The sequence below is a fragment of the Mustela putorius genome, unplaced genomic scaffold, assembly GCF_011764305.1.
Source record: "Mustela putorius furo isolate JIRA1106 unplaced genomic scaffold, ASM1176430v1.1 tig00000743_pilon_pilon_pilon, whole genome shotgun sequence".
NCBI lineage: Eukaryota > Metazoa > Chordata > Mammalia > Carnivora > Mustelidae > Mustela > Mustela putorius.
The window spans coordinates 146,799-206,747 of record NW_025421464.1 but is presented as its reverse complement, the minus strand read 5'-3'; the positions used below and the strand labels follow the sequence as shown (position 1 = coordinate 206,747).

At 46.5% G+C, this 59,949-nt stretch overlaps 1 protein-coding gene and 1 pseudogene across 2 annotated transcripts; both read right to left on the bottom strand.

Annotated features, from left to right (window-relative positions):
* Positions 1 to 12,926: 12,926 nt before the first annotated feature.
* LOC101690332 lies at positions 12,927 to 15,400 on the bottom strand (annotated as a pseudogene).
* A 10,032-nt stretch (positions 15,401 to 25,432) lies between these two features.
* FKBP1A (FKBP prolyl isomerase 1A) lies at positions 25,433 to 47,211 on the bottom strand. Of its 2 annotated transcripts, XM_004746760.2 has the most exons (5): positions 46,801 to 46,998; positions 46,653 to 46,700; positions 31,618 to 31,730; positions 28,351 to 28,515; positions 25,433 to 26,562 (listed from the first exon to the last, which is right to left on the bottom strand). In XM_004746760.2, the coding sequence occupies exons 1-4, from the start codon at positions 46,835 to 46,837 to the stop codon at positions 28,387 to 28,389; spliced, it is 327 nt and encodes a 108-aa protein (XP_004746817.1). In that variant the 5' UTR covers positions 46,838 to 46,998; the 3' UTR covers positions 25,433 to 26,562; positions 28,351 to 28,386. The 2 variants fall into 2 exon arrangements, with proteins under 2 accessions (XP_004746817.1, XP_044939934.1); XM_045083999.1 differs by lacking the exon at positions 31,618 to 31,730 and having other exon boundaries at positions 46,801 to 47,211.
* Positions 47,212 to 59,949: the final 12,738 nt, after the last annotated feature.

Genomic DNA, 59,949 nt, shown 5'->3' with positions numbered 1-59,949 from the left:
CCAGCCAGAGGTGATGATGTCACTTCTAACACTTCCTTGGCCATGGCTGGTCACGACCCCACACAATCTCAAAGGGACAGAGAAGTGTTATCCCGCCACATGCCTAGAGGGCAGACCATGGCACAGAATATGGAGACCGACGTGAACAAGGACCTCAGGTCTGTGGTCGGGGCGGCATCCAGGCAGCTGTGATCCCCTGAGCACGGGCAGGGGGAGCAGTGGTGACCTGGGGTGCTGCCCTCAGCCCAGCTGGACCTATGTAGGGCAAAAGCTGTTGGAGAGAAGGAAAGATGGACATCCCAGAGCCTGGGGCTGTGAGGCCAGAAACCCCACCACCACCACCTTCCAAACCCAGCCAGGAGGCTCTGATTCCACTTCTGTGAAATCAGGAGATCATTTCCCAGCCGGCAGAATTTTCATGAAGATTACGTGGGGAAACATGCCTTTATACTCCCAGCAGCTTTCCCTGGAAAGCAAAACTTTCTGGTGGAAGACCCCTTGTCCTATTAAGCCCTTCAGTGAATTTGAGCAGGGAAATTTGAGTGCAGGATCTTGCTGAGAGCAGCTTGGGGGAGGCAGCTGTGCGGGGGCAGTGCTTACAAATACACAGTATATTGCTAAGATTTCTTTGGGAGTGACTTTATTTGGGATGGCTTTGAAGGGGTTGTTGGAGATTATGGGGGTATCCAAGTCTCCTCTCCCCCGCTCCCATCGAAACTGGGAACAGATCAATTATTGTGTGCAACAGAGAAGATTTGGGGGGGTTCCTGTGGCGGTCCACAAGCCCGGGGACAAAAAGAAAGGGGTGCAAGGGGAAGGCAGTGCAGCCGACAGACAGGTGGAATGACCACCAGAGGAAGCCCTGAGACTGGGAAGGCAGCAGGAAAGTACTCTAAGAATAGGGCTAGGTTTTGTCAGCCCCAATTCCTTTCCACTTCTTCAATCTTGAGTAAGACAGGAGCCTCATTCCTGCACCAGGAACACTCAAAGCCAACATGCGGCCAGAGAGGCCTCTCTCAGAGGGACAATGCTGAGGCTGAATTTCCTCCTTGGGAGACTCAAATAGCCAGCCCCGGTGGCATACTTCCCCCTTGGAGCAGAGAAATGGGGTGGAGGGTGGCAGAAAGACAAGAAGCCTCCGAGACCAGGTGTTATCTGCAGAATCTACACAGGGCATAACAGTTTTGCAGATAAGATAAACTGAGCCCAGGGGAGCAAACAACTTCCACCGTACCCCAGCCAGCCTATGGTGCAGCCAGAGTCAGGGGCCACGCCTGCCTTCCCTGCCTTTGGAGAAGGGAGGCTGGGGCTCAGAGGAGGAAGGCCTTGGTCAAGGTCACACAGCAATCTGGCAGCAGAACTGGGATGCAGGGATTCTAGATGCTGGCTCCGGGGTCTGCCAGCCCGGGAAAGCTGCCCAGCCCTTTCACCCACTTTTTGCCTTATGCTGGGGAAAGGTTGAGCCACGTAGCAGAAGCGGCATGATCTGAGACATCCACCCAGCCTCAGACACCAGGGGATGCATTGGTCCCCCTTGGACCCTGGCGGCAAGCAGCATTCTGAAAGCCCACCCGAGCAAGACAGGAACTGAGGACATAAGTCCTCGAGGTGGGGAGCTCTTTCTGGTGCGCGCCTGATCTCACCTAACCCACACGGGGCCCTAGGGTTCCGTGTTGCCAGAGAGGACACTGGGCCGAGTAGGACTGGGGTCCCAGGACTCGCCGACCAGTGCTCGGGTCCCGGGGAGGGTGGGGGTGGCTCTTGGAGGGAGGGGCCTGGCTGAGCGCCCAGAACAGTGGGGGAGGGCGCGCGCCGCCCGGATGCCCTCCCGGTCTGGGGCCGGAGCTGCTCCCGCAGGTTCCCAGGCGGGCCAGAGCAGGAAGGAGCAACAATGGGCAGTGGGCAGCAGCCGGGAGCCGGGTTCCGGAGGCAGGGTGCGGCCCTCCCGGCCACCAGCACTGTGCGAACGAGGCCCCTGCGCGGGGGACCAACGAGATTAACTGCTGCCACTGTTTGGGCCCTTGCTGTCTGCCGGGACTTGTCTCACCTCCTTCCATGGCTTATCTCCTGGGATCCTCACCTCACCCTATTACTTAGCCCTATTTTACAGATGAAGCCATGGAGGCACAGAGTTTAAGTAAAATGCCCAAGGTTAAGGGAACGTGAAAGCGAGACTTGATCCTATGCAATCTGGCTCCAGATCCTAAGCTCTTGTTAAGAGCTGTTACACACACACACACACACACACGCGCGCGCGCGCGCATTGTATATACTCTCTCGTATTTTTTCCTTTTCAATTATATCATTGACAGCTTTCTCCGTCATAAGTACAGCCCACGGTCACCACGGTTATCCTAGTCCTGACCTGCTGGGAAGATTTTGTCACTGCGCCCAGACCCACCCCGTCATCCCCAGCGGCTGAAGGGCCCTGCCATTGCGTTCAGGTGGGCATCCTCTAATAAAAATTGAGGATGACAATGGGGTGGACCGATGAATGCTTAAACCCCTCCTCATCTCGATCACAGGCCCTTCTCCCAACCAAATCGCACCTTTTAGATAAAATGTGCTTATGCAAACGAAGCTTAACGACAGGCCCCCTCCTGCATCCAATCAGATTGCGGCACCCAGGCCCCGCCCACAGAGAAGTTCCGAGACACCTGGCTAGTAGGTCGATGCTCTAGGTTTCCTGCTTTGAACACAAGATGTGGAGACACTGCACGTTTCTTAGAATCGGGTCCCGTGAAGATTTGGAGCCCAGGGCCACGGAAAACCGTGGACGGGTCCAGCCTGGCTGGGCGGTGGTGGTTCCAGAATTTCCAGAAAGGGTGGGGCAGCTGGAGCCGATAGAGGGACGAACCTGAGGCTGCGCTTACTCCCTCTTATGTAAGATCGAGGCCTTAGATGGGTACCATCGACGACTGGGAATGCCTATGGGAATCTAGGGCACTTCTCACCTGTCTCCCTTCCATCTGAGACAGACTGGGAGACCCCACTGCAGTGCGGGTGAGGGAGCACATGTCGGGAGACTTGTCAAAGAATCTCCACCAAGGCTGCTGGCAGAAAGTCCCAGGAGAAGTGGAGGGGCTTCCCAATCAAAAGTAAGGAACCAGCTGGAGGTTCCCTTCCAGAGCCCACTTTGGCCCTCACAGGCCAGTTGGGAGCACCGGATGGAGAACCAAGATACGGGAGATTTGTATTTTGGTTTCATTCCCACCTGTGGGCTGTTTAAAGCCTTGAACCAGTCATTCCCCCTCTCTGGGCCTCTAGCTTCCCATTCCTACCACACCAGGGACCTCCAAGGACTCTTCTCACTCTGATAGGTGGTGGTGGTGTTTTTTCTTTCTGGGATCCCCTGAGCTGTCCGGTGGATGATCTGGTAGGAGTCACCTCTCTGAACCTTCCAACCACCAGCAAATCACAGTCTTCCCAATATTGCTGCTACTTGGGGGGGCCACCCAGCATCCACTTCCCTTTAGTTTTGTTGGGGGGAGCCTCCCTCCTCCACCTCAGCCAGGTTCAGTCAGTGGAACTGATTTCCTCCCTGACTCCCTGGGGAGGAAAGTGAGCAGACAGGGAGATCCCTGCATTCCATTCCCTGAGCTGTCCAGGGTAGTCATGTCAATTCCAGTCAACGCCAGTCAGGATCAGGAACTGTCCCAAATGCAGAGAAGTCTGGAAGCATAAAACCTGGGAAGGCTGGCGGCTGAAGCTGCTGGCAGTCATCCTGCCTCTGTCAGAAATGGATCTGCGGCAGGGAAGGCAGAGTTTGGGGCGGAAAGATGCAGCTGCTGATGTAATTCAGTCCCTCCAGTCACACCGCCCTGGGCTTTTCAGGTCCAGGAGCCAATACAGGCCTTTGTCACTTACAGCCAGTTTGAAGTGGCTATCCTGTTGCTTACAACCAAAAGAATAGTGACTATTTTGTTGGAGTTAACTTGATTCTACAACACCATCAATAGTAAGAATTTTTTTTTAATAGTAAGAATTTTTTTTAAAGATTTATTTATTTATTTATTTGACAGACAGAGATCACAAGTAGGCAGAGAGGCAGTCAGAGAGAGGAGGAAGCAGGCTCCCTGCTGAGCAGAGAGCCCGATGTGGGGCTCGGACCCAGGACCCTGGGATCATGACCTGAGCTGAAGTCAGAGGATTTAACCCACTGAGCCACCCAGGCACCCCAATAGTAAGAATTTTTTAAAGGCAAATATTATATCCATTGAAATAGCAGCTTTTTTTTTTGATGAAAAGAGGAGTGTATCCAGTGTGCTCTTAAAAGACTGACAATAATATGTTCGTATTTATAAAACTGTCTCCTTTTGATCAAAGTTCTTCACATTCAGAGTCTAAACTTTCCTTGGACGAATTTGGCAGTTTTTACTTCTAATTGCATTGGCTGGCTGGCGATAGCTTTCTGTACACTTAGCCTTATGCTTCCACATGGTGTCATTTTAGAAGCCTTGCTAAGTGATAATTAGGGATGCGGTCTGATAAAATTCCATCAGGCTCGACTGTGGCCACCTGAGCTACTGGGTAACGGACAGAAAGGACACCTAATTACCTTCTGCCTGCTGATGGGCATGTTTCTTGGACATCACCTGTGGGGCCCATCCTCAATTCCAGAAACGCTAAGCTGCCAGTGTGAGCCCGGTGTGTCAGAACTCGTTCTGATGCAGCTACCACTTCCTGCGGGACAGGCACCAAGCTAAGCGGAACAGTGTTAGGACCTTGGGCAAGTAACATCACCACTCTGTTTCTGTGTTCCCCCGTCTGTGAACGAAGAGAATAGCTCCACAGCGGTGTTGAGATTTAATGAAAATATCAGTGTAATGCTTGTAGAACAGTGTTGGCATATAAGGATCACCCAGTACATATCAATTACTGCTATTTTAATTCTCGCCCTTGGAAGTCAACAGGATGGTCCTACTTGTAGTTTAGGACCCTGAGATCAGAGACAAGAAGGGACATGTCCCAGGTCACTCACTGGGGAAGGAGATGGTGGATATGGGACTCAAAACCAGATCTGTCCAGTACCCAGGCTGATGTTCTTACCATAATGCCACGTGGACCTGCCAGGGCACAGGCTTGGGTGGGCCAGTGGAATCTGGGGTCCAGTTCTTAGACACAGAGCAGAGAAAAGTCAGACTCACTCACCAGGCCAAGCTCACCGTCCAGACAACTGTCTTTGTCTGATTTGTGGAACCCTGGGCCTTTGAAAACTCCAGAGAGAGAAAACACCAAGGCCTCAGTGGAGATGGGATTGTCCAAGGCCATATAGGGAGAGACAGAGGTCAGGCTGGAGCTCCCCATTCCCTGCCTCCTCAGATCCTCCTGCTTCATTGCCCTCCCTTAGAGGCATCTACCTCGGCAGCCCCTCCTCTGAGAAGCTCTCCCAGACTGCCACAGCCCATGTCCCCGTGCCTTGCTCCTTGAAGGGTCTCTACACTCACTGGCATTTCTTTCTTTTTTTTTTTTTTAAGATTTTATTTATTCATTTGACAGACAGAGATCACAAGTAGGCAGAGAGACAGAAGGAAGCAGGCTCCCCGCTGAGTGAAGAACCCGATATGGGGCTCGATCCCAGAACTCTGGGAGTCATGACCTGAGCCGAAGGCAGCGGTTTTAACCCACTAAGCCATCCAGGTGCCCCCTCACTGGCATTTCAAACATGCTCTTTGGAGTCAGACCGACCTTGGGTTTGAATCCTCCTTTGCCATTTTAACTATATAATCCTAGGTTCCTTTTCCCCATCGCTGAGCCTTAGTGTCCTCACCTGTAAAATGGGCTTTTTACAAAAGACCATCTCATGGGGTCAGCATCAAGTTTCAGGGGAGGTCAGGGCTGAGTGCAACCTGGTACAGCAGCCATCCCCTCCCTGCCTGCCTCTATGCAGCAGAACTACTTACATACATAATCTGAAATAAAATGAATAAGGACAATGGGCAGAAAAGAAAAGCAGAGAGTGAAAGCTTTTTATTGAACTACACACACATATATCATTGTGGCAGCGAAAACTAACAAACTAAACAAATAATACAAAACTATACTTCTGTAAATAGAAGAAGGAAACAGTAACGAATTAATACTTCTAAGTTACATTGTTATTGTTGTTGTTGTTGTTGTTGTTGTTATTATTATTATTACAAAAGGAAAAAGATCACATTAAGAAACACTTGCAGAAGAGTGGACCTGGGAGATTCAGAGCGTGTGATGCCTTTGAGCCAGAGTGAGGCTCCGGGAACCTGGCTTCTGCCTCTCACAGTCACGTGGCTGTCTCGCCATCACACAGCTGGTGCTGCTTGTCCCTCACCTGCTGTTAAATGCAGGGCTATGGGGAGTACTGGACGGAGCACCAGAGGCCGAAGTTGAGTTTAACCATTCCAAACAGTTACCAAACTTGTAGTAGTTGAGTCTGGGCATACTGGGAGCCGAGCGTACAATGAGGTTTTCTGGACGAACTTCCATTTCAACCCCCGTGTTCATCAAAGTTAACGTCACCTTTCGATGTGCTGATCTCATATTAAACCTAACAAGAACGGCAGCAATTGTTTAGAACATGGGCTAATGAAATATTTGGGCTGCGAAGAGTGATTTCCTCACCAGTTTTGGTGAGAAGGGCCAGTGCAGAGTGATAATAAAAAGCAGACTGACTTTTAGAGGTTTTGTTATTGCTTTTAAACTCTGCAGACGCTGCTCCCCTCACTGCTTGCACGAGACACAACGACCTCTGCTCCTTGCCTCTGTCCTCCACTGTGCTCATCTCATGGTAAGTGTTATTTCGATGATCATTACATGATTTAACCCCTGGGCATCCCCAGGAAGGGGTGAAGGAGGGAGGGGGGGAGGGAGAGAAGGAGGCAGCCTGGAACAAGGAGCAGGGGCTTCTGAGTCCTAGGCCTGACTCAGTTATAACATGCTGTGGGTCTTAGGGAAGTCACACCCTCTCTGGGCTTCAGACAGGATGGGGCATCCTTCCCCAGCTTCCCTCAGCCCTGACAATAGAGATGCCAGGCCCAGGGACAGAAGCACACGACAAATGCATGTCTGGCTCTAAGCCTGGGCCCCTCTTTCGGAGTCAGGCCCGCCTCCCCGGCTGCTACCCCTCCTGCCCTAGCTGCCTGGCTGTCCTTAAACTGTGACTGCTCCACAGCAGCCCCTCACGTGAAGGGGGCTGAGCTCTGGTGCTCTGCCTGCCCCTGACTCCCAGTGACCTCTGTCACTGGAGTTACCTTGTGGTGGCCACTGCAGCCACCCCGTTTCCAGCCCATAAGGAAGGCCTTCCTAGTGTCCAGCTGTTGCAGAGGCCCCACTGCCCCAGGCTGGGGCCCCAGGTGACATCTCTCAATCCCGTCACTCAGCCGTCTTCTTTCCGGTGGGCTGCGTTACAATAGATCTTGGTTAGAAAGCAGCCTCCTTCCCTCCCTGGGACCTCAGCTCCCCGACCCACTGCAGGGCTGTGGGAACACTGGCCTGCCTGGAAGAGGACACACACTCCAACATACACCCCCATGTCACATCGGTTTAGCCAAGGGCACATCTCATGGGAGCAAGGTGGCAAAGAGCAGACTCGATAGGTGGTGGCCCAGCTTCTTCAGGTCCTTTGGCCTCTCTGTGGGACCTCACAGCTGTTGGTTCTTTCTCTGAGTAGGTAGCTCCTTCCAGAACAGAGACAGAGGCTGAGTTCTTGCTATGCTACCAAATCTTTTATACTCAGGTTTCATCATCGTCCAGGAGAACAGCCATTAACAATGTAGGCAAATTCTCAAAAGGAATATTCTCAAAAGCAATTCGACCAAGGTTGAATTCCCCGGTTTCCGAGTTTGCATTTCCAGCCCTCCAGTGACCTTCAGAACTGTCTCACCAAGCTCCCTGGCATTGAGGGATCCTCCACGTCTTTTTGTGGCTTGATTTCTTTTCATGGCTGGATAATACTTCATTGTCAGGATATAATGAAGTTTGTTATGCACTCGCGGATGCAAGAACATCTGGGTCGTTTCTAGGTTTTGGTGATTATGAATAAAGCTGCTATAAACATACACATTTTTCATGTAGATGTAACTTTTCTAAGATTTCATTTATTATTTGAGAGAGACAGTGAGCACACTCATGTGGAGGGAGGCACAGAGAAAGAGGGAGAGAGGGAATCCCAAACAGACTCTGCACTGAGCGTAGAGCCTGACACAGGGCTCGATCTCACGACTCTGGGAACATGACCTGAGCCCAAATCGAAAGTTGGGCACTTAACCACCCAAGGCCCCCAGGCGCCCCTAGACATAACTTTTCAATGCAACTGGGTATGTACGAGCACAGCTGCTGGATTGCATAGTAAGAATGTTTACTTTTCTAAGAACTGCCAAATTGTCTTCCAAGATGGCTGTACTAGTTTGCATTCCCATCAGCAATGAATGAGAATTTCTATTGCTTTTTTTCCTTGCCACTGTTTGGTATTGAATGTTTTGTGAATATTAGCCATTCCAAAAGGTATGAAATGATATCTCATTTTATTTTGCCATCTCCTAATGACATATGATGTTGAACATTTTATTTGCTTCTTTGTCAAACCTGTCTATATTCTTCGGTAAAGTGTCTGTTCAGATCTTTTGCCCACTTTTGAATTCTTATTGTTGATTTTTAAATACTCTGTATTTTGGGGGTACCAGTACTTCATCAGATATGTTTTGCAAGTAGTCTCTGTCTGGAGAAGTGGCTTATCTTTTCAATCTAACTTTTTTCACAAAGCTGAAGTTTTTACTTTTAATCAAGTTCAACGGAATCATTTTTTTTTTCCTATGGCTTGTGTTCTTAGTGTTAAATTTAAAAATTCATTGCCAAACCCAAAGTCACTTAGATTTGCCCTTATGTTAGCTTCCATAGGTTCTATAGTTTTGTATTTTACATTTAAGTCTAAGATCCATTTTGAGTTTACTTTGTAACAAGTGTAAGGGCTGAATCTAGCTTCACTGTTTGGTGTACGGATGCCCAGTTGTTCTAGCATCATTGTTGAAAAGAATATCCTTTCTCCATTGAATTGCCTTTGCTTTTTTGTCAAAAAAAAAAAAAAGTTGACTCTTTGTTGACTACATTTGTGTGGGTCTATTTCAGGCCTCTTTATTCTGTTCCACTGATCAACCTGGGTATTTTTTCACCAATGCCATGCAGTCTTGATTATTGTAGATCGATGGTTAGTCTTAAAGTCAGGTAGTGTGAATCCTCTGACTTCATTCTTCTTCCTCAGTATTGTGTTGGACATTTTGGGCCTTTTGCCTTTTCATATATAAAGTCAGCTTGTTAATATTAAAACAAAAACTTGCTGGGTTTTGATTGGGATTATGTTGAATTTGTAGACGGAATTAGGGAGAATTGACATCTTAAAAATATTTAGTTTTCCTAACCATGCACATGAACCCTCTCTCCATTTATTTGTATCTTCTTTGGTTCCTTTAATTGGAGTTTTATAATTTTCTTCTTATAAAGCCTGTACCAATTTTGTTGGACTTATGCTTCCATATTTCATTATTTTTGCTGCTAGTGTAAATGGTATTGTTTCTAACTATTCATTGCCAGCAGAGGAAAGCAATTGACTTTTACATGCTAACTTTATATCCTGTGACCTTCCTATAATCACCTATTAGTTCCAAGAGTGGTTTTGGTCTAGTTTATGGAATTTTATACATATGTCCTCTATGTCATGTGTCATACATATGTCCTCCTGCCATGTCCTCTATGCACAAAGACAGCTTTATTTATCTTCTCCCCTCCCCATATGTATATCTTTCCTTTTCTTACAGCATTAACTAGGACTTCCAGTCCAATGTTGAATAGGAGTGGTGGGAGGGGATTATCTTTTCATATTCCTAATTTAAGGGGGAAAATGTCCACTGTCTCTTCATTAAGTATGATGTTAACCATAGGATTATGGTAAACACCCTTTATCAATAAGTTTGAGAATGTTCCCTATTATTCCTAAATTGTTCAGAGTTTTTATCATGAGTGGGTATTGGATTTTGTCAAGTGCTTTTTCTGCATCTACTGATATGATCATGATTTTTCTTCTTCAGCCTGTGGAGTGATGTGATGGATTATATTAACTGGTTTTAGAATTTTGAATCAGATTTCCATACCTAGAATAAGTCTCATTTAGTCATAGTGTATGTCTTTTTATACATTGTTGGATTTGATCTGCTAACATTTTTTGAGTATTTTTGCATCTACATTCATGAAAGGTATTGGTAATATCCCTCTCATAAATATCTTAATTTGGTTTTTCTCTATTTCTTTAGTAAATATTGAACTATTCAAATTATCTAATTCTCCTTTTGTGAGTTTTGGTGGTTTGTGTCTTTCAAGGAATTGACCCACTTCATCTACGTTAACAAATTTATGGGCATAAAGCCATTCATAATATTCCTTTATTATCCTTTCAATGACTCCTCCTTCATGTCTGATATTTATACTTTCTTTTTTTTTTTCTTGGTTATCTTGGAAGGTTTATAAATTTTAATGGTATTTTCCCCCAAAGAACCAGTTTCCATTTTGTTGATCTCTGTTGATCTCCTGTTTTCAATTTCATTGATTTCTGATTTAATTTTTTATTACTTCTTTTCTTCTGCTTATATTGCTCTTCCTTCTCTATTTTTTATTTAAATTCAAGTTAGTTAACATATAGTGTAGTATTGGTTCCATATTATATATAATACCCAGTGTTCATCAAAGGTGCCCTCCTCAATGCCCATCTCCTGCCCACCTCCCCTCCAGCAACCATCAGTTTGTTCCGTATAGTGAAGTCTCATGGTTTGCTTCCTGCTCTGTTTGTATACTATTTTTCCTTCCCTTCCCATATGTTCATCTTGTTTCTTAAACTCTGGTTCTTAAACTCTTAAACTCTGGTTTCTGAAACTCCACATATGAGTGAAATCATATTTCATCATATTTCACAAATCATATTTGTCTTTCTCTGACTTATTCTTATTTTGCTTAGCATAATACCTATGAATTCTATCCATGCTGTTGCAAATGGCAAGGTTTCATTCTCTTTGATTGCTATATATATATATATGATGAATAGCTAAAGAAGATGTGGGTTGTATTTATATATATGTGTATATATACATATATGTGTGTGTATATATATGTATATACACCCCGTATCTTCTTTACCTATTCATTAGTTGATGGACACTTCTAGTTTATGTGTTGGAAGCTTATTGATTTTAGATGTTCTTTTCTGATATTATATATTTAATGCAATAAATTTCCCTCTAGGCATGGCTTTTCATACATTTTGATAAGTTCTGCTTTCATTTTAACTCAAAATATTTGTAAATTTCTTGAGACTTCTTCTTTGATCCATGAATTATTATCCAAATACGTTGAGATTTTCCAGCTATCTTTCTGTTACTGATTTCCATTGTAGTCTAAGAGCAAACCTTATTTGATTTCTATTCCTTAAAATTTGGTCAGGTGTGTTTTATGGCCCAAAATGTGGTCTATTTTGATGAATGCTCCACATGAGCTTTCTAAGAATGTCTATTCTGCTGCTGCCCAGTATTCCATACATGTCCATTAGATCTAATTGGTTTTTGGCGCTATTCAGTTCAACTATATCCTTACTGACCTTCTTCTGCTGGACCTGTGAATCACTGATTGAGAGGTGTTGATATCTTTAACTGTAATAGTGAATTCATCTATTTCTCCTTGCAGTTCTAGCAGTCTTTGCCTTGCATAGTTTGTCGCTCTGCTGTTGAGTGCATGCAAACTAAGGATTTTCATTTCCATCTTTTATTATTATATAATGCCCTCTTTATCCCTGATAATTTTCCTCGCTCTTAAGTCCTCTTTGTCTGAAATCGGTACAGCTATTCCAGCTTTACTTTCATTAACATTAGCAATGGTATATCCTTCTCTGGCCCTTTACTTTGTATCTACCTGTGTCTTTGTAGTTAAAGTGGGCTTCTTGTAGACAACATGTCATTGGATCTTGTTTTTATTCACTGTGACAAGGGATTTCAATTGATCTTTTCATTTAGACCATTCACATTTAAAGTAATTATTGACATAGTTGGATTAATTTCTATGTCTGTAACTCTTTTGTATTCATTCCATTTTTTTCTTTGTTCTTTGAATTCTTAAAACTCCCCTCTGGCAGGTTTTCACTTTATATGTTTCTATTTTCACTCCTTTTGGCCTATCAATCACTTCTTTAAAAAAAAGTTAGTAGTTTCCCTAAAGTGTGCAATGTATGTTTACAATGAATCCAAGTCCACTTTTTAAAAACTGACATATAATTGACATGCTAGTTTCAGATATGTAACATAATGATTTGATTATGTGCATGTAAGTACACTTCAAATAACACTATACCACTTCCTGGGGAGTGTGGGTGTCTTGTAACAGAGTAGCCCCAAATTCCTCCCTTGGCTGCCACTGCCTTCACTTACCCATATGTTATAATCACCCAGTTTGTTGTTGCTCTCATTACTTTGAACAAAGAGTTATCTATATGATTAGGTAGGTATACAAATAGCAAAGATTTTTTTTTTTTTAAGTTAAGCTCCATGCCCAATGTGGGCCTTAAACTCAGGACCCTGAGCCAGCCAGGTGCCCCTATTTTCCTGTAATTTGAATATGATACACGTATGTGTGGATTTTTGGTATTTGCTCTGCTTGGTATTTTCTGAGCTACCGGAGTTTGTGGTCTGGTGTCTATCATTAATTTTGGAAAATGGCCATTACCACTACTTCTGCTTTCTCCTTCTTCTCCTTCTAGTGTTTCCTGTTTTGTGTACATGACAACTTTTCTTCTTTACTATATAATTATTATTTTTAAAGATGTTATTTATTTGAGAGAAAGAGAGCACAAGCAGGGAGAGCAGCAGAGGGAGAAGAAGTGAGCTCCCTACTGAGCAGGAAGCCTGACTCGGGGCTTGATCTCAAGACCCAAACAGTCACTTAACTGACTTGAGCCATCCAGGCACCTCTATATAATTATTTTTAATGTCCAGCGTTGAGGGCCAGAACTTTCTCCCCAACTCAAGTTTATAAATACTCAATTGGCTTGTGAAGCCGATAGGGATACTTTTTGTCTAATTTGATTTCCGGGAAGACTTCATTCAGGTCCTCAATCGTCATTGGATCACATGGAATTATGATCATCTTCTCTGGCTCTTTTTCATATTCCTCAATCCTGGCCTTTGAGAGAGACAAAAATTCAGCACAACTTTTCACATCTTTTTTTTCTTTAGCATCCACCTGAACAGTGTATTTCTCCTCCGGCAGAGGAAACTTCAGGGCATTAAACTTCTCAAAGTAATCTCCCAAGATAGCCTTTGCCACACTGGCCTTGTAGTAAGCCCAGTCAACAGCAGGTAGTTTCTCAGGGAGAGTAGCCCACCTGGGGAGGTAAAGGTCTCATTCCAGAATTTCAGAAGTTAGCAATGGTCTTCTGGTTTTGGGGTATGATTTTCCCAAAAGCTACTCAGTCAATGGCGTTTAGAGCAAGTTTTTCCTGGCCATCTTGAGATCCTTCACCAAACCCAGCAGCCCACAGTCCACCTATGTTACACTTTTTGGAAATGTCCCACAGTTCCTAGGTATTGTTCTAGGTTTCTTCATCATTTTTTCACTTTTTATTTTTTTTGCAGCTTTATTGACATATAACATATAACACTGTGTAAACTTAGAGTATACAATATGATAATTTGGCATACTTATATATTGCAAAATGATGCCCATGGTTGGGTTAGTTAACACCTCCATCATGATTACTATTTCTTTCTTCTTCTTCTTCTTCTTCTTCTTTTCTTCTTCTTCTTCTTCTTCTTCTTCTTCTTCTTCTTCTTCTTCTTCTTCTTTCTTCTTTCTTCTTTCTTCTTTCTTCTTCTTCTTCTTCTTTTTCTGGTGAGAACATATACGATCTACTCTCTTAGCAACTTCCAGGTACGTAATACAGTATTGTTAACTATAGTCCCCTTGCTGTATGTTAGATCCCCAAAACTTGTTCCTCTTCTAACTGAAAGTTTGTAACATTTGACCAAATATCTTCCAGTTTTCTTCATCCCTCACCCTTGGAAACCACTCTTCTACTGTCTCTATGAATTTGGCTGTTAGTGCATACTATTTTAGGATTTTTAGGATTTCTTGGTTTGGGGTTCTTCCAGCTTCTTTAATCTGTAGGTTTATGTCTTTTGCCAAATTTGGGGAGCTTTTAGCCATTGTCTCAGTATATTTTCTGAACTGCACTTCTTCTCTTCTTCCTGTAGGATTCCCGTGACACACATGTATTTTGGTATTTTCCCACAGACCCCTGAAGTTGTTCATTTTGTTTATTTGTTGTTTCTTTGTTGAAGTTGTAGAATTTTTAGTGGTCTATCTGCAAGGTCACTGCTTTCCTCTGTCATCTCCAGTGGGCCATGGTGCCCACCCAGTAAGTTTATTGTTACTGCATTTTGGGGGTTTAGAATTTCCATCTGGTTTTTCTTTATATCTTCTTTTTCTCTGTTGAAGTTTTCTTTTTCTGTTTCAGGTCTATTCATGGTTGCTCACAGAAGTTTTTCTTTTTCTTCCGTTCTTTCTTCTTTTTTAGGGATAGCTACTTTAAAATCCTTGTCAGATAATCCCAACATCTGTGCCATCTTGATGTTAGCATCAGTTGTTTTTGTTTGGTTGTTTTTTTGTTTTGTTTTGTTTTTTAATTAAGGGAAGCGCTGTGCCCAATGTGGGGCTCGAATTCATGGCCCTGAGATCAAGAATCACTCACTGGGCTGACTGAGCCAGCCAGGCACCAGATGCTAGCCATCCCTTCATTGCCCTTTTTCATTCCAGTTCAGGCTTCTTCTGGCTTTTGGTATGATACAAACTATTTGATTTTATCCTGGGCCTTTGGGTATTATATTAGGAGTCACTGGTTCCTTTTTAAAACTATGTTGGTATGTATTCAACTTGTTCAAGTTCAGAATGAGCACCGTGGCTCACTTTTGTGGTCTGTGAACTGGAATGTCAGTTTAGTTTAAAATCAGTACAATTTTGGTCTGCCGTGCTGTGTGCTACCCAGAGGCCATCCTGAAACAGTATGGTATTCCACATCGTAGTTGAGTTCTCAAGCTTTCACTATGTTAGTTCTGGTGGGTTGCACACATAGGTCACTTGTGGGTGGGTGTACCCTGCACTCCATATACAAACTGAAGCAATCTCTTTTTGTAGCTCCCTCGTCTGTAATCCTCCCCACATGCTCCAGCTGTGAGAGGCTGGGTGCTGCCTCTTTGTCATCTTTGCTTAGTGCAGTGCAAGGATGCCAACAAGGCCCTACCTTCCTGTCACAGCACTCCATGAGGATGGGAGAGGAAGGGGATTCTTGCTGATCACACTTGTGCAGAGTGGGGCTGGCAGAGCTCCATATCACAGCCATCACTAGAAAGGAGAGCGAGGACTATCCTGACGGTAGTGCACAGCTGGGATGGTGGGCAAGCTCCACACCAGTCTCCCCAAAGCCTGCTAGAGAGGACGGGTTGTGGCTTATTTCATGGTGTTTGTCCAGAACAAAGCAAGCATTGTCAAAAAGTCTATCTTTCATTGCTGTCCCTCCCAGCCCTTTGACCCCCTAGAAAGTGGGCTTTCATTGGGACTTTGTGCTTTGGGGATGGTTTTGGGTTTGGCTTTCTCTGGTGCCCAGGCTGGGATCTAGTTAAGTAATAAAGCCTGTGAGGACTCCCAGCTGTGTCATCGCTTGAGACCCAAGTTGTCTACACAGTTCACCTTTTCCCCACCATCATGGAAGTCCGAGAGTTGCTTTATGTATTTTGTCAAGCTTTTGGTTGTAGTAAGTGGAAGGAATAGGGTAGAATCTACTGACTCATCTTGTCTGAAAATGGAAGCCCCATGTACTTTTTTAAAGTCAACTTTTTTTTTTTTAAAGATTTTATTTATTTATTTGACAGACAGAGATCACAAGTAGGCAGAAAGGCAGGCAGAAAGAGAGAGAGGAGAAAGCAGGCTCCCTGCTGAGTAGAGAGCCCGATGTGGGGCTCAATCCCAGGACCCTGGGATCATGACCTGAGCAGAAGGCAGAGGCTTTAACCCACTGAGCCACCCAGGCGCCCCCTAAAGTCAACTTTTTGAGGTATAATGTACATGCAATAAAACATACCCATTTCAAGTGTACATTTCCTTGAGTTTCAACAAAGGTACATACCCATGTAACCACAGTCAAAATATAGAACATCCCCATCTCCCCAAAAGTTTCCCTTGTGCCCCTTCCCAAGCAATCCCCCCCATCCCAGGCCTCAGACAAACACTGATCGATGTCACTATGGATTAGACATGTCTTTTTCAGAGTTTCAGATAAAATCACACAGAATGTATTTTTTTAAAGATTTTATTTATTTATTTGAGAGACAGTAACTGAGATACCAAGAGAGAGCACAAGCAGGGAGGAGAGGAAGACAACCAGGCTCTATCCCAGGACCCTGGGATCATGACCTGAGCTGAAGGCAGACGCTTAACTGACCGAGCCACCCAAGTGCCCCCAGAATGTATTTTTTTGATAAAAGTCTGCTGCCTTTTGTTCAGTTATGTTTGAGATTCATGTGTATCACCCAGTGTATCAGCAGTTCATTCCTTCTCATTGCTAAGTAGGGTTCCATGATATTTTTGTGTATGCTTTTCTTTGGATTGTCGCCCTCCTCTGCTCTAGAGACAATGGACCACAGCACCTCTCTGCCACAACCACTGCTGTGTTTCTGCTCTCAGAGCTCTTTCTCTTTGATCCAGGAGAGGAAAAGCTTGATGCATCACTTAGTACTTACTTTAAGGGATGGGTAGGATATTATTTCAGGATAAAAAGATGGTTTCTTCTGGATTTAGCTCCATTGATCTGCTCTGTCATACACTTGCTAATCACATGCTCAGACCAAAGTATATGAAAACAGTCATTGTCTTGGCAGGGTGTTTTAGGGGTTTGTAACTTTGGTCTTATATTGCTGTGCCCTCTGAATTAGTAATAGGAATATGGACATGCTTTTCATTTTATGTAAGGATAATTATCCAATCACAGGGATGCATAACTAATGCCATCCCTCCATGTTGAACTCCTGGTGGCTTGTGATGAATTGGGTACCTCAGCAAACAGTCTTATCCACATCCTCAGGTTCTCGGTTTTTCTGTCCAACCCATGCACTCATACAAATTCCATAAAAGAAATTTGGTACTAGGCAATCAGCTGATTCACTTTGTGATGGCAAGGGACACAGTAGCGAAGGGATGACTTGTAACCTGACCTTGTAGATTCTCTCCTGGCTAGTTACATTTACCAAGTGGATACATGCTTTCTCTGATGGCTGTCTTCTCAAAATTCTGCATTCAGACTCACAAATGAAGTGCAAAGTGGTTTTTATTATATAAGAAAACAAGGCCAATTTTCTTTCCTACCAGTGCAAGTTTGGAAATATTCTTTTAAAAAAGATGACTGAATATTCCCATTTAGCAAAGTCTTAAGGTAAATAGATGGTTGCCAGGTTTCTAGTTACACTGGTTTCTGCACTATCTATCTGTTCAGACACAAGCTCCTTTTAAAATGTGCCTAGTCAGAATTTCTTCATATACTGCAACCAAAACAACATATTGCAACAGATGGAATGCAGAAGTAGATGTGAGAACTCAGCTGTCTTCTATTAAGCCAGGCATTAAAGGGATTTGCAAAAAAATGTAAAACAATGACACTCTTTTCTTTTTTACTTTTTTAGAGAGTGGAGAGAGAAAGACCATGGGTGGGGGGCGCAGAGGGAGAGAGAGAATCTCAAGCAGGCTCCAGGCTCAGCACTGAGCCCGACACAGGGCTCAGTCTCCCAATCCTGAGATCATGACCCGAGCTGAAATCAAGAGTTGGACACTTTAAGTGACTGAGCCACCCAGGCACCCTAATGCTACTCTTTACTAGGTTTTGTGAGAAAATATATTTGTTGAAAATTGAGCTGTCAGAAAAATAATTCAGGAAAAACTTTCAAACTACATTTCCAGATTAAAGTGACTTTCTTTTTTAAAAAGATTTTATTTGTTTATTTGAGAGAGAATGAGTGAGAGAGAGCGTGAGAGAGGAGCCCGATGCGGGACTCGATCCTGAAGTCCGGTATCATGACCTGAGCCAAAGGCAGTCACTCAACCAACTGAGCCACCCAGATGCCCAAAGTGACATTCTAAATGCCCAGTATAGTAAGTGCAAAAGAGGGGGAGATAAAGAAAAAAAAGAAGACCAACACATGGCCATATTATGAAATTTCATTATACTATAGATTAGCAGAAGATCCTGAAAGATTTCAGAGGAATAAAAGCAATCACATATAAGGAAACAAACAAACAAAAAAAAATGGCATCACCCTTCCCAACACCACCAGAAAGCAGAAGACAATGCAGAAATGCCTTCATTCTTAGGGAAAATAATAAGCAACCTACAATAATATTCTCAACTAAACTATCACTCAAGCATGAGAGTAGAAGAGAGACATTTTTGGATATCACGTGGTACAGTATGATAGTAATGGTCCCCAGTGAGTCACAACTCCCTTTTACCATATCCCTTTGTGATGTGACTTTGCTGTTCCTCCCAGTGACAGGAGTCTGTTTCTTCACCTCTTGAGTCTGGTCTGGTGGAGTGACTTGGTTTAACCAACAGAACATGGCAGAAGTGATACTGTGTGAGTTCCACAGCCAAGGCTTTAAAGAAGACTTCACATGTCCCCTCCCATCTTCTGGGTCAGAGATCACTGTGGAACTGACACCATGTTGGGAAGGTGGGGTACATCTACTGAGGATGAGGCCACATGAGAAGATATCTAAAAGTGAGGCATCAATACAAAGCAGAAATGTGAAATTCTTAGAACACCTTAATGGTGTCTCCTATTAGATTGTCATTTTCTTCAGAATTGTTTATATATTATGTATTTGTTTTTTATTTTAATTTGTTTTTTATTATAATTGTTTATATGTTATTATATATTTAATGTATGAGATTTTAATATTTTGCAAATATTTTCTCTTCATTATTTGGGTTATGGTGTCTTTCAGGACAGATTTTTTTTAATGGTCATATCAACCATATTCTTTGTCTTTATGTCCTTGCAATTTTTTTTTTTTTTTGACCTTATTTATTTGACAGAGAGCACAAGTAGGGGGAGCAGCAGGCAGAGGGAGAGGGAGAAGCAGGCTCCTTGATGAGTGGGGAGCCCAATGCTGGGCTCAACCCCAGGACTCTGGGATCATGACCTGAGCCAAAGGCGGATAGACGCTTAACTGACTGAACCACCCAGGCATCCTGTCTTTGAGCTTTAAAAAAATTTTTATTTATTTATTTGATGGGGGTAGGGTGAGGACAGGCTGAGGGAGAGGGACAGAATTCTCAAGCAGACTCCCAGCCAAGTGTGGAGCCTGAAACAGGACAGGATTTGGGGTCCCAGGACCCCAAAATTGTACCTAAACTGAAACCAAGAGTCTGCTGCTTAACCGACTGAGCCACTTAGGTGCCCCCTTATTTTTCTTTTAAAGATTTATTTATTTTAGAGAGACAGAGATTAAGAGAGAGTGGGGGGAGGGGCAGAGGGAGAATCTTTGAGCAGACTCCCCACTGAGCACAGAGACCAATGAAGGGTTTGATCCCACAACTCACGAGACTATGACCTGAGCCGAAACTGAGACTCAGATGGTTAATCAGCTGAGGCACCCAGGCATCCCTTTGTTTTTTGATCCTCACCACCACCACCAAACCAGTATAAGCAACTGGTGCAAAATGGTGGTCACTGTCAAAGAGAGAACTGAGAATTTTAAATAGTTGTTTCTAAGGCGTGGTCTGGAGTTAGGAGAGCCAGGCAAGAAGCTGCTGCTTTTCTACTGACTTTTCCCTCAGTCCAGGCTAAAAGTCACACTGACAAAGTGCACCCTGAGCTGGACTACTGACTATCCTCACTTCTTCCAGTCTGGTCAAGTTTTCTTTCCTACCTATTATCTCTGGCCTAAATGATCCCAACAACTGGCTCACTGGTGTCCTGCTTCCACCCCTGCCCCCATTTGTTATCCATTGCTAGGAAATGAACTACTTCAAGACCAGTTTATTAAATCTCCTAATACGTTGGTTTTCCTGAGCTGACAGAGGTGGTCCTCTATTCATGTCATGTTGCTGGGACTGTGGGCACTTGTGGGCAGAATATCCAAGTGGCTCACTCATCTTATCTGGCAGTTGGTTCTGACAGATGGCTGGGTCCTCAGCTGGGACTTTGGGCTGTGGGTCTCAATTCTCTTCCATGTGGCCTCTCTGTACAGCTTGGACCCAAGAGCTAGCATTCCAAGAGGAAGGGAATTTTCTTAAGGCCTGAGCTTGGAAGTCCCAGAATATTCCTTCCACTGTCTTCTACATGTCAAAGCAGCCACAAGTAAGCCCAGAATCAAGGGGAATGGAGGAATCACTGGGGGCCATCTTTGGAGACAAGCTTTCATGATCCCCCCTTTAGTCTATTTTCCACTTTCCAGAGACATCTTTTTTTTTTCTTTTTTTAAAGATTTATTTATTTGAAAGAGGGAGAATGAGAGTGTGTGCATGTGCATGTGCATGTGGTAGGGGCAGCGGGGAAGGGCAGAGAGAGACAGAATCTCAAGCAGCCTCCCCTCAGAGCGTGGAGCCCAACACAGGCCTTGATCCCATGACCCGTGAGATCAAGACCTGAGTCAAAACCAAGAGTCAGAAACCCAACCGACTGAGCCACCCAGGAGCCCTTCCAGAGACATTGTTTAAAAACAAATAGACATCACTCCTCTGCTGAAACACACCTAATGACATCATCATGCTCAGGATACCTGTCACGTTTCATGCCCTGTCTTACCTGGGTCCTGCCCAATCCTATCCATACTTCTGTTCTCCCCATATTTGGTCCTTACCATCTTCCCAGCACCCCTAACTCACCACCCTGAATTTTGTACTTGCTGTTCCATCAGCCTGGAACAGTTGTCCTCCAAGCCTCACTTGGCTACTTCACTTCATAGTTGGGATACCTGACATTATTAACTTATTCATGCGTTGGGTCTCGGCTAGAATTTAAAGTCCCTGCTGGCCGTGCCTTTCTTGGCCCTATCCTGTATTTATTTCTCACACCTAAAAAAGCATTAATCACGGGGCTGCCATACCATAAACATACCCTGTAGTTAACAGAATTGATTTCCCTAAATCCTGAGGATGTACTGCCTTCAGAAATGTATGAATTAATTTTAAAATAGGCAAACTACAGTGGCAATTAGCACACGGATCTGATAGTGTACCCACTCTATATACCCACTGGCAAATATTTCTACCTTCCTAATGAAGCTGACAGCTGCCTTCTGTGTGCCTTTGTGGGTCAGCTGCTACAGCAAGCCCAGCCTCTGAGAGGTCCGTCATCAATCTGCCCTGTGTGTGCACGGAACTCAGAGAACTCAAAGGGACTCATTGGACATACTGGGCAGAAGCCAGGCGGCTACCCTCAGCATTTTTATTTTGATCCATTTTTGTTTCAGCTGTCCCACATTAATTCACTGAATTTAATTAGAGGGTCGAATGAGAACCCTTCAACTATGTCATCTAAGTGACCACTGCAGTCCAACACTGTCAATCAAAGTGAACCCACATATATCCAGGAAGCAGGCACGCATTACCAGGGGTATGCTTACAGACACACATCCCACATGTCAGAGATAAATCTAGGCCCAAAATAATACTAACAAAGCTTCTTTTTTCATAAACGGGCAGCAAGAGAACCCTTCTGCCATCACCCTTGTTTCAGCAGGCGTGCAAAGGTGTCAGGGAGTAAATTTCACGGAGTAAAAAGGAAATGCTATCCCATTGAAAAGCATTCTGCAAAGGTAGGATTAGTGAAGTGAGGAAGACTCACTGGTCTTCCAGTACATTTGGCCGTCCTTGGTTGGCTGCAAGGGGGCAAGTGAGCAGTTTGGGGACATTTCAAAAGAGGAAAGGGCGGAGGGTTTTCTGTGGCCAGCCATTTCCTGGAACAAGTGGGGGTCGACGAGATGCTTGCCTGTAGTCCAACTGTCATCATGGTTATTGGGGGGGGGGGGGCTGCTTTCCTGCAGAAAGTTTCTCATGTGATCATTCCATTTAAAATAATTATAATTTTAGAGTTGAACTTTGACCCACTACCCATGGTTCCCAACCCCCAAGTCTATTCAATGATTGGAAAACCTCAGATACAGGGTAATTTGCAGTTTAAGCCTTAGCTAGCAATGGTCAGAAACAGAATCAGAAGTTTTCCTGAATCCTAGGGCTATGGATACAACCACCATGCTTCTCAAAAATAAAACAAGGAAAACAATGAAAATAAAGTCAGCAGCAACAAAAACCAGTTTCTAGCCAGGCCCAAGGATACCCTTGCTTCTGTAACAGAGCCCTGACCCTGTCTGTTACGGAGTTCGGAGGCTCTGGTTTTCAGGGGAGCCTAAGCCTCTCCCCAGTACTGGAAAGAGTCCTCAATCCGTCCAAGTCAGTCAGTTCTCCACGGATCTTTTTCACCAGTGAACAGAAGGCAAAAGTAGGTGGGCGGGGACTGGGGGGCAGGGGAGCATCTGGAAAAGAAAGTTTGAGGGTTCTTAAGGGCCCATAGAAGTGGTATTTTCTGTGGTGGGACACGGGTGGGGTTTGTTTTCTGTGTGTGGGAGAAAGGTTCATACAACTTGGCAATGTTAATTGAAAGTTAGAATCCTTTGACCCGACAATCCCCCTTCTAGTATGTTATCCTACACAATCAAGGTTTTTAGGAAAGAAAAAAATTAACACAAAGACATATTGGATTTTTGTTCTAATAAAACCAAAGAAATGGAACTACCCCAAGCATCCAACAACAGTGCATCAGGAAACAGCGTGGAAGACTTTGAAACAAGTCCCCCCAACCTGCTGGCACTTAAAGAGTGCTTTTAAGCTACTTGATCATGATGCAAATCAAGGGAAACAGATCACGCAGGTGATTCCTGTCCATACATATGCAAGTTGCACCATGTAAAGTCCTAAATGTAACTGATTATTATTGAGTAGATACTGGCTAATTCTGCCAGCTATGTATCTACTAAAGCAAATTTTTCAGCATTCCTACTGGGCTAATTATATTTTTATTTGTTCTCTGGATTCTCCTTTGAACCAGTTAAAACATCTTAACTTGTTCTCTCCTTGATGAACAAATAATATCTTTAACATACTTGTTTTGTATTTGAGTCATGATTTTACTTTCTAAAAACAAAATTTATCCTTCAGTAAGGTGGTTAAGTAAATTTAGTATATTCATTTGATCTTACCTACAGCCCTCTTCAAACCAGTTATAAAGACAATATAGCTGGGTGCCTGACTGCCACAGGTGGTTAAGTGTTGGGCTCTTCATTTGGCTCAGGTTGTGATCCTAGGGTTGTGGGATTGAGCCCCGTGTTGGACTCTGCGTCAGTATGGAGTCTGCTAGAGATTCTCTCTCCCTCTGCCCTTCCTGGCTTGCGTTCCCTAAAATAAATAAATAAACCTTAAAAAAACAAACAAAAAACTTATACATTAAAACTAAGAGAGGGGCACCTGGTGGCTGGATAGGTAGAGCTTACAACTCTTGATCTCATGGTTTTGAGTTCGAGCCCCATGATGTATACAAAGATTAACTAAAAATCTTTTTTTTTTAAAAGATTTTATTTATTTGAGTGACAGAGAGAGAGAGAGCATGAGCGAGAGGGAGAGGGACAGTCTTAAGCAGGCTCCACACTAAGCGTGGAGCCCGATGTGGGACTCAATCCCAGGACCCTGAGATTATGACCTGCGCTGAAATCAAGCGTCAGATGCTTGACCAACTGGGCCACCCAGGTGCCCCTTAAAAATCTTAAAAAAATAAAATAAAAATTTTAAAATTTAAATTAAAGAGAAACAAAGTCTCCACATTAGTTTCCTCTTGTTGCTGTAACAAACTACTACAAAGTTCGTGGCTTAAAAACGACACACATTTATCATCTTTGTTCTAGAGGCTAGAAGTCCAAAATGGGTCTCACTGGGCTAAAACCAAAGTGTTAGCCAGGCTGGTTTCTTCCAGAGGCCCGGTGGGAGAAGTGTTTCCTTGTGTTTTCCAGCTTTTAGTGGCCACCACAGTTCTTGGCTTCTAGTCCCTTCTTCCATCCTCAAGGCCAGCAAGCAAGGCATCTTCAGATGTTTTTAAGGAGTCTTGTGATTATGCTGGACCCACCCACACAATCCATGAAATCCAATCCTGAAATCATCTCCCCATTTCAGGGTCCACCACATAATCCTATCTGCAAAGTCCCTTTCTCCTTGTAACCTAGTCACAGTCCTGCCTAACTTTAGTAAGTTTAGTGAGAACTAACAGCACCCCTGTGTTTCTGAGTGAAGGTATCACACTGGGTGCTGAATGCAAGAGCTCCTAGTACAGATCTCCTTTAAATCTAATTCAGAAGTAACAGGCAATACCAGAGTAGGAAAACAGAACGGCTGCGGACTCTGGGGAGCCAGTGGGGACTGAGAAAGGGCATAAAGGAATTCTCTGAGCTAGTGGTCATGGTCTCTATTCTGATAGTGTTGTAGGGTGCAAGAATATAAACAAATACTAAATTCTAACAGATATTTAGAGGGAACTGTGATGTCTGCCATCCTGAAATGTGTTATAGAAGGATTAGGGTTAAGGTTAGGGGGTAAATAGGTGATAAGCAGGTACAGTAACGTATTTATGGTAGAAGCTAGGTGGGGAGTACACAAGTGATCACTATAAAAATCTTGTGTTGTTTGACCATTTTTATAAGGGAATTTTGGAAAAAAGGAGTGATGACTCCGCAAGATCACTTCAGTGACTTAAATGAATAAAGGGATGGGTCGTGTTTTGACAGGTGCAGGAGTACTACTGACCGTCTCCATCACAAGGGAGGAGGGGAGTATTACCAGCACACACAGGGTGGGGGCCAGAGAAGCTACCAGAACTAACTAGCCTGCCCACATGACAAAGAACGTCTACACCAATGGCACCAAGGAACACCAATTCAAAACCCCCACCTTCCCTGCGTAACCCTCTATCAGTTTGCTGCAGCACATCTCCAACCGGGTAGTGGCTCGTTTCTTGAAAGCCGGTTGCATCTCCCACTTCTTGCTAACTCCAGAGAACTCAGCAAAACGCTCTACCCAGAACACACATTTAAAAAACATCTGATGATGGGCGGTAGGGGGTGGGCCTGATAGTTCCTCCACCAGAGAAGATGCAAACCTACCCCCTCTCACCCTGACACCCCAGAAGGGCCAACAGGGAAGGACATTCCTGCTACAGTTCTTTTGCCTAGCCCCAATCTCCGACACGACCACGACATCCCCACTGACAAAGCCCCTACCCCACCCCCCTATACCAAATGGCCCGGAGGGCACCTGAAAGTAATCACGATCACACAGGGCTGAGAAAAGCCAGCATAAAGCACTTTTATTGCAATAATAAAACTTGAAACTCATACGTAGTGCGGGGAGGTGGGGGTGGGGGGGTAGGCAGCAATAATTTCTCTCACCAAATCACTACACAGGACAGCAAAGGGGTGAGAGGGGGAGGAGAGGAAGCCGGGAAACTCTGATTATCAGCAGGGGGAGCCGAACATCAAAAACCGGAAGATGCTGAAGCTGTGATGACCAGCATCATTTTCTCAAGACAACACTCAAGGGTTTGTCATGACGGCTGGGCTTTCATTGGGTGTTAAGTGTCTACAAACAGCACCTTCAATTTAAACTTTCGATTAAAGTTCTTAAAATTTGGGAAGTGGAGCTTGGACAGCTATGAGATTACAAAAGTCCTGAATATCCTTTAGAAAAACCACAGGATGGGGAGAGAAAAAAATAAAATAAAATAAAAGCCAGGCCACGGAGAAGGCTTCGGAGGTCCCTGCTGGCCTGGGGACAGATACCTGTAGTGTCCAACATCGCAGTGAGAACGATTTGCTTTCAAAAGGCAGAGGGTTTAAGGGGAGGTTGGGGCAGGGCAGTGGAGGCAAAAGCTCTCCCCCCGGCCACCACTTCAGTTTTAGGTCGGGCTTTTAATACAACCCAAGGACATCTCTCAACTGGGAGAGTAATTCGGCCCTCGACAGCGCCTCAAATCTGCTATGGCTTTGCAGCGCAGCAGCAAGAATGTTTAATATATAATAGATAACAATTTCATCCAAAAAAAAAAAAAATAAAAAAATAAAGATTCTTGCATTCCCCCCCCCACCCCGACACCAATTCCTATTCTAAAGTTAACTCATTACTTGTGCTGTTAATACTTGACTAATACTTAAGTGGAAACCTAGATCCAAAAGATTGAAACTGAACCTTCACCCCAAAACAAAACGAAATAAAATGAGTAACTTGAGGTTTATGGCATATAGTTTAGGTCAACACACATACGAGGAAAAAGGGAAAGAGCAAAGCCGGGTGACAGAACACATTCAGTCGGGGTCGATGTTTAGACAAAGAGTGTAGTGGAACATCAGGAAAAGCTCCGTCCGGGTTCGCGTATGCACGCACGTCTGAGGGCGCCACATCCCTCTGCGGCACATCTGTTGGGAACAGAAAATCCGTCAGTTCCAGCAACACGGTGCTCTGTATGCATGCTGGGGACAGGCATGGGACATCAGCCATTCCAAGTCCGGGGAGCTGCAAGGTCTCACCCGGAACAAGCCACCTCCGCTCCAGCTGGGGAGAGCCTGCTGGGCTTGAACTGGCTTCCCAGAGCACTCTCCTTTTTTAAGCTAAGGTGCCGTCTACCTTGCTGAGGAGAGCAGTGACGGTCCAGTTCCCCATTACCACTGGGTCTCCCAATGTGACTGCACACAGGAATCACTTGGGGCTTTAAAAGCATGTCCTGCTGGGCTCCCACTTCTAGTGGCTGCGGTTAACTGGTCCCAGGTGTGGCCCAGCCATCGGCAGTCTTTGAACTGAGTCTTCCTGCGTGACTTCTGTGTGCGTGGCACTAAGTTGGTACATCCCTCAGGTTGAAGAGATTTAGAAAGCGTCTGTGCTCTTTATTCATTTATTCAAACCTACGACTTTCTAGGTCTGGCCTTGGGCTTTCTCTTAAGACCTGTGCAAGAAGCTGAGATGTTCTTTGGCGATGTGGGGGAGGCTCTGGCCAGGGTGACTTGTAGCCCTCTCTCCCTGCCTTCCCCCCCCTTCATCCTATCAGATTTACAGAATGCCTGTACCTAAATCAACATAATTCCAAGGCTCCCTTCAAACAGTTTTATGTCCAGAGGATTCAGTTCTCAAAGAACAGGAAAGTGGGTTTGGACTAGGTGTAGACCTTTGGGCAGACAGAGGCTCTGTAAAATGTCAAGAGGTCCCTCTTGGTGAGAATGACAAGCAGAGAAGCCAGGGTCGTCAAACCTGACCCAGGTATATACGGTTCAAATCAAAGAGAGAAAAAACAGCTAAGAATTTAAAAGCCCTTGTATTTAAAGAAGTCCATAGCAGCACAAGTTAGACTATAAGAGATAGGCCGGCAGCCACTTGTCCCAGCTTTCAAACAAAAGCATTCTCACCCAGCCCCGGGTTGTGGTCCTCTGGTTCCAGGGCCAGGAGGGGGGCAAACCTAGAAGTCTGGGGCCAGCATTCATGTGTTTTATGATTCTGATACCCACACGAAAAGTTATGAGCCATTAAGCCACTGAGTTTGGCTTCCCAGTCCTAGTCTGCCACTGCCTGGAAGTGACTTCAAGTGACCTCAGGTCCCTCACCTATTACACAGGAAGGCTGAGCAACCCCTCAGATCTCTTCTTTAGGACTGAGGGCACCTCTATACTTCACAAGCGCCCCAGCCCGCCTCACTCTTCCAGCCACAGACAGTAAGTGGGCCTATGTGCTCCAGTGTCCTGGGCGCGGCCCCACGGCAGCCCGCCAGGTGACAGTGCCTCTCTCACACCCCCTCAGGCAGTGGCCTCTCTCTACATGGTGAGGGGCTGCGTGCACTACGTCACAGCAGGCAGTCCTCAACAGCCTTCCTTCTAAAGAACTAAAATGTTGCCATTATAAATTTGGCTATGTTTCCAGTTCCCAACTCAGTTTTAGTTTCTAAGTTAAATATAAAACATCCTTCATTGAAATGGCTACCATCAGCTGCCCCATCCCAATGAGTTTTTTGGAGAGCATCCACCATCCCTTTCCACAGTGTGACCAACTTTTACATTCAAGGTGTACACTAATAACTCAAATTGAAAGGCTACCCAACTGAGCAAGAATGCAGGGGGAAAGAAAACCCATGGCATTTTTGGTTCTGCTACCCACCAAGCACTGGGTGTGACATGGGAGGTACAAAGGTAGGAAAAGACCCTTCACATTCACTGCCTTACCCAAGAATGGGGAGCTCATGGAGGAGGCCATTCCTGTCATTCCAGTTTCAGAAGCTCCACGTCAAAGACAAGAGTGGCATTTGGCGGGATGATGCCTGGGTGCCCAGTAGCACCGTAGGCATAGTCTGGGGAGATGGTCAGTTTCGCTCTCTGACCCACACTCATCTGTGAAAATAAAAAGAAAGACTCAAGCGGACATACTCCCCAACTGTCTCTGTAAGAAGCAGGGCTGCTTATTGGGGTGTCCCTTAGGCAGCGTCCCAGGACTCAGACATGCCAGTGACTGTGTGGCTGGTCTGGGGGCTGGGCACCTCCCAGTGCAGAACATGGAGGCTGGCCATTAGGCTGCACAATCCCTGCATCTGGCTCTGCAGGGCCCAAGTCCGATGACACGCACCTTCCTGCATAGGCCTCCCTGACCTGACCCCAGGCAGCCGGTACTGTGTCAGTGCCACCACTCAGGCCTTCAGCAGTCTGTCACTCAGAGCCGTGTTAAGTGGCATCCATGCTCTTAAAAAAGGAGCACTCTGACCAAAACTCCGCTTTAAAAGAAAACATATACACAGAAAGCAGTATTTGGGGTAGTCTACTCTTCTGTACTTTTCATATTTTATACTTATGCTCATACAGAAAAACTTTAAAAAGACAGATTTTACAATCATGTCTATATGTCTACTATATATATCATGTTTACTATATCGGGTATAGTAGACTACCATTTGTATGAAAAAGAGGGAAACATTTATATATTTGCACCTTGCCTATATAAACAGAAAACACCTTTGGAAGGACACAATTCCAGCATTTTTCCATGGGGAGAACAGAGTACAGTGGCCAGGATGGAGGGAAATTTTTGACTTTTAAAAACACATTTGTACTGGGGATCCTGGGTGGCTCCGTCAGTTGGGCATCAGCTTCAGCTCAGGTCATGATCTCAGGGTCCTGGGATCAAGCCCCATATGGGGCTCCCTGCTCAGCGGGGAGTCTGCTTCTCCCTCTCTTCCCCACTAATGCTCTTGAATAAATAAAACCTTTAAAAAAATACATTTGTGCTTTTTCATTTCCTAATCGAATATATAAATAAGTTTCCATATGTATTTTCTGAATGGTGAGCAGGCACTCTGCTGTGTGTCTGTCCTTCCAGCACACTCTGCTCAGCCTCCTGGTGTGCTCCTGGCTCTATGACCTGGCCCCAGAGACAGCGGCTAAGACGGAGCCACAGGCTGTGCTCAGAACTTGATATGACTTAGAACCTGTGCTCCCCACATCTCCTTTCAGAAACCGGGACACACTGGACCAGGGTGGTAGGCAGTTAAAAGCATATGGTTTAATCTAATGAAATTCAAAACAGTCGTGTCCTTTTACCCAGCAATTCCACTTCCAGAATCTTCCACTAACCACCCAAATGCCCATTTCAAGGGGAGCGGTTTCACAGGCCCATATGCACCATGGGTCAGCCACTAGAAAGAACACAGCAGCCTTGAGTGCACTAACACGGAAAGATGGCAAAGACACAGACGGGAAACAAGCAAGCTGCCCAAACAGCACCTATGGCAGGACTGCACACCTGTAAACACGTAAGAGCAAAACTCCAACAATATCAAAAGAAAGGGAAAAGGGGCACAAGACAAACCCTCTTCTTCCTGTGCTTTTAACTCACTCAAAGAAATATCCTGTGCAGTTTCAAAGGTGCTCTGTGCAGGTCTCAGACCACCCAGACTTCTCCCAAGTGACAGGCCTGGGACTGACCCCCAAGCACACTGGGTCCAGGGGTAGACTAGGCATCTCCCCAACACTCGGTCAGGCTTCGCCAAGCCTGGGATGTAAAATAGGCTGATAACACTATCTCGCTGGCCGCCAGATCTCTTGGAACACAACACAGTTATTGTTCCAGTGTCGGAAGTGCCACAGAAGATGGCTGTGGTGTGGACAATGGTTGGCACGGTTGTGGGGGATGGGCTACAGACCCAGAGCCAGCCAGACGCAGGCGGCAGGGACAGAGGTTTCCAAAGGGAAGTGAACCACAAAGATCCTCTCGTTCTTGTACTGCCAACCCTCTACCCTGCAGAACAGAAATCTAGACACTTGGGAGCGGGATGGCTTAAAGTTTCTGCAAGTTGAGCAGGTCACTGGGAGATAAATCAGTGATGGTTTCTAGAGGAAGCAGAGCAATGTGTATTCTGGAAATGAGAAAGACCTCTTTCCCTCTACTTCGGTTACCCCTCAGTTCTCTTCGGTGGGAGGGAAACAGACTGATGGCCCCTCACACAGGGCTGACTCTAAAGCCCCGTGTCTCAGGACGCCGGAACCTGATCAGTGCTGGGAGAAAGCCTCCTGGGCTTGACGGAAGGCTGGAACCCAACTGGAATTTGGCACCCCGGGTCCCCTGTTGTCCACTGGGAATTCTGCTGTGTTGGCAGAACAAAACCTGGTTACACACATGGGGAGAGAAGGCTGAGGAAACAGACACAAGGCAAACAAAATGCCTCTCTCCAAGAGCATGAGCTCTCAGAAGGGGTGTGACACAGCATGGCCAGCAATTAGACAAACGCAAATTAAGACCACATCAAGGTAACAGTTTCCCCTCATTGTCCTGTCCTGAATCCAAAAGTTGAACAAGACGCTGCTGGCGGGGCTGGGAGGAGACAAACACCCTCACAGCCCGTCCACTGGGGGCAGCTCGGGGTCATCCCGAGGGACAGCGACTGGACAGAATGTCAAAACACAGTTCACATAGCCAGTGACCCACTACCCCTCCTTCTGAGAACCCGCCTGTGGCAACATGGACACAAATGTAAAATTCAGTCCACATGAGACTCATCACTGCAGCACTGTTCATGATAGCAAAATACTGGAACTGACCGTCAACAGGGTACTGTCCCGATGAAACAAACAAAACATGCCCGCCTCAGGGCATGTGGGAAGAGAGCGTCCTCCTCTTATGTCCGGATATATAAAGTGTGAAAGATTAAATGGAAAAGCAAAGTGTCGAACACTGTGTGAGACTACAGCAAAAAAGGGGAAAAGTATGCTTTTGTAGAATGCTTAAGGAAACTCTACCAAAAAAAAACCAACAACAACAACAACAAAAAAACAAACCATGAGTTGCTGGGGTGAGGGGACTGGCAAGATGGGGTGAGATGGAAGTGAAATTTTCCACTCGCACCTTTTATTTTTGTTTGTTTCTGAACTGGATGAACGTCCTACCCACAAGCATCATTTAAAAGGCAGACACCAGGAAAGAAAACAAAACAAATGAGAGCATACCTGGGCAACCCCTTCTTCCCAGCCTCGGATCACCTCCTGCTTGCCTAGCATAAACTTAAAGGGCTTGTTTCTGTCCCGGGAGGAATCAAATTTCTTTCCATCTTCAAGCATCCCTGTGAAAAAGGGCAGTTGTAACATGAGCAACAAGGAGTGATGACGTGAGGCGAGTCAGAAGCCGGCAGCGGAGCGCCCATCCCGGATGCTGGCGCTGAAGGGCCTTGAGGGGCTGCCAGAGGCCTGAGGAGGAAGTGTGGCGTCCAGGGAGGATTTCCTGTGTCCTCAGTGGCCCTCCACAGAGCTGGGATAGTCCCTCTACCCCGGGGTTGTGAACGTTCTGCCCGACTCCAGGCAGTAGGCTGACCACCAGGTGTGAGAATGGGCAAGTGCGCATGCTCCCGACATCGATTTCCAGCACGCTCCCAGGCTAAGAACAACTGTGGGCCCTTTAGGCACATGCAGCGGCTGGCAGTCACACGCGGGCCAGAAGCAACAGGCCTTCCTCAGTTCACCCATCCCCTTTTACAGAAACGTGGGTGGTGTCAGAACTGAACTGAACGGTTTGGACGTCCGGACGCCAGCTGGTGTCAGAATCAGGGAAGGGACAACAGAAAAGACACTGAAAGCCTCTCCACGGGGAACTCCCAACAACTCCAGCAGAACTTGGGCCGGACTGCCACTCGGAGTCAGGGACTTTCCATACATGAACCTACTCAGTCCTCCCGCAGCACCATCCCCAATTCACAGAAGGAAGTGAGGCAGAGGGAAGTGAAGCAACCTGCTGAGTAGTGAAGCCAGACTATAAATCCAAAAGCCATGTTCGTCCAACTTCTCCAGTACCCCAGGAGCCAGACAAAGCACCGGGGCAGCCTCTACCGGAAGGGGGACTTCCAGAGATGGAGATGCCAGACGGTGAGTGCCACGAGAGGAACAGATTTCTGCCACTCCTCGCTGAGAAAGGACTGCCGTGGTGGCTTCTCTGGAAGCCAGAGTCAACCAGACAGCAGTCACTGAGGTCCTGAACTGTCAAACCACCATCCCACACTGGAAGGGGTAAGCCAGGTGTCCACATACAACTAACACAAAGCAGATTTTCCCGGAGGCGGAGGGTGGAAGCCCACAATGGTTCTAAGTATCACTTGGAAGACCCAGCAAAACACAGAATTCTGTTGTGTTCGGATGTTTTTAGAGGAGGAGGGAAATCCTAACATAAACCCTAGCATGAAAAACAACGTCAAACTTGCAAGTGGGATGGGGAAGCATAGATCAACTGAGAGCTTTATCAGAGCCGCCAGAAGAGCTGAACTTTGACAAAATAGGAAATGGGCAGTGGCGGGGACGGGAACTGCTGTCCTAACAGAGCAGGAAGGCAGGCAGATGTCCTGAACAGAGTGGGTGCTGACGCCGCCTGAAGTCTGGAGCCGGGGGCCGAGGCCTGAGAGGTAGACAGGAGGGCGGGGATCCACCCCTGCCAAGTCAGTGCGGAGCCAGGAACTGGTGCCCCACAATTAGCAAGCTGGTGTGTATATGGATCTCATCTCTTTACCAGCATACAATCATGGCCTGATGAAAGAAATGACAAACGGCAGCACTCGAGTAGTCTTCTATAAATGAGCAGCTGGGAGCTGCCCTCCACAACTCTCACAGTAGTCCGTCCCCTATGAGCTCTACTGCATACACTGAACCTGACCTTCTGGAACCCTGCATTAAGGGTGAGAGTAGGCCATGAGCAGTCCAGAGTCTGAGAATCCTTTCTCTGACCAGGCAGAAAGCCTTTCCAGCCACGCACCCAAGCCTGCTTAAAACAAAAATAAGGAAACCAACTCCAAGGCTTAGTTAACCTGACCAAGGTCAGAGTCAGTGCATAGTGAGGCCTGCGAGACAGAGAAGCAACACCCACCACAGCTAAAACATGGTTTCTGAGACATTGGGCACAGCAGTAAAGGAGAGCGATCCCTGAGGGGAAACTAACAAGGTCAGCCTGAGGACCGCCCAGCTTACACCCTTGGGCGTTTCCAGGGAGAGGGACCTGGACGGAGCTCAAGGCATCTGGAGTCCAAAGGACACAAACCAGGAAGGACAGAGGTGTAGAGTGAAATCCCCGGAGATGTGCAGAAGGTCCCTCTTGAGTATTTAACAGAATACTAATCAGCACATGTGTCTGAGGAAACTACTTAAGGCCAGGAAAAGAACTATCCAAAATTAGAACAGTACCCAGCACTTACACAGAGCTGGGATCAGTGACTGTTCCAACGAGGCAGACTGGAGAAAATCCTGGTTTATGAGGCACTGGGTAGGACACCCAGAAGATCTCATCTGAGCAGTGGGGAATAATCAGCCCCAAACTGAACACTGCTCCAGACCCACCTAACAAATCATAAAAGACCCACAAGGATCAAACTGTTTCCAAATAACTTATGTGCTTCCAACTACAAAGCTCAAGAAGATTTATAGGAATAAAAATATCCAGCACCCCCAAAAGGTAAAATTTGCAATGTCAAGCACCCAAAATTACCAAGCATGCAAACAGGAGGGAAAACACGACCCAAAATGAGGAGACTAATCAATCAACTGAAACCACCCTGAAACTGACAGAGAGGGAAGGACACAAAGAGTCAGACCAAACCTGCAGACATGACAACTACATTAGGCTGCTACAACTGGATACCCACAGGCCAAAAGTAAAACCTTGGACCTGCACTTCACATCATAATCAAATACCAATCCAAAACAGATAACAGACCTAAACATAAACATAAACCTATAAAAATTCTAGAAGAAAACACAGGGAAATAATGTCTGTGACTGTGGGTCAGGCAAAGATTTCTCCGATATGAGGCCAGAAAGCACTATCCATAAAAGGATCAACTGAACTTCATCAAAGCTAACAACTTCAGCACTTTGAAAGATACTTTTAAGAGAATGAAAACTCAGGCCATAGACTGGGAGAAAATCTTTGCAAAAGCACCTATCTGATAAAGAATTTGTGTCCAGAATATAGGAAGAGCTCGCAAAACTCAACAACAAGGAAACAAATAGCTCAATTTAAAAAGGGCAAGAGATGTGAACAGATACTTCACTGAAAAAAATAGCCAAGTGGCAAGTAAGCACATGATGAGAAGATGCTCGACATGACTAGTCATGACAAAAACGTGTATGAAACCACTAGGCGATCCGACCACTACTTACTAGAATGAGTACAACTGAAAAGACCGAGCACGTGACGCTCTGTGAGGATGTGGAGGAACTGGAGTTCCGACACGCTGCCGATGGGACTATAAAATGGAACGGCCGCTCTGGGAAACAGGTTGGGGACCTAAGTTAAACAAATACCTTCCATATGACCTGACCGGTCCATTTATCCTGGATAAAGACCCAGGAGAAATGACAGCCATACAAAGACTTACATAGAGACGTTCACAGCAAACTCACTCAGAATAGCAAAACGGAACCAACCCAAACAAGTGCCAACTGGTGAACGTATAAACAAGTACATCCACACAACAGGAAACTATTGAGCAGTGAGAAAGAACGAACTACTGCTAACATGGAATGACCTAAGAATCTCAAAAGAATTATGCTGAGCAGAAGCAGCCAGACACAGGTCTATACCCTGTACAATTCCACGTATACAAGCTTTTAGAAAACACAAACTCTGCTGAGAAGAGCCGGCCAGGGGTGGCGGAGGATAGAAAGAGGAGGTTTCAAAGAATGGCAAAGACACATATCAAAACTTAGGAAATTGAACCATTTAATGTAAGCAGGCCACTGGATGTCAATTATGCCTCTACAAAACTGGGTTTTTTTTTTTTTTTTTTTTAAAGAGAAAAAAGTAATAAAAGTGGGATTCACTAAAATCCTACACGTGTTTACCTCCTGCAGTCAACCCGGTAGTGGGCGGTGAGGTGCTTCCTCTGTAAAGCGAGGGAGCAAGCGAAGCAGGTGGCCCGTCAAGTCTCAGCCGCAGCTCCCACTTCAACTCCAGACATCTGTGCCAAGACCTGGAGCCCTTGAACAGCAAAACCACCTGCCAAGCTAGTGCCATCATTTCCTCGAGAAAGCACGCTCTGATGAGAGAAGGCAACTGAGGTTACAGTTCAGACACAACAGCTGACACTCCGAGCTCCGGAGGCCGCTCTTAGCAAAACCCATCACCAGCGTGGCCCTCTGTCGGTGGCACTGATGGATTTCATTTCTGACTACTCGCAAACCTAGGCCTCACGACCCACAGACTGCCTGGGACGGCCCTGTATTCTCCATTTTGAAAATGGCTTTTTTGTCTCTCCTGACTGAACACAGCTTGAGGCCAGAGAGCGGCCCTCAGAGTCCTGCGTCCCTGCAGCAGTCACCTCAACCCCAGCCCCCGCCGTGCTAGCAGCACTCGTGCCCACTTCGAGACAGGCTTTGCCTGCACGACTTGTAAGAACCAGCAGGACAGCATGAGGTTTCCATATTTAGACCTCTTCTGTGTGGTAGGAAGAATCGGAGGGGTAATCCCAGGGTGACAGTTTTCACTTTCAGCACCTTTAAATGACTAATCAGTGAGGAAAAAAATGTGAAAACTTGAGGGGCCTCTAGCTAAAAGCACAAGGACCATAAGCTATGGTTGTGTGAGGGACTATGAAGCAGCCTCTGGTGGCGAGACCATGGATGTCCCCTTCCTATGAGTTGCCTCCCCAATAATTCAGTTGTTCTTCTGGGGAAGAACCAGACTCCAATCCTCAGAGAGGGAGCAAAAAAAAAGATGTAGAGAAGACTCTCAGGTTCAACTCCCCCACAGTAGCCTACTCCTTCCTGCTCGCTCAGAAGGAACCAGGAAAGGCAGACCTGGCCAGGGGCTGCTGAGCAAAGCACCCATGGCCTATGCTCCTGGTACTTGGTCCAAGTCACAGAAGTAGTGGTGAAGACCCAAAGGCAGGTTCTGGAGATGGAAGAGGACCACGGGGTTATGATTTCACTAAGAATGCAACAGTGCATCATGGAAGGCAGAGAGTCCTGTTCCCTCTCCAGGGTAGGGAGGGCGACCGCAGAAGGACCTGTCGTGAGAGCTTCACACTTGGCTTCACACCTGCACCTGTGGCACCTCCAGTTTCTGACTCACGCTGTGGTTTTCAGTTGCTGATGGAATCTCTGCAGGTGGTTTTCGTAAGCAGCATTTTACAGGGTTCAAGCTACTGAGAGTCTTAAAGACAAAAAGCCCAAACCTAAATCCAACAATGACAACAACAAAACAGAACATCCCACACTCTAAACTTGCCAAAGCTTTTGCTATTTACAGCTGCAAGGCGGAGAAAGGACTTCTGCTTTCCACTCAACAGGTATTTTCTTAAGTACAAAAGTACAATGGTTGAATGGAGAAGGGGGAACCAAAGTGAAAGTCCCCGATCTTTCTGAAGGTTTACACTTGAAGCCACTTGGAACACTCCCAAATACATGTGCTGACCCAGGTGCAAATGGGCAGAGTGACCCAGGCCGGGCTGTTTCCCTTCCTCCTTATTATATACAGAAGCTCCCTCAACCTCTCACCCAACTGCCTCGCCAAAGACTCCTACAAACCACAGCATGCACAGCTCCAGCCCAGCAAATGAGCCTTCAGTCCTGTCTCCAGTACCACCTGATTCTTCTTGCCCATGTGCATTTTATCCTTAGGGCCGGTCAGCTATGTTTACTCTCAGACTCATTTATGTCAGTTATACTTATTGAGTACAGAAACAGAAATAGTATGGAAAGGGATGAAGTAGGAGTGTAAACAGAGAAAAGAGTGGTCCTAGCTGGCCCTTTGGAAAGACTCAACAAAGGCAAGTCACAAAAAATACTGCTAATGAATAAATGTGTGTCAATGAGACTAATGTATGTTTAAAGAAAGAAATCTTTTTTGGGACACCCGGGTGGCTCAGCTAGTTGAGCGTCTGACTTGATTTCAGCTCAGGTCATGGTCTTAGAGTCCTGGGACTGAGCCCTACGCTGGGCTTCTCGCTCAGCAGGGTATCTACTTGAGGATTTCTCTCCACTCCCCCCCGCCCCACCCCTCGCTGTCTCTAAAAATAAATAAATAAATATTAAAAAAAAAGAATAAATAAATCCAGAATGGTTTGGCGCTGATATAACCTCTTAATAGTCCTTACCGTCTTGACTTTAAAAGAATATAAAATCAGATTTTTCCAAGAACTCTGATAGGAAACTCTATGAGAAGAGCCATCCTACAAGAAAGGCATGGCCTTTAGCAAGTGATTCATGTTTGGATTTAAAATAAAATAAAATAAAATAAAATGTTTAGAGAAGCCATGTCACTTTTATGATCAGCTATCCATTTGTCCCCATCATGATGACCTGAAAAAGAGATTTTCCACCCTGCGGGAGCTAAGACATACATATCCAAAGCTTAGGTCTATGCTCCATTTCCAGGCCTCTGTGGTTGCATTCCCTGGGTAACCTTCCTGAATTGGGATTTCTGAGAACCCCACGCACGTGGTACGATCAGAGGTCATGTGCCTACCCAAAGAGGGAGCCAGCTTCTTCCTCCCCATCACACAAACCGAGTGCAAGAACATAGCCCACCTTTTATCTGGAAATGCTCCTAACCTTTTGCTAAATCTTTTTCGATTCTGTGCCAAAAGTATATTTTCAAAGGATGTCCCATGAGGGTAAGAACGCATAGGATCCCAGAACACAAACCAGAATGTGTGACCTTGTGGGCACACCTTGCCATTTCCCACTTTATCACAACACAAATAAAAGGACAGCCACATTATATGTCATGGGGCTGGGGGGGGGGGCGGGGCAGGGAGAAGACACAGAGAGGAAAACAATACTTAATAGTGGCTATTTGGTAATGGTAGAAATATGCATGATCTTTAGCTTTTCTTTTTTCCTGTTTTCCAGAAAATGCAGAGGCGGGAAGCCATCGGGTATAATGGGTAAAAGCGTGAGTTCTGGGGCTTGGCTCCAGATGATTACAGTAATCCCCTCCCTGGTGGTCCTGCTTCTGCCCTCTTTCTCTTACAGTTTAAACTTGGCACAGCAGCTAGAAGGACATTTTTCTAAAATCCAAGTCAGACCCTATTCCTCCCCTCTGCTCCAGACCCTCCTATGACTCCCCATCTTACTCAGAATAGAATCCAAAGTCCTAAAAATGGCCTAGAAGCCCTGGAGAGGCTGCCACCCCACACTGGCATGCCGCTGACTTCATCTCTGATTACTCTCACACTTTCCACTCCAAGAACACGGTTTCCTTCTGTTCTCTGTAGACACCGGTAGAGTTACTCCCACCACAGGGCCTTTGTCTCTATTGGTCCCTCTGCCTAAAATGCTCTTACGGGAGAGCCACATGGATTACTCCCTTAGCTCCTTCATGTCTTATCTCAAGTAGTTTCTCATTGAGGTCCATCTAAATCTCAGACTTCTCCTGCCCCCTCCTTTGCACTTTCTAGCTAATGTACAATATATTTTTGCTTATTAATATATGTTATCTGTTTTTCCAACTACAGTGTAAGATCTGTGAGGACAAGGACTGTGTTAGGTCTTCTTTGTTCCCATACTCTTGGTGCTCAGAACAGTGCCTTGCACAAGATGCTCAATAAGAACTTGCAGAAAAACCAAAGGTACCCTTTCCCCCTCCAGGCCTTTGCACACACGTAGCCAGCTCTTTTCTCCCCAGCCTGAGGCATACACTGTCCAAGACCATGTGGCACTTCTACCTCAGGTGTGGGCTGCTCAAGGCACCTGTCTTGTAAAAGCAGGCACAGGGAAAGGCACTCCCTTAAGGTAAGCACCTCAAAGGCAAGGCCAAGGCTTTCCCCAGTTCCTAACACATCTGTTGAATGACTGAAGGAAGGGCTTGGTATGCTGGCCTGCGTGTAGTAGATGTGAGAGGAAGTAGTCATAATTTTATAAATCCACAGTGATGGGGGCAAAGTCCAAAACATAAATATTCTCATTCTTATTCTAACTTAAAACGAAACAGAAATATTATACCAAATATAACATGAATGTGGGCTTTGTTCTGCTAGAGTCCTGAGTAACTCCATGCCAGGCACTGATGCAGGGGGCAGAGGTCCTGGAGACCACCACCAGTATGGGTCTGGTCTCCCGAGGCCTGCAGTCTGCTGGGGAAAGAGTGGAGACAACCAGTCATCCGCAGCCTGACTGCAAGGAAGGCCACAAAGGAAAGGAACAGGCACTCTACTGGACAATCAGAGGCGTGTGCTGTGAGCATGTCTGAAGAATCACTTTAGTCAAGGGTCAGTCAGGGGACACTCAATGAGGGGCACCCTGGAGGCTGTGAGAGAGAAGAGCCTGCCTGTGGCAGGGAGTGGTGGCCCTGTGGGAGCTGCTCTGCACAGGGCTAGAGAGCTCCCTCCTAGGAGGGGAAGAGTAAAGGTCGTGAGAGCAGAGCCGGCAGCACCCAGGAGTGGATTATGCCCCACCCCTTCCTCTTCCTCCTCCCTGTCAGCTTTGCACTGCTAGAATTTACCCAGACAAAGTTAAGGGGAGCTGGGGAAGGAATACAAGGACTCAGCTGAGTTCTTCAGTAGGTAAAAGAACAGGAGAGGAAAAAAGAAAAAAAAACACAAACATCACCATGAGCACCAAAGGGAGAACTGGATAGTATACGCCTAAGTTATCCAAAATACCCCTGGCCTTTTCCAGGGGAACAGCAGGTGACAATACTATTTTTGGAGGAAATCCCAAGGCAGACAGGCGATCCCTAGTTTACAGCTACAATGAACCCAACAGCACTTCATAAAATCAGTTTGTTTTTAAGTGGGTCTCCACACCCAACATGGGGCTTAACCACTACACCAATATGAAGAGTCGTATCCTCTACTGCCAGGCATCCCACAAAAATCAGTTTTTAACCACCAAAAACATTCAAGTTAAAAAGCCTCTGGATGAATGGGTAAATTGTATGGTATATAAATTATATCCAATAAAGCTGTTAATGAAGAAAAAAAAAGTCCATGAGACCCACTGAAAGGAACCAGAGCTCTCTGGAGAGACGACTAAGACCAGGACCACAGTAGGGAAACCAAGGAACTGATTAAAGAATAAGGGAGCCTATCAAAAAGGTACTGGAGGCAGTTCAAAGGGGCTCCTAGTGGCCAAATCTGGGACAATGTGATTATCAGAAAGAATAAGGAATATCAGTTATTTTAAGCCCTGAGGGAATTTATGAGTCTCCACCATACTAACAACAAAAAACAAAAAAGTTGATGGGGGTGGGGAGAGCCATTTGTCACCACTGGGGAAGATGACAACAGATTTCTCACTTTAGTATTTGATAACTGAAGGAAAAGAATTAAGCTTTTACCCTATTTTATAGAACAGCAGCTGATAAATGTAGAAGGTATAAAGGAATTTTAAAACTGTCGGTCTGTAAATGCTGATGAAACGGTGTCTTCCGGCAAGAATCCTCAACGATGTCAATGCCAGAGGTGGGAAGTGGATGAGGACCAGGCCCAGGGAGGAGGGCCAAGAACCCCAGAAATGGCCGGCTTCCTGCAAAGGGGAAAAGGCGCCTTTACAGAAAAGATCCAAACAGGGGTGTTCACCACGGTGTGCCAGGCATCGTGTGTGAAGCATGGAAGCCGTCCCCAGAAACAGGAGGGAGTCCCACAACACCAGGAGCAAACCAGGGGACAAACCAGGGGGCAGATCAGGAAACAGACGGTGGGCATTCAGATGGTAACAAGCCTGCTCTCTTTGAACACCCAGGGTCATTAAGAAAGAAAACCAGTGTGAGAACTCTTCTAGGTTGATCCCAGACACAATATCCAAGTGCAATGAGTAAACCTTGAAAGAATTCTGGCTACAAAAAAATAGAACACTTTAATGACATCTGGGGTGGTTTCAAGATGAATTTGGCTTTAGCTACTATTAAATCATTTCAAGTTTTCTTAGATGGACCAGTAGGAGGGTAAGGAGGATATTCTCCTTCTCAGAGCAAGCTCGAGTATTCAGAGGTACACGGCCGGCCATCTGCAGCTGGACTGACTTATGAACAACCCAGAGACTGTACGCACACGTGTGTCCCCTCTGTGAGAAGACAGAAATGCAAAACAGGACGAAACGCCATACATCATAGAATCCAGGCAGTGGGTACAGGGGTATTGATTTTGATTTTTCTCTACGTCTGAAAACTTCACAAGTAAGAGTCACACATACACACAAGCATGCTATGGGGCCTTCAGTTCGCTCAAGTGAGCCTTCTGCTCTCACCTGTGCAAGGAGAGAACAGGACACCTGCGTGACTACGTATACTGGTAATCACAATCCCAAAGGAGAGAAAAGAATGCTTCCACAGCAAAGTCTATTTCCAAAATGTTAGAACCCCATTTTGTTCAGGAAACTTGAGGAGAAAAGAATGGACACCGTTGGACGGCAGCGATGCCAGCGGGAGACCCAGTGTAAAGCACAGAACTGCTCAATTGCTGTGCTGTACACCTGAAACCAATGAAATGCATGTCAGCGATGCTTCAACTAAAAAAAAAAAGGACTGGCACCTCGACTTACACAGCCAGGCTCTCTCGTGCCCACCAAGAAACAAGGAAAGGGAAACGAATGCTAACCACCTCCCTCGGTAGGTACAATTAGCATATGGGCTGCTACTTTCTTAGCCAGTATGTTCTATTCTGTAGGTAACGTGCAGGCCTGTTTGAACATGAACCTTCACTCAGATCTGTGTCTCTTATCAGTGCCTATTTACCTACGTGTGAAGGAATGGAGGCTGGGGCTTGGCCCCAACGCTGTCCTGCATCAGCCTGGGCCACTCCAGGAGCTGAGTGCTGATGCCTCTCTCCCACTCTAGGCATCCCAGGTGATGCTGGCTGGCCGAAGGACCAGCGGGGACACATCACCCCATGCCCGAGGCACAAGCAGCCCCGTGAACGTACTCGCCCCCAGCGGATGGCACACGGAAGCTGAGACAAGCGCAATAATTTGCCCAAGCTCTTCTGATCTGTTACATGGTAGAGGCAAGATCTGAAACCCAGCAAAGAACCTCACATCCCCTTTGGGGTTCACTGTCCACCACCTTTTCCCTCCTGGCCAGGCTGGCACACAACACACCCAGGATACAACCAGAACCCTGTTTCTCACCCTGCGCTCAAAAGTTCCATGATCACACAGCAGCCAGAAGGAAGTGGGCCTGTGAAAACCCAAGTCAGCTCATGACCCTCTAACGGCTGCCGCCTCACTCAGAGAGAAAGCCGATGCTCTTCTAGCAACCTGCAAGGCCCCACCATCACCTCCTTCTCCCACCGCTTTCCTCTCCCACCGTCCAGTCCAGCCACCCTGGTCTCCTTGCTGTTCCCCAAGCACAGCAAGCATGCCCCAGCCTCAGGCCCTCTGTCTGGAAGACTCCTTCCCTGGGCAGCACACTGCTAGTGTGTGCCACTTAAAATGCCACTTTGTCAGAGGCCTTTGCCAACCACCCTCACAAAAGCAGCACTCCCTCCGCAGGCCTGCACTCTGCTTTCACCTCTCCCCAGGGCTTCTTGCCACCTGACACACCTGCGAGCCAGCAGCCTCGTCACCCCAGGAAAACCCTGCCAGATCTAGCCTTTGCCTCTGTAGTTCGCTGGCCATGGCCCCGGTGCCTGGCTTGCTGCTGCTGCTCCATAAACACCTGCTGTGGGAAGGAAAAGGAAGAGGACAGCCAGTCTGACTGAAGACACCGTGGCGTGGGGGTGGGACCAGACCCGCCTGAGGAGCCTCTGCTGGGCCTCCTCCCAACACCGGATCAGCCAAGAAATGCGCAGCAGCGGGGTGCGTGGAATAAAGCCGAGAGGGGAGTGGACAGAGAGGTGAAAGAAACGCAAGGGGTTGCAGACGGGGCTGCAGAAGAATGGCCCCCTCAGCTGCCCTCCAAGGGGACCCACTGAGGAGGTGAGGCTGAGGGACGCCTGGTTTTTTCTCATTTAGAAGCCAGGCTACTGACAACTTAAACCCAATCCCAAGGGCGAAATGTCAACTATCTTTTAAGAGGATAAAAAAAGAATTCCTTCAATCCACTTGAGGTTGCTCTGACAATGGCAGGCATGTGGCCTGCTGACAGGAGCAAAAGGGACATAAGCCTAGCTGTGTGTCGGGACAAGCTTGACAAGAACAATGACGGAGCTACCGGAGGCCAGGAAGGAGCTGTGGGAATCCACTTGATCCTCAAGGCACATACTTGGCAGGCTATCCCTCCACCTCCTTCCTCCCACCTCAGTGCCTGTCATGCTACTAGGAGGTCCTTGGCTGGGGATAGCAAAAAGTTTTCGCTTTCCCTTCTCGCACCGCAGAGAGGTGAGGCAGGCCTTTCTCTGAGGCCATGTGCGTGCTGTGCTCTGCTAGAGGCCACAGAAGGCACCAGAGGGAGCCTTGAGAGTGGCCTCAAGGCTATGACCGGCAGCCACCAGCAGCACTCAAAAGGTCCACGTGGTCAAAGTCAGCCTGTGCTATGCCCACCTCCGGCGGCTGACAGGGGACTTTGGCTACCTTCCTTCTACTGCTGTTTCTTTGGACCTGCCCCGGGAATCAGCAGCAGTGGACAGCAGGCCAGAGCAGGCCGGATCAACAGTGTTTGACCCAAACCTGGGTCAGTCAGATTCTCCCTCCTAGGAATTGTAATCACTGGAGCCACACAGCCAAGCAATGTGAGAAACCGGGCATGGGGGTGGAAGGGCACGCAGGGGACTTCCAACATCCACCACTTGGGAAAAGGCAGAGAGAAAGAAGTCTGACAAGGGAATACTGACGCAGCCAGACAGAGAAAAACAGGGATGAAAACTAGGAGCGTTACGAGAATGTCTTCTTGTTCTTGAGGCCCAGTGGGCTTCCCGCCATTGAAGACCCTCAAGTCCTTCTGGTGCTCCCCCACCCCCATCATATTGCCTCAAGATTAATTCTGTTCCCACAGGCTTGAAAGCCTTTGCTGCTACAGATGAAATCTCAAAGCGCCTACCCATTCCTCTCACACCCCCACAGGTCTCAAACAGGTTCTTCCTGGGAGGCTGGTGGCAAAGACCCGCAGGAACAAAGCCGCCTGCCCAAGAACAGCCTATTCTGTGAGCAAGAGGCAGAGCTGGCTTCTCACTGAGGCGCCTTTGTAGAGCTTATCAAAAATGAAATGAAAAAGAAAGCTTTTGTCCCAATGCATGCCAGGGTCCTGCTGCTGTTCTGAGAGCGTGTGGGTGGGTGCCACCCTCAAGGAAAACACAGACTTGAAGAGGCACTGGGAGCCCTGATGGTGTTCTGGGTCCCACGACCATCTGTTCTCTTAGCAAAGGCTCCAGACATGCTGTGTGGGGACGTTTCACCAAAAAGCACAGTGAAACATGGTTCAGGCTATGGATCCAATCCTGCCTTCAGCACCAGAAGATGGGCAAGCCAAGGATGAGGGGCACAGACTCGGGAGTGAGAAAGATATAACCAATTATCCTCATGTGGCTACTTATCAAATGGGGGTGGGAGAAGTCACCTCCTCACCCATGTCCCAGTGTCTGCCCCAAGTGGCTGTGGGAACTAAAATAACTGCTCACTCACCCCAGCACTGTAAAAGGCAACGCTTACTCTTTTCATCCCACTGATCAAAAGCAACCAAACTGACAAGATTTCCTCCATTAGAGCTCCTAGGCTCAGGTGCTGACCATGGCCTACAAAGCAAGCCATTTAAAATGTCAAAAGCACTTTCCAGTTTCATCTCACAGGCATGAGAAAGTTCCCTAAGAAGATGGGTTTCAATACTTCCTCCTGGGGTAGCCTTTTAAAAGGTTCTAGTCCTTAACTCCCTCTACCCCCTGCCCCCATTTCTGCCCCTGGAGAAGAGCCAGAGAAATAATACAGCCAAATAAGTAAAAGGGCATGGGAAGGGAGATGTGAGGTGCCATTCCCTTCCTTCCCTATGAGAGTCATTTCCCTTAACAGAGGGCTCCCCCATAATCTGGGAGAGAAGGGTAGAAGCTTATCCTTCAGCAGCTTGGTCCTAACTGCTCACAGCCTACTAACCCAGGAGGAGGAGGAGGAGAAAGAGGAAAAGGGAGGGAAGGAGAAGAAACAGAGGAAGGGGGAGGAGGAACAGAGGAAAGGGTGGGAAAGGGGAGAAGGGGGAAGGAGGAGGGGGAGGGAAGGTTATTCAGATCAACAACTGTGGCTACACCAATCACCCCCCCAACCTCCAGCCCACAGCCAAGGAGTCTCCGCCTGCTCAGCCTCCACCCCCCCCCCCCCAATACAACCCAGGAGGACCTTGTAAGGGCATGGAGTAAAAGATGGGTCTCAAGGCATCCACTCTGAAGTCTGAATTCCGGCAAAGTCTAATTCTGGCTGAAGGTCTACAGGCTCCTTTGGCTTACATTACTGTTTGTTATTCTAACAGAGCCTCAGTTTCTTTGTCTTTAAAATGGGTGGGAGAAAGCCTAGTTGTGGGCAGGGGAGGCTAAATTACAAGTTCCGTCAGCCTGGGCCCTCACCGCCACTGAGGCTTGGATTTCTAAGTGGCTCAAAAGTCAGAAGAGGAAGGAGACGGGGCGGATCTAGCTCCTCCAAAGCCAGGTTGAGCCAAAGCAGTTGAGCCTTAGGAACCCGGGCGTTTCTCCAGCCGCGGCGGAGGTACGAATCTCGACTTCGAAAGAAGCAGCTCCAAAGAGTGGAAATTACTTCGCCCTTCTTATCTCCATCCAAGGGAGAGCCGGAAGGGGAGGCAGGGTGTCACCCGGGACACAGAAATGGTACAAATCCTTTCTCATGGTCCCTTGCCAGGGCGCTGCCCGTTCTGGAGCATGTGACCTTGCGCCAGCAACTTCACCTCCCCAAAACCTCAGTTTCCCCATCTGTCCAGTGGGCACAGGACTGCTCCGGAAGCGCGAAAGCGCCGGCTCAGGCCGTCCCGGGTTCGGCTGGCCAGAGGTCGCCCCCTCTGGGGCGCTGCCACCGCCCAGGCCTCCGCCTTGGGCCACGCGGGCCCCGCCGCCGCCACCACGCCCCGGGCCTTTGCCCCCAAGGCCGCCGTGGCCAGCTGAGCCGAGACCTCCCACCCCGCGAGCCCGCCGACTCACCCGTGTAGTGCACCACGCAGGTCTGGCCGCGCTTCGGGAAGGTGCGCCCTGAGGAGACAGACAGGACAGACAGACAGACAGACGGGAGCGGTGAGCGGATGCGCGCGGCGGCAGGGGCTCTCCGGGCCCGCCGAGCGCGCCTACTCACCGTCTCCGGGTGAGATGGTCTCCACCTGCACTCCCATGGCGGCGGCTGCGGAGACGGAGGCGGCGGCGGCGGCGGCAGGGGACGCTGGGCGCGCGGGCGGGCGGGCTGCACGGCGGGCGGCGTGGACCCACAGCGGACCTGGCGGCGCTTCCCCGACTCTGCCTCGGCCCTCGGCGCCTCGCCTGCGCACGCGCGCGCCCCCGCACGCCCCGCCCTGCGTGCGCGCCCCACACGGCGCGCACGTCCCCGCAGCCCGGTCGGCGGGCTGGGGGACCGGAAGCCCGGCGGCCCCGAGGCCTCCGGATGCAGCCGTCTGGAGGGCGGTCGTGGCTCCCCCGACCCTTCCCTTCCCGTGCTCCCGGCCTGACGGGCCTCTCTTCCCCCAGCTTTCCGCATCTGGGAAATGGGATTAATGAGTGGGGGCCGGCCGCTTACCGGCTAGGTGACTTTGAGCAGGTTCCCACTTTGAAGTACTCGCTTGCGTAAACAGCAGGGTTGTGGGAGGTCGGCGCCTCTGTGCGCTCACGTTAGCGTTCACCGAATGGCTCACGATTCTGAGCTTTGCTTTTCTTCGTGGGAAGAGGAGTCGGTATTTACACTGCCCTGTGTCGGAATGTCACTCATTCATTCATTCGTTGCTTATATCCTTAGGTTCTTACCAAACGCCTACCGTATGCGGTGCCCTAGGCGCTGGGGAAGCAACAGTTGAAGGAGACAGATTGGGTCCCTGACCTCACAGAACTTAAAGAGTCTGGTGAGGGAGAGACCATCAAACTGTCAGAGATCAATGTAAAGTTTCAATTTTATTCGTGCTGTCGTTGATCCGTGGCGTTATGCTCGGAAGCACGAATAACAGAGATGCCTCACTTAGTCTGGGGTCTGTGTGTGTGTCTGTGTACCTTCCGTGAGGTAGCCAGGTTTAGCCAAGGTCTGAAGGAATTGACCCACTGTGTGTTTGCTGGGAAAGAAAGAACATGCAAAGGCACTGTGGCCCCAGGGAACATCGTGACACCACAAAGGATGGGAAATCGGTAGATCTGTATCATCCATCTCTGGGTCTTCCTGTATGTGCTCCTGAGATATTTTAAACATGACCTCAATGTTCTTGGACACTTCCCATCATCTAGGTTCCCTTCCCCAGAATCTCAGGTGGAGCCTGGGTGGCTCAGTCGGTTAAGCACCTGCCTTTGGCTCTGGCCATGATCCCACTGTCGTTGGTTCCAGTCCTGCATCAGTTCTCTGCCTGCCACTCCCCCTGCTTATGTGCTCGCTCGCTCTATCTCTCTCTCTGACAAATAACTAAAATCTTTTTTTTTTTTTAGATTTTTTAAAATTTATTTATTTGACAGAGACCACAAGTAGGCAGAGAGGCAGGCAGAGAGAGAGGAAGGGAAGCAGGCTCCCCGCTGAGCAGAAAGCCCGATATGGGGCTCGATCCCAGGACCCTGAGATCATGACCTGAGCCGAAGGCAGAGGCTCTAACCCACTGAGCCATCCAGGCGCCCCCCACCCCACCTTTTTTTTTTTTTTTTTTTTTTTTTTTTTTTAAGAAGAATCTCAGGATGCTTGTGACAGCTTTGACAATTTTTGTATTATTTTGGATATGGACTTTAACAGAAACCAAAGTAACAGTGCATGAAAGAAGACCAAAATTGTTATCTCTCTTTTCTAACAGTCCAGAGGCAGGCAGTTCAGCTTCACAGGCTGATCCTCCTACTTGAGCCTCTCCATCCCTAGGATCCTACTCCCCGATGCATGACCCAAGTTGACTCTCCAGAATGTTTATGTCCCAACCAGTGGCAAGGGGGAAAGATGGAAGAAGGCAATGTCTCCCTCCTGTAAATACATGATCTAGAAGTTGCATGCATCTGTTCCCTCACACCTCACTGGCTACTACATAGGGAAGAATGTATATTAAGAGACAAAATTAGGGGCGCCTGGGTGGTTCAGTTGGTTAAGCACCAACTCTTGATCTCAGCTCAGATCTTGATTTCAGGGTCATTAGTTCAAGCCCTGTGTTGGGCTCCACCTACTTAAAAAAAAAAAAAAAAGACAAAATTAAAAAGGGAGAGCTCACCAGTGGCCAGGACTGCCCCCCTATCCCACTCTGCCACCTCCACAACCACCTGAAGAAAGTCAGACTGCAGAGTTCCCGGTCAAGCCCACCCTAAAGCCCAGCAGCCTGTGGCTTCCCTCATTTTCATTCTGTGATCTGATGGTTCTCTTGTAGCTCTGGACTGGGCATCAGTTCAGAACATAGACCGGTCTTTGAAACAATGTCCATCCCAATCCACAGACAGAAGAATTTGTTTACCTTTTCATTAGGGAATTTGCCAAAAACCTCAGGTTTGCACCCCCTCTTCTTCACTGTTTTGGGGAATAGAAACATGTGACTATATTTCAGCTCTTTTTAGTCCTGAGATGAATTGGCCACCAGGGCAGATGTGTGCTAGGTAACACAAGGGACACTTATTAAATATTTGTAAGACTTTTAAAATCACTGAGAGAGTTCCTTTCCAACCTGGCTTTTTTTTTTTTCTTTTTTACTGAAGTAGAGTTGACACACGATGTTCCTTGAGTTTCAGGCATACAACGTAGTGAACCGACCAGTCTACACATTAGGCTGTACTTGCCACACATGTAGCTGCCACTGGACACCACATAATACTATTACAATACTGTTGTCTGTATTCCCTATGCTGTACCTTTCATTCCCGTGACCTATTCATCCCATAATCGGAAGTCTGTACCTCCCACTCCCTTTCACGCATTTTCCCGTTGTCCTGCCCCCCTCCCCTTAGTAACAATAGATATGGGGTTGTCTCTGTTTTTTATTTGATTTATTCATTTATTTTGTGTTTTAGATTCCACATATAAGTGAAATCATATGGCATTTGTCTTATGCAGTCTGACTTATTTACTCAGCATAATACCCTCTAGGTCCATCCATGTCACAAAAAGCAAGTTCTCATCACTTTTTATGGCTGAGTAATATTCCACTGTAGACGTATATCACATCTTCTTTATCCCTTCATCTATTGATACACACTTGCTTCTATATCTTGACTGTTGCAAATAATGCCATAATAAACATAAGGATGCATACATATTTTCTAATTAGTTTTGTTGTTGTTGTTGTTTTCTTTGGGTAAAAAAAATACCCAGTAGTGGAATTATTGGATGGTATGGTATTTCTATTTTTATTATTTGAGGAACCTCCATACTGTTTTCCACAGTGACTGCACCAATTTACACTCCCAGCAACAGTGCAAGCTGGTTCTTTTTACTCTACATTTTTGTCAATGCTTGTTATTTCTTGTCTTTTTAGTCTAGTCATCCTGACAGGTGTAAGGTGCTATCTCATTATAGTTCTATTTACAGTTCCCTGATGATTACTGATGTTGAGCATCTTTTCATGTGTCTGTTGGCCATCTGATGTCTTCTTTGGAAAAATGTCTATTCATGTCATCTATCTGTTTTTAATTGGATTTATTTTTGGGGGGTGTTGAGTTCCAAATTGATTTTGGTTCTATGTTCATACATAGCCTAGTTATTACTTTTTTTTTTTTTTTTTTTTTTTTACAAAATTGTGGTTTATTTTCTTGTAAGACTTAATTGGCTAGCTTAAGTCTAGTTATTCATTGATAAAAATGTTGTGTTCAAATCCTTTATTTTTTTTTAGTGTTTTAAAAAGATTTATTTATTTTAGAGAGAGTCGGGGGAGGGGCAGAGGAAGAGGGACAGAGAGAATCTCAAGCAGACTCCCTGCTGAGGGCTGAGCCCAACACAGGGCTTGATCCCACAACCCTCAGATCATGACTGGAGCCAAAATCAAGAGTCAAATGCTGGGATGCCTGGGTGGCTCAGTTGGTTAAGCAGCAGCCTTCGGCTCAGGTCATGATCCCAGCATCTTGGGATTGAGTCCCACTTTGGGCTCCTTGCTCAGCGGGGAGCCTGCTTCTCCCTCTGCCTCTGCCTGCCTCTCTGTCTGCTTGTGCTCACTCTCTCTGACAAATAAATAAATAAAATCTTAAAAAAAAAAAAAAAAAGAAGAGTCAAATGCTTAACTAACTGAACCACCCAGGCGTCCCTTGAAAAAGATTTTCAAATCTTTTAAAATCAAACTTCGGCAGCCAGAAGAACTTAAAACAGAAATAGTGAGTGACTCTAAGAGGTGGGACTAGGAGAAAGGCAGATTAAACTTTTCATTTAATGTCATCCTGAGCTGATTGAATTTACTGTAATCTCTGTGTGTATTATTTTCGTGGTTTATAAAGGACACATGATGTCATTTAAGTCTCAAGTTATAAGCATCCCTGATGACAGGAGAAGGGAACATTCCTTGGTGCACCGAAATCTGAAAAATGGGGCTTAGATTTCTTTAGGATTATCCTGTTTGTATTTCATTCGTCTTCTTGAATGTGTTTGTTTATATTATCTTTCACCAAATATGGGAAGTTTTCAGCCATTTTTTCTTCAAATGTTTTTTCTGCACCACTATTTCTCCTGTTCTTTCCAGATTCTGATGACATAAACATTCACTCTTTGGGAAGTGTCCCACCAGTTCCTGACGTTCTGTTCATTTCCTCCCAATTTTCTGTGTTGTTCAGATCAGATAATTTTTTTCTTTTTTTCTTTTTTAAGATTTTATTTATTTATTTATTGAGAGAGAGAGACCATGAGGGGGGAAGTTCAAAGAGAGAAGCAAGCCCCCTGCTAAGCAGGGACTCCAATGCTGGACTCAATCCCAGGACTCAAGGATCATGACCTGAGCTGAAGGCAGTCACTCCACCAACTGAGCCATCCAGGTGCCCAATTTTTTCTTCTTTTGAGAAAGAGAGAGAGCATGCACACACAAGATGCACATACAATCCACCACAAAGATTTCGGTGACTATTAAATATTAAAATACCTCCCAAACAGTTACTAGATAGCAGTGCCCCCTGTCCTCTATCACCTTCTCCCTTCTATTCTCTGGTGCACCACCTTCTCAGAGGCAGAGGGAAACGGAGAGGGAGAATCGTAAGTAGACTCTGCTCAGTGTGGAGCCTGGCACAGGGCTCGATCTCACAGGGCTGAGATCATGACCTGAGCTGAAATCAAGAGTAGGAAGCTTAACCTGGGTGCCTCCAAATTGGATAATTTCTTTTTTTCTATCATCAAGATCATTGACTTGTTTCTCCACCATCTCCATTTTGCTAGGCACCCATTTGAAGAGCTTTTAAGTTTTTGCTTATTTTATTTTTCAGTTCAAAGATTTTCATTTTGTTCTTTATATGTTCTATTTATTTGCTTAAAATTTCTATCTGTCCATTTGTTTCTAAATTGTTTGCTCTTATTTGCTGGGGCATTTTTATAGTAGCTGCTTCTTTTTTTTTTTAAGATTTTATTTATTTATTAGAGAGAGTGAGAGAGTAAAAGATGGGGGAGGGACAGAAGGAGAAGCAGGCTCCCCACTGAGCAGGAAGCCTGACACAGGGCTCGATCCCAGGAACCCTGGGGCTCAATCCCAGGAACCCAGGATCAGGACCTGAGCCAAAGACAGATGTTTAACTGATTGAGCCACCCAGGCACCCCTATAGTAGTTGATTTAAAGACTGTCAGATAAGTCCAACAGCTGTGCCATCTCAGCATTGGCATCTCTAGATGGTCTTCTCTCTTGTGAGTTGAGATTTTCAGGTTTCTTCATATGTCAGGTCAATCTGGAATGTATGTGGACTTTCAGAAATTCATCTTATAATACTCAGAGTCTTTTAAAAATCATATGGAGAATGTTGATATTTTCTTCTAACAGGTGATTGACCAGATTGGCTCAGGCTATCGGTTCCAACCAGCCTTTTGTGAGTTATGGCTTCGAGGTCATTTCTATTTTCAAAAGCCTCTCCCATGCCATTTGAATCCATCCTATGTGTGCACGACTTGGTGGTCTGTCTAGGACCTGGGCAGTAGTCAATCCTACAGTAAATTCTCAAAGTCTAGGTCAACTGTTTAGTGTTTAATTCATGTATCTGAAACAGGGGAATGGGCCCAGAAGTTTATAAACAACTTCTTAGGTTGCTTTCCTGAGCTCTTCCCTGTCTGTGATTGCATCAATAAATTTTTGATTTGCTGGGGTTCCTCTTTTTGGTCCTCCAATCAGAAATCTGGGAACTTCTTTGCTTTGTTCACATACTTATATGTGGCCTCTTCAAAGGCCATTTGGCTTCCTTACCATGTGGTAGCTGGATTCCAATAGGGGGTGCCCCAAGAGAAGCAGGTGGACTCCCTATCACATTTTAGGACCTAATTCTGGAAGTCACATCACATTACTTATTCCATAGTTAGCTCCACCCCCACACCAGATTAAAGGAAAGGAAACTTACTTAGACCTCACTTCTCAATGGGAAGAGAGTAGAAGTTACATCATGAAGAAGAGCAGGTAGGATGGAAAACTCTGTCATAGCCATTGCTGGGACATACAATCCACCACAAAGATTTCGGTGACTATTAAATATTAAAATACCTCCCAAACAGTTACTAGATAGCAGTGCCCCCTGTCCTCTATCACCTTCTCCCTTCTATTCTCTGGTGCACCACCTTCTCAGACCTCTCTGTAATCTAACAATTGAAGAGTTGATAACTTGGCACAACAGGGACCTCCAGGAACCTGTTTCAACCTAGGGCCAGTCTTGTGATCGGCATTGTCCTGCTAGTCATTAACTCTTTCAAGTATCACCTCTGGCACTGAGGTCCCCCACTCTGGCAGCTTCCCCAGCCTGATCTACAAGTAAGGGGAACTTCAGGGAAATTGTAAGCCTCACCTAAGATGTGGGGTTTTACCTTCAGGTGTGACCTTCTCCAGTGCTTTTGACTTTCCCTTTAACCTAGTTAGCTTTACATTTTGCAGGATTTATGCCCTCAGTGGGAAGCCAGTGCACACAGATTTCTACCTACCTACCTACCCCCCCACCCCACTATGTGACCCCATCCTTCACCCATGGTGGCATCTTTTTTCCCATCTAGCACTGCAACAGATGGCTGACCCCATAATAGCAGATAAACCAAACTGACCAAAATCATATAGCAAAGGCTCTAAAATTTAAACTGTGATTGGAACCGCAGTCCACAAAAATGGTCCAGGACCTGAATGTTAGACCTAAGCTGAGTGCCTGCCTGCTGAAATAAAGGGCTTCAATGGGACTTGGTGTTTCCAAATACAATAAATAAAATGCCCAGAAGACAACTGAAGATCACCTATCCTAATAAGAACCAAGAAAATCACAATTTGAACAAGAAAAATAATCACCTGACTCCAGCACTGTGATGAATCTGATGTTAGAATTATCTGAGAAGGTCTGAAAGCAGCCATCATAAAAATGCTTCAACAATCAATTGCAAATTAACATGAAATGAAGGAGAAAAATAGATAATCTGAGCAATGAAATAGACCTTATAAGAAAGAGCTGTAAAAAGAGCTGTCAGTAAGAACTATGTTAAATTTAATATAGATACAGATGGTTACATACAGAAATATTTATGGATATGTGTATATTACAGATTAGTATATACACATGTATTTCTTTGCTCTGTTGGCTGTCAGGGACTAAAAGAAAGACATGCAAAGAGCAAGGAGCCCACTTAGCATCCAGATCTCAGTTTCTAATACCATTCTCCAATAAAAGGAACCAGGACTCATTGAAGAAATAGCCAGTCTAGGATCGGGGTAGGAAATATATAAGATGAGCCTGAAGCATCTGGTAGTGATAGGAAATAAGAAAGTGCTCAAAAACAAGCAAGCAAGCAACCGACCAACCAACCGACTGTCGAAGGATCCTGCCAAGGAATCTGGGTGGGACAGGTGGTTGAGAGCAGGGTCTCTGGAAGCCCTGAGGGGCCAGTGGACACTCAATGGAGGCTACTGGGAGGACAAGGGGCCAGAGAGTGGTGGTCTGGAGATGTTGGTGGCCTTGACAGAGCAAAAAGGCAGGAAAAAAAAAATCGTCACATCTGGGCTGCTCCATCCACACCAGAGCAAAGTGACTCTGGCGAGGCTGGTCTCCATTCTGCCACCCTTCTGGGGTTCAACCAAGTTCAGGGTAGGACTGAGCCTCACTTAAATATTCTGGTGACATTTCTTCTCTGTCTGCGTGTCTCCACAGTCTCGCGCTTGGGTCCCTAGGGAGCGAGATCACTCCCATGCTCTTAAACCCATTAGCTGCCTTACCTGCTTCCTGCTTCCTTACTGGACTGTCCCTTCACCCCCAGAACCAGCACCAGGCAAGAGAGGCAGCAGAAAGCACCCAGCCAGCATGGGCACTCTCCGAGAGGGAACAAAAGGAGAGAAGCCCACTTAGGCCCCTGCGCTCGGTCCCACCTCCCTACCTCTGTGCGATGAGTCCTGCCTGGAGAGCCTTTTCTCCCCACCTCTCCAAATCCCACCCCGTCTTTGAGTCCTGGCTCCAGGCCTGCTTCCTCTCTCAGGCCTTCTCTGCCCCCCAACACTGATTGCTGTCTGCTCTGAGAAACTTTGGGGCCACAGGGACATCAGCAGAAAGAGTGACCACTTCTGCCTCCCTATGGAGCCTAATAATGATAATCACAACCATAACAATAAATGCTAATAATTACCGAACAGCTGCTATTCTATTAGCTCATTTCATTTTTTAAAACATTTTGTTTATTAAAAAAATTTTTTTAAATTTATTTGACAGAGAGAGATCACAAGTAGGCAGAGAGGCAGGCAGAGAGAGGGGGGAGGGAAGTAGGCTCCCTGCTGAGCAGAGAGCCCGATGTGGGGCTGAATCCCAGGACCCTAGGATCATGACCTGAGCTGAAGGCAGAGCCTTTAACCTGCTGAACCATTCAGGCGCACCCCTCCTTTTTTTAAATGAATCTCTACACCCGACATGGGGCTCAAATTCGAACCTGAGATCAAGAATCCGATGCCCTACCAGCTGAACCAGCCAGGCACCTCGAGCTCATTTCATTTTTGCAACAGCCCACGTGATGGGCTCTGTGATCAGTTTTACAGATGGGAGGAGGACTGAGGCTCAGAAAAGTTAAGGACTTAACTTTTAAAGAGCTCATAAATGGAACCAGGATAGAGGCCAGCTGTTAGGAGTCAATGGCATAAAGTCTGTTTCCCGAGGGTGTCGGTTCCGCAAGGGTGGAGCTAGTGTTTGTCTTTTCCTTGCTGCTGCCCTAGTACTCTGAAGAGTACCTAGCACACCCCAGGGCCTTGTTAAATTTGGGCTGAGTGGGTGAGTGAATACGTCTGGTAGTAAAAATCGTTCCGAAGCAAAACAAAGCTGGTTGAAGGGGGCGGGGTCAGGGAGGTCTTCTAGGAGGTGGCATTTGATCAGACACCTGCAGAGTGTGTGTGTGTGTGTATGTGTGTGTGTCTGGGCCATGTAAAGATCTGGAAGGGTGTTCCAGGCAGACGGAAAAGCATGTGCAAAGGCTGGGGGTAGGGCGTGCCAGGCAGGAAAAGTGGAAAGTTTCATTTGAAGCGTTCCAAGCTGGGTTTGGCAGGAAGTACGCACTCAGTGATTATTCACCGTCATCCTGGAAGTCAGGAAGGATTGGCATTCAGTGATGTCATTATCTTGGGTGGTGACGGTGGATAATGGAGGACAGTAACTTTTGTTTTATTTAATTAATTAATTTGACAGAGGTCACAAGTAGGCAGAGAGGCAGGGGGGGGGGAAGCAGGCTCCCTGCTGAGCAGAGAGCCCCACGCAGGGCTCTATCCCAGGACCCTGAGATCATGACCTGAGCCAAAGGCCGAGGCTTTAATCCACTGAGCCACACAGCTGCCCCAACTTTTGTTGTTTTAGATATTTCAAATGATCGGGTATAATCAGAAAAAAATCCTGGTAATATCTTTCCTTTAAAAAAATGTTTTCCCTGTGCAGTGGGCCTTCTCGGATTGCTTGAGTTTGGAAGAAGCAGGGGTGAAGGAGATGGAGAGAGGGGAAGAGGAGGCGAGGGGAGAGGTGAGGAAGCCCAGGCTGCTGGAATGGGTGGTGGAGGCTGCCGTGGCGGTGGTGGCGGGGCAGCAGCTGGAGGACCGGTAACTGTGGGCATGGTGGAGGGGCAGCAGGTTGGAGGGGGGAACACTAGGGCAGCAGGGAGTAGAACACCGTGGAGATGGGGGAGGAGAGGGTGTGCGGGCAGTCCGGCATGTGGTTAGGTGCCCTGAATCTCATGCCCCTGGGAAACAGACACCTTGTTATGAGATCCTCCGACATTCCAAGAAGGGGGCAGATTTGAGGCTCTGTGGGAAGACTACAGGAAGCTTCTCTGTGAAACTTCAGTTTCCTCAGACCCTGACCAGCTAGAGCTGCCAGGTTCTATCACGCCCCCAGGGCTCTGCAGATAAAGCTTAGAGGGAACAAGGCTGTTTTTCCTGACCAGATAGGTTCCCAGTGAGTTAGGCGTCCTCCTGGAAGAAACTCCATGTTGGACTTTGCGAAATCAAAGATTCTAGATCTTTCATCTGAACCCAGACACAGCCAACCATATCTTGGAATGACATCTGTCCTGCACATCTCCCAAGTACCACAAAAGGCTGCTCCTTCTGCTCCCCCCAGGCCTGTGCCTGCGACTAGCATCTCCCTGGGACCAGCATCTCTCTGGCCCCACCATAAGCTGGGCGCCCTCCTGGCTTCCCAGGCTCCCTCCCTGCCCCACTCCTCAGCCCCGTCTAACCCACCGTCAGCACTCCAGGCAGGCCCCGGCTCGCTCATCTCTCACCTTGACAGTTGCCAACGCCTCCTGGCTAGTGCTTCATTCTGGAAGCCTTTTCTTCATGGGTGACATGCATACAGATAATTCAAAGTCAAAAGTGTGATCTCGATGAATTTTCATGGACTGAACACACTTAAGAAACCATCACCCAATTCAAGCCCCCGAGAAGTCCCACTGGGCCCTTCCATTTGCTCCTTCCCCCTCTCCCGAGGGTACCCTTGATCCTGACTTCTGACACCACAGATCACTGGAATAATACGGTCTGTGCTTTTTTGTGTCTGGATTCGTTGGATGAACACCATGTCCGTGAAATGCATCAGCGTGTTTGCCCAGTGGTCCCCTGTTCGTTTGCCTGGCTGTGTGGTGGTCGTACATTATGTAACTAGACACATGGATTTGTATATTCTACCATTCATGGGAACTTTGGTTGTTCCTTGTTTGGGGGTATTGAAATGCCTTTTTTGACCTAGGCACTCATTTCTCTTGGGTTTACATCTAAGAAAATTCATTTTCCAAGGTAGTCCTAGCAAGGTGCACTCCCATACAAAGCATACATGTTGTGAACCCATCCTCTTCCCCCAGCCAGCAGGATCTTTAGTAGGCACTAAAAGTGCATGATACAGGGGCGCCTGGGCAGCTCAGTGGGTTAAAGCCTCTGCCTTCGGCTCAGGTCATGATCCCAGCCTGGGATCATGGGCCCCGCATCGGGCTCTCTGCTTGGCAGGGAGCCTGCTTCCTCCTCTTTCTCTCTGCCTACTTGTGATCTCTGTCAAATAAACAAATAAAATTTTTAAAAGTGCATGATACAAAATTCTAAATAAACGCGTAAAATAATCCCCCTTCCACGCCATCCCTTAGCCACCCAGATGCCCCAGCTCCCGGCACCCACGATTACTGTTCAGTGTGTCTTTCCAGAGCGGAGGGGTCTTTCTAGATATAATCAAATATGTATATGTAACCATTTTATTTTATATGGATGGAAGTGAAGTGAAGGAAACCAGAATGTGTTATCCCCAAATATGCCTCTTTGACATGAAAATTATTTTGAGCTGAAGGCAATTAAGGAGCAAACCCAGAAAAAGCTCCCTCTTCGCTGCCTAAAGGCAGGATATAAATTCTCTTTTTATTGGAGACAGATAAATCTAGAGATGACACCAGAGGAATTTGCAAACAAACGTTCCTCCATTTGTTCCCTCCCCTGTATTTACCTTTCCACAGTCTGTTGCCCTCTGAAGCCTGAAGTCATTTCCCTTTGTCCTGTCATTTCTCTGCGAATGTACTGTCCTTTGGAGAAGATGCTGTCTGGGTTGGAATTCTAAGCTGCCATTTTGAGTGGCTTTTCAGTAGGTTTCTCCAAGTAATGTGTGCTGCATGAATTAATTCAATCCAAGTGTTTTCTCTTGTTAATCTAACTTTTGTTAAAGAGTCCCAGCTGAACACCCAAGATGGGTAGCGGTGATGTTTTGCCTCCCTTATAGATGCAAACTACACAATTCTGAAGGAGGGAGGGAAAATGGTCCAGCAGAGATGCTGGATACAGTCCCTGAGTTCAAATCCTGCCTCCCCCACCTGCTGGCTGAGTGACTTGGAACAAGTAACCTATGTTTCATGTTTCTCTTTTCTTTCTCCTGAATGGGGTTGGTGTGAGGATCACAAATGAACTTTCATCGAGTGCTTAGAACAGTGTCTGGCACATGGTGAGCCCTATTCCTGGAAATGACTTATCAGGTATCTTGGAGAATATCCATTTTCATGCATGGAGAACTCATTCTTTACAAATGGCTGCACTGAATTTACTATGTGACTGTATCCAGAATTTACTTGACCATCTGGGTGAATGGACATTTAAAATTCATTTGGAAATGTCTTATATTACAAAGACTGATCCAAAGCCATTCATTCATTCATATGTGCATGTCTCCCTCCCAGAATGCACCACACTCTTTTGAGCTAACCGGCCTTTGTGCCTTCTGTCCTTCTCCCCAGAACATTCTCCACCTCCTCTCTGACCACTTGGTTGATATCTGCAACATCCAGTTTTCGGCTCCAAAGTTTCCTTCTTGGAGAAGGCTCCCTAACCCGCGACATGGGGCCTATAAGCAGCTCCCAGAGTTGGTCTCTCCCCTACCATCCTTGTGGTCCTTTCATAACCACCCTTCTCTACAGACTCTACATGGGGTGGGGCATTGGACAAACCTGGTGGCTCACCATGAACCCTGGGGTCTGGCACCAAGCAGGTGCTCACCAACCCTTGTTGGCTACATGGGCTACAATTTCTTTCACTTGTTTAACTTTTTAAAATTTTTTATTTATTTTTTAAAAAGATTTTATCTATTTTTTAAAAGATCTTATTTTTTTTTAAAGGATTTTATTTGTTTATTTGACAGAGACCGACATAAAAGAGAGAGGGAACACAAGCAG

Bases quoted from the DNA above. Each gene is read 5' to 3' on its own strand.
- FKBP1A (XM_045083999.1), bottom strand. From the start codon at position 47,196: ATGCGGAAAGCTGGGGGAAGAGAGGCCCGTCAGGCCGGGAGCACGGGA. The intron at 46,701-46,800 runs GTGAGTAGGCGC...CTGTCTCCTCAG, and splicing joins GACCATCTCACCCGGAGACG to GGCGCACCTTCCCGAAGCGC. The intron at 28,516-46,652 runs GTGAGTCGGCGG...TTATTTTCACAG, and splicing joins CTGCGTGGTGCACTACACGG to ATGAGTGTGGGTCAGAGAGC.